The sequence below is a fragment of the Triticum aestivum genome, chromosome 4D (genome assembly GCF_018294505.1).
Source record: "Triticum aestivum cultivar Chinese Spring chromosome 4D, IWGSC CS RefSeq v2.1, whole genome shotgun sequence".
Classification (NCBI taxonomy): domain Eukaryota; kingdom Viridiplantae; phylum Streptophyta; class Magnoliopsida; order Poales; family Poaceae; genus Triticum; species Triticum aestivum.
Window position 1 is genome coordinate 436,969,794 of NC_057805.1, and position 72,089 is coordinate 437,041,882.

The following is a 72,089-nucleotide window of genomic DNA, read 5'->3' on the forward strand; positions in this document are numbered from 1 at the left end:
TGGAGACGTATCAGCATCCCCAAGATTAACTCCTGCTCATCCTCGAGTAGGTAAGTGATAAAAACAGAAATTTTTGATGTGGAGTGTTGTTTATCATGTCATATCATATTCTTTTCTTTGTTGCATGGACATTTGGACTTTTATGTGATTCAAAGCAATAGTCTAGTTTTGACATAATAATTTAGATACTCAAGCATATCAACAAGCAACCATGTCTTTCAGAATAACAATGCTAAAATAAGTTATCCCTAGCCCATCATGCTCAACCATTGATCCATTCATGAAACACACTCGAATATTAGCTACACCCAATACTTAAGTACGATCATATTGCCTCTTAGTTGGTGCTTTTGTAAGAGAAGATGGAGACTCAAAATAAAAATTGCATAAAATAAAAGAAAGGCCCTTCGCAGAGGGAAGTAGGGATTTGTAGAGGTGCTAGAGCTCAAAGTGAAAAATATTAGAGATAAAAACATTTTGGGAGGTGTATCCATCCCACCAATGAAAACGACTTAGAGCTCCGAACACTTTCCATGCTAGATATGCCATAGGCGGTTCCCAAATAGAAAATAAAGTTTATTCCTTTTTCCACCATTCTTTCACTTTCCATGGCTAACCGTATCCACGGGTGCCCTCCATACCAGCACTTTCCAAGGAATTTATTATTTGACAACATAAAGTAAATTCATTTTTGCATTTCGGGACTGGGCATCCCTAAAACCTTTTCCTTACTCTCGTGCAATGACAAGTGAATAAACACTCATCGTGATAATAGCACATCCAGCATGGAAAATATTAGCCACCCGTTACCATTCCGCGAGTGAAACAAACACACAAAAGAGAAGTTTATTTTGAAAATTAGAGATGGCACATGCAAATTTGCTTAGAAAGGCAAAAGAATACCGCATATATGTAGATATAGTGGACTCATGTGGCAAAACTGGTTTAAAGGATTTTGGATGCACAAGTAGAGGTCATACTTGGTGCAAAATGAAGGCTAGCAAAAGATTGACAAGCAACCAACAAAGAAACGAATAATCTCATAAGCAAGCATTGAGCATAATTAACACCGAATAATGCACCATAAGTAGGATATAATTTCATTGCATGACTATTGACTTTCATACTTGCATAGGGAATCACAAACCTTAACACCAATATTCTTACTAAAGAATAATTACTCATCAACATAACTCACATATCACATCATCATATCTCAAAACTATTACTAAAATCAACTTTATTTTGTCCAATGATCTTCATGATTTTTTTACTTATCCTTCTTGGATATCTATCACTTTGGGACTAATTTTCATGTGTTGCTTTTCATAAGCTCAAACAAATATAAGTGAAGATCATGAGCATAATTTTTCTTTTCTTTCTCTCAAAATAATTGAAGTGAAGCAAGAGAGACTTTCTTAAAAAAATTACTAAGTCTCAAATAGATCTAAGTGAAGCAAGAGAGCATTTCTTCAAAAATACTAAGCACACCGTGCTCAAAAAGATATAAGTGAATCACTAGAGCAAGTCCTAGCTCATAAAAGATTTAAGTGAAGCACAGAGAGCAATTCTAACAAATCATGAAACAATTTTGGCTCTCTCAAATAGGTGTGTCCATCAAGTATTGATAACTTAAAACACAAAATAAAACAAGCAAAGACTCATATCATACAAGACGCTCCAAGCAAAACACATATCATTTGACGAATAAAAATTTAGCTTCGAGTAAAATACCGATAGTTGTTAGAAGAAAGAGGGGATGCCACTCGGGGGCATCCCCAAGCTTAGTTGGTTTCTCATTCTTGGATAATAGCTTGGGATGCCGGGGCATCCCCAAGCTTAGGCTTTTCTATCCTTCTTTCATCCATCGTAAGATAACCCAAAACTTGTAAACTTCAATCACACAAAACTCAACAAAACCTTCGTGAGATCCATTAGTATAAGAAAGCAAACCACTACTATACGTGTTGTATCAAACCAATTCATATTTTTTTTTGTATTATAGCTACTTATTCCAACTTTTCTATGGCAAAACCCCATCAAAGAAAACCATAGAGCCATCAAAATAAGCACACAACACAAAGAAAACAGAATCTGTCAAAACAGAACAGTCTGTAGCAATCTGACTTTTGCGAATACTTCTGGAACTCCAAAACATTTACCAAATTAGGATGACCAGGGTAATTTGTATATTAATATTATGCAAAAATAATCAGGGCAAAAGAACTTTTCTGAGATTTACGAAAATTATTTTTGTGAGCGCAAAGTTTCTGTATTTTCCAGCAAGATCAAACAACTATCACCCAAGAAGATCCTAAAGGCTTTACTTGGCACAAACACTAATTAAAACACAAAAAACACAATAATACTAGTAGAATAATTGTGTTAACACTCAAGAACATAAAGCAAAAAGCAAAAATAAATTTTATTCATTGGGTTGCCTCCCAACAAGCGCTACAGTTTTACGCCCTTAGCTAGGCATAAGATTTCAACAATGCTCACACGAAGGATAAGAATTGAAACACAAAGAGAGCATAATGAAATATATGACAAACACATTTAAGTCTAACATACTTCCTATGCATAGGAATTTTATAAGCAAACAAATTATCAAGACAAGAAACATCTAACATATGCAAATAAGAGGAATAAAACATTGACAATATCAACACAACTAGAGCAAATTTAATAACATGACAATTTATACAACCATATTTTCCTCTCTCATAATAATTATATGTAGGATCATAATCAAATTCAATAATATAACTATCATATAAAATTTTCTCTTTATGATCCACATGCATGCAAAGTTGACACTCTTCCAAAATAGTGGGATCATCAAAAAAATTCTCTTTATGATCCACATGCATGCAAAGTTGACACTCTTCCAAAATACCTCTCCAAACCCACTTTCATCAAAAAATTCATAAGATTGAACACTCACCAAATATGTGGGATTATTTTTAGCTAAAGTTGACACTCTTCCAAACCCACTTTCAATATTATCGCAAACATATTCATCATGAGGCTTAAATAAATTTTCAAGATCATAATAAACACTATCACCCCAATCATGATCATTGCAATAAGTAGCGGACATAACAAAACAAGCATCCCCAAGCTTGGGGTTTTGCATATTATTAGCACAGTTAACATTAATAGAATTTATAGTAAAATTATTGCAATCATGCTTTTCATTCAAGGAGCTATCATGAATCACTTCATAAATTTCTTCATCACAATTTTCAGATTCACGAATCTCCAGCAAAACTTCATAAAGATAATCAAGTGCACTCGACCCACTAGCAATTGGTTCAACATATTCAGATCTTTTGAAAAGATTAGCAAGTGGATGAGGATCCATATGAATAGATTATTAGCAAGCAAATATGCAAGCAAATAGAAGGCACATGGTAACACAAGTAGAGATAGCAAATGAGAGATCTGACGAGAAAAAGGCAAATGAAAAAGAGGGCGAATAAAAATGACAAAAAATTTTGAAGTGGGGGAGAGGAAAACGAGAGGCAAATGGCAAATGATGTAAATTGTGAGGAGGTGAGATTTGTGATTAGGAACCTGGTATATGTTCAAGATCCTCCCCGGCAACGGCGCTAGAAATCCCTTTTGATGTCGCTTGAAGCTACGTTGGTATTTCCCCAAAGAGGAAGGGATGATGCAGCACAGCGGGTAGGTATTTCCCTCAGATATGAAACCAAGGTTATCGAACCAGTAGGAAACCAAGCAACACAACGTAAACAGCCCCTGCACACAAATAACAACACCTCGCAACCCGACGTGTTAAAGGGGTTGTCAATCCCTTTCGGGGTACGGCGCCAGAAATTGCGTGTTGACGGGAGAAAGTTGCAATAGATTGAATAAATAGATCGCAAATAAAATAAAGTGCAGCAAAGTATTTTTGTATTTTTGGTTTAATAGATCTGAATAAAAAATGCAAATAAAATAGATCGCAAAGCAAATATATGGGAAAGAAGACCTGGGGCCCGTAGGTTTCACTAGTGGCTTCTCTCGAGAAAGATAGGAAATGGTGGGTAAACAAATTACTGTTGGGCAATTGATAGAACCTCAAATAATTATGACGATATCCAGGCAATGACCATTACATAGGCATCACGTCCAAGATTAGTAGACCGACTCCTGCCTGCATCTACTACTATTACTCCACGATCGACCGCTATCCAGCATGCATCTAGTGTATTAAGTTCATGGAAAAATGGAGTAATGCAATAAGAATGAAGACATGATGTAGACAACATCTATCTATGTAGAGATAGACCCCATCGTTTTATCCTTAGTAGCAATGATACATACGTGTCATTTTCCTTTCTGTCACTGGGATCAAGGACCGTAAGATCGAACCCACTACCGGGCACCTCTTCCCATTGCAAGATAAATAGATCAAGTTGGCCAAACAAAACCCAAATATCGAAGAAGAAATACGAGGCTATAAGAGATCATGCATATAAGAGATCAGAGAAACTCAAATAAATTTCATGAATATAAAAAGATATGACTGATCATAAACTCAAAATTCATCAGATCCCAACAAACACACCGCAAAAAAGTTACATCATATGGATCTCTAAGAGACCATTTTGTATTGAGAATTCAGTGAGAGAGAGAAAGCCATCTAGCTACTAACTATGGACCCGAAGGTCTACAAAGTACTACTCACGCATCATCGGAGAGGCACCAATGGAGATGGTGAACCCCATCCGAGATGGTGTCTAGATTGGATCTGGTGGTTCTGGACTCTGCGGCGGCTGGATGAATATTTCGTCGACTCCCCTAGGGTTTCTTGAATATTGGGGTATTTATAGAGCAAAGAGGCGGTCCGGGGGCACCCGACATGGGCACAACCCACTAGGGCGCGCCTGGGTCTCCTGGCGCACCCTGGTGGGTTGTCCCCTCCTCGGAACTCCCCCCAGGTGCAACCAGGGCCCAATGTCTTCCTTCTGGTCCATAAAAAATCTCCGTGAAGTTTTGTGGCATTTGGACTCCGTTTGCTATTGATTTTCTACGATGTAAAAAACATCGAAAAAACAGCAACAGGCACTTGGCACTATGTCAATAGGTTAGTGCCAAAAAATGATATAAAATGACTATAAAATTATTATAAAACATCCAAGATTGATAATAAACAGCATGGAACAATCAAAAATTATGGATACGTTGGAGACATATCAATGTATCTAGCACTATTAAGTTCTAAATACATCCAATTGATCAACAATTAATTCGATACAGAGGGAGTACATGACAACAGGTACTTACATGAGCAATCCAAAACTTCATAACCATTGTGTTAATTCTACATTTATCTAAGAGTAAATATAGATCTTATAATTTCAAGCAAAGGGAGGATAAAGAAGAGAACATTTACAGTGATGCTACATAATCAAACAGCAATGAGTGTAAGTATGCTGACAAAGGGCAAGAGGTACTGTCAAGAGCACTGCAGAGCCCAATATTGTTGTGAGATCCGATCCTATGATCCTTTGAGCAAGGAGATTCATCTGAAATTAGTTTTCATACAAAAGAGAAGGTAAGGCACATGCAGAAAATTAGGAGTTCAAATTTTGAATTGATATCATAGACAGTACCTGACGCTGGGCTCTCAGCAGTTCTAATAGGGGTTTGGCCAGTGGAGTAGGGGTAAAGTGTGGTATAGTTGGGCCTGTGTTTTCTGTGGCTGCTGATCTATCTGATTTAACAGGTATCACTACCTTCTCCAAATACCTAGTTTGTACTCCTTGAGGATCTGCACTCACCCTCTTCCTTTCGGATATCTATTACGAAAGAACAACATTTGACTGGAAAAACATAGTATGACGACACATGGAATAGGTACAGAAAATGGATAGGTATGGCATATACTCATATATGATGCTTAAACTAAGAAGATGGTGTAACAAAGTAGAAGTAATGCAAGAGGTCAGATGCAAAATATGTGCGACCAATACAACCTTGCCAAGTTAGAGCAAGCACCTTGATGGGTGAATAAGATAGGCCATCCTCCACCATGCCAAGTTTATTAGCCAGTGGATTGTTCCGCAATATTCCTCTCGTGCGCCCATTCTCATATTCATTTTGATAATGTTCAATACCTGACATGCATGAAAATATAAAAACAAGTGTTATTATCTTTGTAATGCAGAAGTGATTCTAATCCAATACTGCCTCCCTGTAAACCCCTTTGTGCTATCTCTGCAATTCTTCTGAGAGATGCCATGCATGTTGTTATTTGGTGTGTGCATTAATATAATGTGGCCTACTACTCAAAATATGAGAGCTCCAGAAGTGATGATACTTCGCAGATGACAGCTTCAACATATAGTAAAGAAGAACAAGTCGACCTGACCTAACAGATTCAAAATATACTAAGGGAGAACAACTCGACCTGACCAGTCGACCGCAAATATCTCTGCTACTCTTCCCAACAAGGAACATACTTATTAAAGAAGAGAAGAGGATCATCTTAAAGAAGAGCAGAAGAGCAAGCAAATTGAAGTTATTACAAGTCTTTCTATACAATGTCGGTTGCCCACCCATGATGAACTAGAGCGCACACAGAAATTATATTCCTTCCGGTCTGTCCATATGTGGCTCACATGCATTTCGAAACTAAAGTAGGAACATTTATCGGACCAATTAAACATCTCTTAGTTTTACTAATATCAGCATAATATCATATATGAATTTGTACAACTAAGCATGTTTAGCTCGATGGGTGGAGCAGTGCTATTACGACACGAACCACGTAGGCTGATTGTGGTCATCATAAAATGGGGAAACCGTAAGCATGATGAGTATAGTGTTGACCGTGGTAGTGGGACGGCAGATCTCAAGCTGTAAACCGCGCAAAGGGTAGTTAGCAACCGATGTTTGCTTTGAAATATGTGGCACCCCAGCTCAGAGCAACTGGTTTACCCTGCATTGCCAGCCCAGAGATCGAGTCTTCTGGCAATACACAACAACATGGTACAGAAACAACCGCTTTATTGATGCTAGCAGATTACATAGGTCTGATATTACATAGAGATACGAGGCCAAGCGGCACACACGGTGCTGCTGGACAGTATGTACATTATTTAATGAACATGACGGGGCCTCGATCGCACGAACTACGTGGCAGCGGAAGAACGACGAAGTGGAACTCCATAGCACAGGGACACCGACGTGGACATGGACTAGACACGAGATGCGCTCCGATGCGAACTGACTTGCCTGAAAGCTAGCATAACACGCCAGGTCAGTACATTGAATGTACTTGCAAGCTCACAACAAACATAAGCACGATGACAGACAATATCATGATAATTAATCTGATTAATTCAATGCAAGCAAGACTACAGCTGCAATGCAAAAAAAACGAGCATCGAGTCACACGGACTCGCTTACCAGAACGTTACCTCGTAACCAAACGCTGACCATACCAGGGTCACACCTGAAACCACTCTCTCAAGAGCATCTGAAGAGTTCACGATTCAACTCGAACCAATGCATCACAACAATTACTTAGTTTGCAAGATTTATTATAAAAGTTGATCCATGGTGTGACTTACTCCCGAGTTATGCCCATAACCAAGGACGTGGCTATCGATAGATTTAATACACTCTGCAGAGGTAGCGCACTTTACCCACACTACAGAATACCTGGCCTCGCATTCCCATTCGGGTGGACCAAAGCATTCCGACGAAACCCTCCCTTTGTCATGCACTCTCCCGGGCCACTCCGACCAACTCCCCCTCAGGGCTAGGTCTTGGGTGGCCCCGTGTCTACCAAAGACACCAACGGCCACTGTCGTGGCAAAACGGTCCCATATGGGGACAAGGTACCATAAAAACAAAAAAACGAGCACACAAGGTTATGTCTGCCTACCGGGCCAGGGTATGCACGCCCATAACCTTCCCTTGCAGGAGGCACCGGTGAGAGCCACTACAAAGGACCGAATCAAGACCTTCCCATAAGGTAAATGTGGTCGCACTGAATTAAAAACCCGATTCAGTGGCACCATGATGTGATCAACATCATATTCAAGTTGAACTTAATCCAGGTTAACTTTGATAAAACCTTTTATCAATAACATGATATGAAAATTTTCATGCGACTACTCGTCATGCAAAGCAAACAACTCATATTCATGGATCAAACTTAACCACGTGATTATCTTGCAACACTAAAGATCAAAACTCTCTGGTTATAACTCATTTTTATCATCAAGCAATATTTTTATTAGTTCTTTACTTAAATGAAAAATATCACTAAGTAAAAATTACATTAATTTCCATAGCAATATGCATAGTGCAAAACCTTACTCTACTTAACCAAACAAGTTCATGCATTCAACCAGTAACTAAAACAAGCATATCTAGCAGAATAAAGTAACTAGTAATTTATCAAAATTATTTATCAAATTTTAAATGCAAATAAGAACTCGTATTCAAGTAGAAAATCATAGATATTGAAATAACACCATCCAAATGCTGGTGTGGCTTGCCTTAGTGTAGAGGAGGATCACACCCCTCTTGGTTTGCTTCAAGACAAGCTTCTCCTTCTGAAAAAGAATTTAAAACCACAAAAATAAATGTCAAAACACATTCTGAAAATCACCAGAACTTCTAGACAGCAGGGAAAAATCCACACTTTGGTGTGCTGCTAGAGCTTTCTGAGACAAAGACAATGCAAAAAGAATCAAATCATTTGGACTTATGGTTTCGAAATGGTGGCTGGTCAAAGTTTAGTCAAATTTCTTGATAATATTTGAATTAAACAGAACTTTTGGGGGGTGACGTCGAAGGCGTAAAATAGAAATACGCCTCCACTCTTACCGCTTTGGGCGCGATTGGTGAGACCGACAGGTGGGTCCCGCGCATCAGGAGAGAGAGGGGGTGCGCGAGATCAGAGAGAGGCGGGGCTTCGCCGGAGCTTTCGCCGGCGACGAGGGGGGTTGGGGCTAGGCTAGAGGGATAGGATTGAAGTGGGGCTCGTGGCGCACCTGCCCGTACCCGTAGCTTGGCTTGGGATGGACGGAGCTGCTCGCAGTTGAGCTCGCAAGCTTCGGTGGCGGACGGGTTTCGCCGGAGAGGTTGAAGACGGTGGCTAGAGGCAGCTCCGAGGGCTCAACGGGGCCCAGGCAGCACCAGCAGACCACCAATGCCCCGCCCAAGCAGTTGCTTGAGCTCGACAGGCACCGGAGAGCGGCAGCTGGACTGCGGGGATCGCCGGAGTCCTCTGGTCGGGGCGACAGCCAGAGGCCTGCCCAACCGAGCTTCTGCAGGTCTACGTGTTCATGGGGGTTGGGTGCATTGGTGCTTGGCTCGAAAACGAGGAGGGGAGCACTATATATAGCCGGAGCAAAGGGGGGACGTGTCGCCGCCGGAGCTCTCTGGACACGCGGCGAACGGCGACGAGAAGCTCCAACGCGAGGGGGAAAACGCTCAGCGTCAACGCAGAAGCTTGCTATGGCGGCTCCGGCGTCGGCGAGCGCCAGAGAGCGGTCAAGGGTGATGGGTCGGGGCTTGTGGTGTGGTGTGGCAGTCGGCGGCGACCGCTGGAACGAACACGCGCGAAACCGAGGGCAAGGTGCTAGCTAGAGCGCGTCGAGACGCTGCCAGGCGCCGTGTCCTCGTGCGGTCACCAAGCTGGCATGGTCAAAACGACGCCCAGGAACGGCCAAACCTTGTCTACGCGTTCATCCGTGCAGTGTTTTGTCTAGGAGAGGTGATGGCTCTGAAGGAAATATGCCCTAGAGGCAATAATAAAGTTATTATTTATTTCCTTATTTCATGATAAATGTTTATTATTCATGCTAGAATTGTATTAACCGGAAACATGATACATGTGTGAATACATAGACAAACAGAGTGTCACTAGTATGCCTCTACTAGACTAGCTCGTTGATCAAAGATGGTTATGTTTCCTAGCCATAGACATGAGTTGTCATTTGATTAACGGGATCACATCATTAGGAGAATGATGTGATTGACTTGACCCTTTCCGTTAGCTTAGCACTTGATCGTTTAGTATGTTGCTATTGCTTTCTTCATGACTTATACATGTTCCTATGACTATGAGATTATGCAACTCCCGTTAACCGGAGGAACACTTTGTGTGCTACCAAACGTCACAACGTAACTGGGTGATTATAAAGGTGCTCTACAGGTGTCTCCAAAGGTACTTCTTGGGTTGGCGTATTTTGAGATTAGGATTTGTCACTCCGATTGTCGGAGAGGTATCTCTGGGCCCACTCGGTAATGCATATCACTATAAGCCTTGCAAGCAATGTGACTAAATGAGTTAGTTGTGGGATGATGCATTACGTAACGAGTAAAGAGACTTGCCGGTAATGAGATTGAACTAGGTATTGAGATACCGACGATCGAATCTCGGGCAAGTAACATACCGATGACAAAGGGAACAACGTATGTTGTTATGCGGTTTGACCGATAAAGATCTTCGTAGAATATGTAGGAGCCAATATGAGCATCCAAGTTCCGCTATTGGTTATTAACCGGAGATGTGTCTTGGTCATGTTTACATAGTTCTCGAACCCGTAGGGTCCGCACGCTTAACGTTCGGTGACGATTTGTATTATGAGTTATGTGCTTTGATGTACCGAAGGTAGTTCGGAGTCCCGGATGAGATCGGGGACATGACGAGGAGTCTCGAAATGGTCGAGACGTAAAGATCAATATATTGGACGACTATATTCGGACATCGGAAAGGTTCCGAGTGATTCGGGTATTTTTCGGAGTACCGGAGAGTTACGGGAATTCGTATTGGGCCTTAATGGGCCATACGGGAAAGGAGAGAAAGGCCTCAAAAGGTGGCCGCACCCCTCCCCATGGTCTGGTCCGAATTGGACTAGGGAAGAGGGGCTCCCCCTTCCTTCCTTATCCTTTTCCCTTCCCTTTTTCCTATTCCATGTGGGAGGAGGAATCCTACTAGGACTAGGGAGTCCTAGTAGGACTCCACACTTCTGGCGTGCTCTAGGGGCTGGCCGGCCTCCCCTCCTACAACCTTTATATACGGGGGCAGGGGGGCACCTCTAGACACAACAAGTTGATCTATTGATCTCTCCCAGCCGTGTGTGGTGCCCCCTCCACCATAATCTACCTCGATCATATCGTAGCGGTGCTTAGGCGAAGCCCTGCGTCTGTAGCATCATCATCACCGTCATCACGCTGTCGTGCTGACGAAACTCTCCGGCGAAGCTTTGCTGGATCGAAGCTCGCGGGACGTCATCGAGCTAAACGTGTGCTGAACTCGGAGGTGTCGTGCGTTCGGTACTTGGATCGGTCGGATCGTGAAGACGTACGACTACATCAACCGCGTTGTGCTAATGCTTTCGCTTTCGGTCTACGAGGGTACGTGGACACACTCTCCCCTCTCGTTGCTATGCATCACCATGATCTTGCGTGTGCGTAGGAAATTTTTTGAAATTACTACGTTCCCCAACAGTGGTATCCAAGCCTGGTTTTGTGCGTAGATGTTATATGCACAAGTAGAACACAAGTGAGTTGTGGGCGATACAAGTCATACTGCTTACCAGCATGTCATACTTTGGTTCGGCGGTATTGTTGGATGAAGCGGCCCGGACCGACATTACGCGTACGCTTACATGAGACTGGTTCTACCGACGTGCTTTGCACATAGGTGGCTGGCGGGTGTTAGTTTCTCCAACTTTAGTTGAACCGAGTGTGACTACGCCCGGTCCTTGAGAAGGTTAAAACAGCACTAACTTGACAAACTATCATTGTGGTTTTGATGCGTAGGTAAGAACGTTTCTTGCTCAGCCCATAGCAGCCACATAAAACTTGCAACAACATAGTAGAGGACGTCTAACTTGTTTTGCAGGGCATGTTGTGATGTGATATGGTCAAGACATGATGCTATATTTTATTGTATGAGATGAGCATGTTTTGTAACCGAGTTATCGGCAACTGGCAGGAGCCATATGGTTGTCGCTTTATTGTATGCAATGCAATCGCCCTGTAATTGCTTTACTTTATAACTAAGCGGTAGCGATAGTCGTAGAAGCAATAGTTGGCAAGACGACAACGATGCTACGATGGAGATCAAGGTGTCGCGCCGGTGACGATGGTGATCATGACGGTGCTTCGGAGATGGAGATCACAAGCACAAGATGATGATGGCCATATCATATCACTTATATTGATTGTGTGTGATGTTTATCTTTTATGCATCTTGTTTTGCTTAGATCAACGGTAGCATTATAAGATGATCTCTCACTAAATTTCAAGGTATAAGTGTTGTCCCTGAGTATGCACCGTTGCGAAAGTTCTTCGTGATGAGACACCACGTGATGATCGGGTGTGATAAGCTCTACGTTCAAATACAACGGGTGCAAAATAGTTGCACACGCGGAATACTCAGGTTAAACTTGACGAGCCTAGCATATACAGATATGGCCTCGGAACACTGAGACCGAAAGGTCGAGCGTGAATCATATACTAGATATGATTAACATAGTGATGTTCACCATTGAAAACTACTCCATCTCACGTGATGATCGGACATGGTTTAGTTGATTTGGATCACGTGATCACTTAGATGATTAGAGGGATGTCTATCTAAGTGGGAGTTCTTAAGTAATATGATTAATTGAACTTTAATTTATCATGAACTTAGTCCTGGTAGTATTAGCATATCTATGTTGTAGATCAATAGCTCGCGTTTAGCTCCCCTGTTTTATTTCTGATATGTTCCTAGAGAAAACTAAGTTGAAAGATGTTAGTAGCAATGATGCGGATTGGATCCGTGATCTGAGGATTATCCTCATTGCTGCACAGAAGAATTATGTCCTTGATGCACCGCTAGGTGACAGACCGATTGCAGGAGCAGATGCAGACGTTATGAACATTTGGCAAGCTCGATATGATGACTACTTGATAGTTTAGTGCACCATACTTTGCGACTTAGAATTGGGGCTTCAAAGACGTTTTGAACGCCACGGAGCATATGAGATGTTCCAAGAGTTGGAATTAGTATTTCAGACTCATGCCCATGTTGAAAGGTATGAGACCTTTGACAAGTACTTTGCCTACAAAATGGAGAATTGCTCAGCTAGTGAGCATGTGCTTGGAATGTCTGAGTACTACAATCACTTGAATCAAGTGGGAGTTAATCTTCCAGATAAGATAGTGATTGACAGAGTTCTCTAGTTACTATCACCAAGTTACTAGAACTTCGTGATGAACTATAATATGCAAGGGATAACGGAAACGATTCCCAAGCTCTTCGTGATGCTAAAATCGACGAAGGTAGAAATCAAGAAAAGCATCAAGTGTTGATGGTTGACAAGACCACTAGTTTCAAGAAAAGGGCAAAGGGAAGAAGGGGAACTTCAAAAAGGAACGGCAAGCAAGTTGCTGCTCAAGTGAAAAAGCCCAAGTCTGGACCTAAGCCTGAAACTGAGTGCTTCTACTACAAAGGGACTGGTCACTGGAAGCGGAACTGCCCCAAGTATTTGGTGGATAAGAAGGATGGCAAAGTGAACAAAGCTATATTTGATATACATGTTATTGATGTGTACTTTACTATTGTTTATAGCAACCCCTCGGTATTTGATACTGGTTCAGTTGCTAAGAGTAGTAACTCGAAACGGGAGTTGCAAAATGAACAGAGACTAGTTAAGGGTGAAGTGACGATGTGTATTGGAAGTGGTTCCAAGATTGATATGATCATCATCGCACACTCCCTATACTTTCGGGATTAGTGTTGAACCTAAAACAAATATTATTTAGTGTTTGCATTGAGCATGAATATGATTGGATTATGTTTATTGCAAATACGGTTATTCATGTAAGCTAGAGAATAATTGTTGTTCTGTTTGCATGAATAAAACCTTCTATGGTCATACACCCAATGAAAATGGTTTGTTGGATCTCGATCGTGGTGATACACATTTTCATAATATTGAAGACAAAAGATGCAAACTTAATAATGATAGTGCAACTTATTTGTGGAACTGCCGTTTAGGTCATATTGGTGTAAAGCGCATGAAGAAACTCCATGCTAATGGACTTTCATAATCACTTGATTATGAATCACTTGATGCTTGCGAACCATGCCTCATGGGCAAGATGACTAAGACTCCGTTCTCCGGAACAATGGAGCGAGCAACAGATTTGTTGGAAATCATACATACTGATGTATGTGGTCCGATGAATATTGAGGCTCGCGGCGGGTATCATTATTTTCTGACCTTCACAGATGATTTGAGTAGATATGGGTATATCTACTTGATGAAACATAAGTATGAAACATTTGAAAAGTTCAAAGAATTTCAGAGTGAAGTGGAAAATCATCGTAACAAGAAAATAAAGTTTCTACGATCTAATCGTGGAGGAGAATATTTGAGTTACGAGTTTTGCCTTTAGTTAAAACAATTTGAAATAGTTTCACTACTCACGCCACCTGGAACACCACAGTGTAATGGTGTGTCCGAACGTCGTAACCGTACTTTATTAGATATGGTGCGATCTATGATGTCTCTTACCGATCTACCACTATCGTTTTGGGGTTATGCATTAGAGACAGCTACATTCACGTTAAATAGGGCACCATCTAAATCCGTTGAGACGACACCGTATGAACTATGGTTTGGCAAGAAACCTAAGCTGTCGTTTCTTAAAATTTGAGGTTGCAATGCTTATGTGAAAAAGTTTCAACCTGATAAGCTCAAACCCAAATCGGAGAAGTGCGTCTTCATAGGATACCCAAAAGAAAATGTTGGGTACACCTTCTATCACAGATCTAAAGGCAAGATATTCGTTGCTGAGAATGGATCCTTTCTAGAGAAGGAGTTTCTCTCGAAATAAGTGAGTGGGAGGAAAGTAGAACTTGATGAGGTAACTGTACCTCCTCCCTTATTGGAAAGTAGTTCATCACAGAAACCGGTTCATGTGACACCTACACCAATTAGTGAGGAAGCTAATGATGATGATCATGAAACTTCAAATCAAGTTACTACCGAACCTCGTAGGTCAACCAGAGTAAGATCCGCACCAGAATGGTACGGTAATCCTGTTCTGGAGATCATGTTACTTAACCATGACGAACCTACGAACTATAAGGAAGCGATGATGAGCCCTGATTCCGCAAAATGGCTTGAGGCCATGAAATCTGAGATGGGATCCATGTATGAGAACAAAGTATTGACTTTGATTGACTTGCCCAATGATCGGCGAGCCATTGAGATTAAATGGATCTTCAAGAGGAAGACGGACGCTGATAGTAGTGTTACTATCTACAAAGCTAGAATTGTCGCAAAAGGTTTTCGACAAGTTCAAGGTGTTGACTACGATGAGAGTTTCTCACTCGTATCTATGCTTAAGTTTGTCTGAATCATGTTAGCAATTGCCGCATTTTATGAAATCTCACAAATGGATAAACAAAACTACATTCCTTAATGGATTTATTGAAGAAGAGTTGTATATGATGCAACCAGAAGGTTTTTTCAATCCTAAAGGTGCTAACAAAATATGCAAGCTTCAGGGATCCATCTATGGACTGGTGCAAGCATCTCGGAGTTGGAATATACGCTTTGATAAGTTGATCAAAGCATATAGTTTTATACAGACTTGCGGTGAAGCCTGTATTTACAAGAAAGCGAGTGGGAGCACTACAGCATTTCTGATAAGTATATGTGAATGACATATTGTTGATCGGAAATAATGTAGAATTATTCTGCAAAGCATAAAAGAGTGTTTGAAAGGAGTTTTTCAAAGAAAGACCTCGGTGAAGCTGCTTACATATTGAGCATCAAGATCTATAGAGATAGATCAAGACGCTTGATAAGTTTTTTCAATGAGTACATACCTTGACAAGATTTTGAAGTAGTTCAAAATGGAACATTCAAAGAAATAGTTCTTGCCTGTGTTACAAGGTGTGAAATTGAGTAAGACTAAAAGCCCGACCACAGCAGAAGATAGAAAGAGAATGAAAGTCATTCCCTATGCCTCAGCCATAGGTTCTATAAAGTATGCCATGCTGTGTACCAGATCTATTGTATACCCTACACTGAGTTTGGCAAGGGAGTACAATAGTAATCTAGGAGTAGATCACTGGACAACGGTCAAAATTATCCTTAGTGGAATAAGGATATGTTTCTCGATTATGGAGGTGACAAAAGGTTCATCGTAAAGAGTTACGTTGATTCAAGCTTTGACACTGATTTGGATGTCTCTAAGTCTCGATCTAGATACATATTGAAAGTGGGAGCTATTAGCTAGAGTAGCTCCATGCAGAGTATTGAAGACATAGAATATTTGCAAAATACATACGGATCTGAATGTGGCAGACCCGTTGACTAAACTTCTCTCACAAGCAAAACATGATCACACCTTAGTACTCTTTGGGTGTTAATCACATAGCGATGTGAACTAGATTATTGACTCTAGTAAACCCTTTGAGTGTTGGTCACATGACGATGTGAAACTATTGGTGTTAAATCACATGGCGATGTGAACTAGATTATTGACTCTAGCGCAAGTGGGAGATTGAAGGAAATATGCCCTAGAGGCAATAATAAAGTTATTATTTATTTCCTTATTTCATGATAAATGTTTATTATTCATGCTAGAATTGTATTAACCGGAAACATGATACATGTGTGAATACATAGACAAACAGAGTGTCACTAGTATGCCTCTACTAGACTAGCTCATTGATCAAAGATTGTTATGTTTCCTAGCCATAGACATGAGTTGTCATTTGATTAACGGGGTCACATCATTAGGAGAATGATGTGATTGACTTGACCCATTCCGTTAGCTTAGCACTTGATCATTTAGTATGTTGCTATTACTTTCTTCATGACTTATACATGTTCCTATGACTATGAGATTATGCAACTCCCGTTTACCGGAGGAACACTTTGTGTGCTACCAAACGTCACAACGTAACTGGGTGATTATAAAGGTGTTCTACAGGTGTCTCCAAAGGTACTTCTTGGGTTGGCGTATTTCGAGATTAGGATTTGTCACTCCGATTGTCGGAGAGGTATCTCTGGGCCCACTCGGTAATGCACATCACTATAAGCCTTGCAAGGAATGTGACTAAATGAGTTAGTTAAGGGATGATGCATTACATAACGAGTAAAGAGACTTGCTAGTTACGAGATTGAACTAGGTATTGAGATACCGACGATCGAATCTCGGGCAAGTAACATACCGATGACAAAGGGAACAACGTATGTTGTTATGCGGTTTGACCGATAAAGATCTTCGTAAAATATGTAGGAGCCAATACGAGCATCCAAGTTCCGCTACTGGTTATTGACCGGAGATGTGTCTCCGTCATGTCTACATAGTTCTCGACCCATAGGGTCCGCACGCTTAACGTTCGGTGACGATTTGTATTATGAGTTATGTGATTTAATGTACCGAAGGTAGTTCGGAGTCCCTGATGAGATCGGGGACATGACGAGGAGTCTCGAAATGGTCGAGACGTAAAGATCGATATGTTGGACGACTATATTCGGACATCGGAAAGGTTCCGAGTGATTCGGGTATTTTTCGGAGTACCGGAGAGTTACGGGAATTCGTATTGGGCCTTAATGGGCCATACGGGAAAGGAGAGAAAGGCCTCAAAAGGTGGCCGCACCCCTCCCCATGGTCTGGTCCGAATTGGACTAGGAAAGGGGGGCGCCCCCTTCCTTCCTTCTCCTTTTCCCTTCCCTTTTTCCTATTCCATGTGGGAGGAGGAATCCTACTAGGACTAGGGAGTCCTAGTAGGACTCCACACTTCTGGCGCGCCCTAGGGGCTGGCCGGCCTCCCCTCCTCCAACCTTTATATACGGGGAGGGGGGCACCTCTAGACACAACAAGTTGATCTATTGATATCTCCCAGCCGTGTGCGGTGCCCCCCTCCACCATAATCTACCTCAATCATATCGTAGCGGTGCTTAGGCGAAGCCCTACATCAGTAGCATCATCATCACCGTCATCACGCCATCGTGCTGACGAAACTCTCTGGCGAAGCTTTGCTGGATCGAAGCTCGCGGGACGTCATCGAGCTGAACGTGTGCTGAACTCGGAGGTGCCGTGCGTTCGGTACTTGGATCGGTCAGATCGTGAAGACGTACGACTATATCAACCGCGTTGTGCTAACGCTTCCGCTTTCGGTCTACGAGGGTACGTGGACACACTCTCCCCTCTCGTTGCTATGCATCACCATGATCTTGTGTGTGCGTAGGAAAGTTTTTGAAATTACTACATTCCCCAACAGGCTCATGCCCAGGCCGACCAGACTTGACTCTACCCCGCTGGCAAGTTTCTGATCAGAAACTTGGTCGCCTAGTTTGTCCACCTTCTAGAAGGCCATTAGGGCTGATCTCCTGGGGTTTAGGGTTTCTTAGGAGGGTGCTTAAGCTCAAGAAAGCTCAAGGCCAAAAGCTCAAGGAAAAATGCACTTGCTGTACAAAGTGCATTTCTGGTCCAGATGTAAAAAGATTTTCTACAGCAAAAATATTACAAAAAGTGATGCAATATTTTTGCATGGGAAGGTGTGCCAAGGTTATAAGAATATTCATGATTTATCTCAGATTTTTCTGAGCAAGAAAAATTGAGGTTGCTTTGGAGCACAAGTTTCTGAATTGAATTTCAGAGTGAAAAATGAATATTTTTCTTTTATGAAAAATATTCATTTGATTATTTTGGGGATTTATGAAAGGAATAAATTAGATAGGTCACTTGGGTGAAACTCAAGGATATGCCCAAGTGACAAGTCTATTTGAAATGATTTCAAAACCCAAATCAAGTCAGGGCAAAAACCATGGTAAAAACCAAGTCCGGAAGAAGAGAGAAGACAAGTCCGGAAAAAGAGAGAAGGCAAAAATCCAGGCTGTCACAAACCTCCCCCACTTAAGATGAATCTCGTCCTCGAGATTCGATTGCTTGGGAAAACCATTCTGGGTAGGCAGTCCTTAAAAATTCCTCTCTTTCCCAGGTTGCTTCTTCTTCGGTGTGATGCTCCCACTGAACCATGTAAAACCTTATTTCCTTGCTGCGAGTGACCCTTTCTGTGTGATCCAATATTCTGATTGGCTTTTCCTCATAGGTCAAATCCTTAGCCAATTCTATCTCTGCCATATCAGTCCTTTTCTCCGGTGGCGAGATACATCTTCTTAGCTGTAAGATGTGAAACACGATGTGTACTTCTGACAGTTCTGGTGGCAATTCCAACTGACAGGCAACGGTTCCGACTCTAGCCATGACGAGGAATGGACCGATATATCTGGGTGCCAATTTTCCTCGGGTCTGAAACCTCTTGAGTCCTTTCATAGGGGTGACTCGGAGATATACGTGTTGTCCGGGTTCAAAGCTGATCTGGCGATGTTTGGCATCATAGTATCTCTTCCGTCGGGATTTGGCCAGTTGCAGCCTGTCTCGGATTTCCTTGACTTGCTTCTTCGCTTTGAGCATTAAATCAGTCCCGAAAATGCGGCTGTCTCCGGTTTGAGACCAATTCAATGAGTGCGGCATTTCCGGCCATACAGGGCTTCATAGGGTGACATCTTTAAGCTGGCCTGGAAACTATTGTTGTAGGAAAACTCGGCGTAGGGCAGACAGTCTTCCCACTTTGTCCCTTGGGCCAATGTACATGCCCGGAGCATATCTTTGAGTATTTGGTTTACTCGCTCACTCTGTCCATCTGTCTGAGGATGATAAGCCGTGCTGTACTTCAGAGCGGTCCCCAAAGCTTGATGTAGCCGGGACCAAAATGCGGAGGTGAAGAGAGATCCCCTGTCGGAGGTGATAGTCTTGGGTACTCCATGCAAACTGACAATTCTTGATACATACAGCTGTGCGAGTTGATTTGCACGGTATGTAGTCCTGATAGGCAGGAAGTGTGCCACCTTGGTTAAGGTGTCCACTATGACCCATATCGCGTCGTTTCCTCGATAAGACCTTGGTAATCTGGTGATGAAATCCATGCAAATATCATCCCATTTCCATTGGGATACCGGCAGAGGCTGGAGGAGTCCGACGGGTTTTTGATGTTCCGCCTTTACCTTATTGCATATGTCGCAACAGGCCACAAATTATACGATGTCTTTCTTCATTCCAACCCACCAAAATACCTGACGAAGGTCCTCATACATTTTGGTACCACCGGGGTGAATTGAGTATGGGGCTTCATGCGCTTCGGTCAATATTTTCTTCTTCAGACTCTCTTGGTTGGGTACGCAAAGTCTTCCTCGAAACCGTAGCGAACCTTGCTGATCCATAGAGAAATCCGGTGCATGCCCTTGGTGAATCTTCTGAACATATATTTTTAACATCTTATCATATACCTGAGCACTACGGATTTCTTCTTCGAGAGTAGGGGCAACTTCCAATATATTGGCAAGACAGGCGTTGGTGATTACAAAATTTAGCTGCATGATGTCTTCATAAAGCTCAGGAGGCAAGGAATCCATTAGAGCATTAAGGTTGGTTGGTTTGTGGCTGGGAGCGTCAGCCACCACATTAGCTTTACCCGGGTGATAATTTATTCCGAGGTCGTAGTCCTTAACCAACTCGAGCCATCTTCGCTGCCGAAGGTTCAAATCGGGCTGAGTGAAAATATACTTGAGACTCTTATGGTCGGTGAATATCTGGCACTTCTTTCCGATCAGATAGTGTCTCCAGATCTTCAAAGCGTGCACCACCGCGGCCAATTCCAAATCATGAGTAGGATAGTTTCCTTCGTGTTGCCGCAGTTGGCGAGATGCATAGGCCACCACTTTGCCATCTTGCATGAGTACACACCCCAGTCCTCTTCTGGATGCGTCGCAGTAGACATCGAAACTGCGGTAGATGTCTGGAAGAGTTAAGACTGGTGCCGAGGTCAGCCTGATTTTTAGCTCATTGAAGCTCCGTTCGCAGTCCTCGGTCCATACGAACTTCTTATCCTTCTTAAGAAGCTCAGTCATTGGCTTGGCGATCTTGGAGAATCCTTCGATAAAACGGCGATAATATCCAGCTAGTCCAAGGAAACTCCGGATTTCTGAGACTGTGGTGGGTGCGGACCAATCAAGTACGTCCTTTACCTTGCTTGGGTCCACTGAGATTCCTTCTGCCGAGAGGACATGCCCGAGGAATCCCACTTGCTGGAGCCAAAACTCACATTTGCTGAATTTAGCATAAAGTTGATGGTCGCGAAGCCTTTGCAGAACTGCTCGAAGATGCTCCTTGTGTTCGTCCTTGCTCTTGGAGTAAATGAGTATGTCATCAATGAACACCACCACAAATTTGTCCAAGAAGTCCCTAAACACCTTGTTCATCATATGCATAAAGAATGCAGGAGCGTTGGTGAGGCCGAAGGACATAACAGTGTATTCATAAAGACCGTACCGAGTGGTGAACGCGGTCTTAGGAATATCTTCCTTCATTATCTTGAGTTGATGATATCCCGTCCTCAAATCAATCTTTGAGAATACTTTGGCCCCACTGAGTTGATCAAACAGATCGTCAATCCTCGGCGGTGGATATTTGTTTTTAATGGTGACGTCATTCAGTTGTTGGTAGTCTACGCACATTCATAGACTGCCATCCTTTTTGTTCACGAAGATTGCAGGTGAACCCCATGGTGAAGAGCTTGGTTGAATGTATCCTTTCCGTAGCATCTCATCCAGTTGTTTCTTCAATTCCACCAATTCGGAGGAAGGCATCCGATAATATTTCTTATGTATCGGAGTGGTTCCAGGCACCAGGTCAATTGCAAACTCCAATTCTCGGTCTGGTGGCATGCCGAGTAATTCTTCAGGAAATACATCTGGATACTCACTGACCACTGGAATTAATTCCACCTCTTCTGCCACGGCTACGAAAACCATATCTTTCGTGGGTATGCGCTTGCGGGCATAAAAACTTGTGGTGCGACCTTCCATATTTTTCAGGGTAACTTCTTCTGTTGCACAGCTGATGCAGACTTGGTATTGGGTCAACCAATTCATGCCTAGAATGACATCCAATTTGTTGGAATCGATGATTATCAACGATGTTGGAAACTTGATGCCCTTGGTGTCAATCTCCAAATTTCGGCAGACGAGATTGCTTCTGAGTAGGGATCCTGGGGATTGTACCAGCATGTGCTTTCCCAAAATCGAGCAAGGAAAATTGTTTTGGGAAGCAAAACTCCGCGAAATAAAAGAGTGGGAAGCCCCAGAGTCAAATAAAATTACAGTAGGTATGTCATTAACAAGAAACATACCAATGACGACTTCCGGGTCCTCTTGGGCTTCGTCTGCGGAGATGTGATGAATTTGCCCTTGGATCACATCTGGGGCGAGTTACGGCTCCATGTAGTTGACTTGCGGCTGAAATGGAGCTACGTGCTTGGCGTTCTTGGGACACTGGCGGGCGTAGTGTCCGGTTTGGCCATAGCCGAAGCACGAATTGTTGTGGTGACAATCGTCACGCACCGGGCTGGTCATGATATTCTTGACTTGTGAAGTAGTCTTGTTGACATTCTGCTGCCAATTGGGTTTGTACTCCACCTGAGTCTGTTGCCAAGTACGAGCCTTTTGCACTGGTTGCATATCCTTCTTTGGCTCGAATTTGCGCTTGTGGTCATTAACAGCTGGTTTGTTGTCGTGCAGGAGCTTGTTCACCAGAGTCAGGAAGTCTGGGAAATCAAACATGCTGAGAGTGCACCTGAGATGCTGATTCAGGCCTCGAAGGAACCGGTCGATCTTCCGCTCTTCTGTGGCCACATCGTGGAGAGAATAGCGGGCCAAATGGTTGAATTTATTCAGATACTCGTTGACGGTCATGCTGCCTTGAGTGAGAGCCATAAATTCGCGGTTCTTGATTTTCATGACTCCGGTGGGAATATGATACTTGCAGAATTGATCCTTGAATTTGGTCCAAGTGATTTCCTCGTCTGCAGGCCATATTGTTTTGGCAGTTCCTTTGAGATAATGCATTGCGAAGGGAACCCTGTCTCCTTCCTCAGTGCGAGCAATCTCCAATTTCCTCTCAATAGTCCTTAGCCAGTCGTCGGCGTCCAAAGGATTAGTAGCATGGCTGAAACTGGGAGGCTTGGTTCGCTGAAAATCTGACAGCTTGGAGGGATGGCCATTCTGGTTTCCATTCTGCCCAACCATAACTTGCATACTTTTCAGTATTTCCAGCAGATCGTTGCTCCTTCTTTCTTCAAACATTCGCAGGATTTGCTCGGTGGAAGGCGGTTGTGGCGGTGGAGGCGGAGGTGGCTGGTATGGCTCAGGGGAATGTCCTGCCTGTCTTGCAGAGCGACGGACAGGGACATCCTCATCAGCTTGACTGTTGCTGCCTCCATGCGTCATCCTATTTTTTTGTTTTCCCAATACATAGCAACCATGATGAGAAAATTCCAAAATGGGGGAAAAGGCCAATGACAAATCCCGGAAGAAAACAGCGAATGAAAACCAAGTCGAATAAAAAGTCCAACATAATTATACATAGTCCCAGCATGAAAGTAAACATCACAACGGGTCTACTACCCTCGTACACAAAACTACGCATCATGACAAGTGTGATTACAGCCATACATCATGCTCATGACTACAACGATACTCTAACGGTCTACTGCTCGGATAGTGCTACTGCAGGCTCGTCTCCTGAGCCGGACCCAGATCCTGAACTGATAGTAGAGACCTCCGGGGGAAGAGGGATGCGCTGGCGCTGCCTCGAGGGCTCACCCTCAGGGGCAGGCGGGGGATGGGATCTAAGCATAGGAGCAGCAGGAGTAGCAACAAGAGAAGACCATGCAGCAGGAGCGCTACGAGGGTTTACAGTCAGAGGGTTAACGGTACCCTGCGAGGTCGCCGGAGGAATAGAGGCGGGAGGAGCTGGAGTAGAAGTATAGATGACAGCTGGAAGAGGGTTCCTCATACGAGCAGCCGCGAGAGCGGCGCGAGCGCGTGAAAGCTCCCGAGCTAACTCGTAGTTAAGGAGATAACTAGTGGTGATATAGCGTGAAAGGTGGCTAGTGGGACGATCGCACGCCGGATTAATCAAAGGAAAATGGATACACCCATTCTCGTGCAGAGATGGGTAGAAGAAAAGACCAGGGTGGGTGTGCATGCGAACCTCGTTGTAGCGCAAGTCTACAAGAGCCTCGATAGCAGCAAACTGAACCGCCTGAGATGGCGTGGAAGCAAGACCACCCTTAGTCGAACGAGCGTAAGCGCCGGATGGGGAACTGTGGTGTAGAGCGACCTCAGCATAATACTCATACAATGCACCGGCTAGATGCTCGCGATACACCCGATACTCCGGATCAGCGCCCTCTGGGTAGAGTCGTAGCCACACGTTCTGAAGCAGGTGCGGCGATGTGTACGGAGCTGGCTCAGGATGGTACAAGATCGGTACTGGTGCCATCTACACCCACAAACCATATGGTTAGTAATAACAACAATTAAACATGCATGCAATGCACAACCAATTTCTATGACTACCGGCACTCAAACGAAGCTATCTACCGCTTTACTAACGCACTACCGGTCTAGCGTGTCCTACAATCAGCGCGGCTCTGATACCAAGCGTTGTGGCACCCCGGCTCAGAGCAACCGGTTTACCCTGCATTGCCAGCCCAGAGATCGAGTCTTCTGGCAATACACAACAACATGGTACAGAAACAACCGCTTTATTGATGCTAGCGGATTACATAGGTCTGATATTGCATCGAGATACGAGGCCAAGCGGCACACACGGTGCTGCTGGACAGTATGTACATTATTTAATGAACATGACGGGGCCTCGATCGCACGAACTACGCGGCAGCGGAAGAACGACGAAGTGGAACTCCATAGCACAGGGACACCGATGTGGACACGGTCTAGACACGAGATGCGCTCCGATGCGAACCAACTTGCCTAAAAGCTGGCATAACATGCCAGGTCAGTACATTGAATGTACTTGCAAGCTCACAACAAACATAAGCACGATGACAGACAATATCATGATAATTAATCCGATTAATTCAATGCAAGCAAGACTACAGATGCAATGCAAACAAAAACGAGCATCGAGTCACACGGACTCGCTTACCAGACGGTTACCTCGTAACCAAACGGTGACCATACCGGGGTCACACCTGAAACCACTCTCTCAAGAGTTCACGATTAAGGTCGAACCAATGCATCACAGCAATTACTTAGTTTGCAAGATTTATTATAAAAGTTGATCCATGGTGTGACTAACTCCCGAGTTATGCCCATAACCGAGGAGGCGGCTATCGATAGATTTAATACACTCTACAGAGGTAGCACACTTTACCCACACTACAGAATACCTGGCCTCGCATTCCCATTCGGGTGGACCAAAGCATTCCGACGAAACCCTCCCTTTGTCATGCACTCTCCCCGGCCACTCCGACCAACTCCCCCTCAGGGCTAGGTCTTGGGTGGCCCCGTGTCTACCAAAGAAACCAACGGCCACCGTCGTGGCAAAACGGTCCCATAAGGGGACAAGGTATCATAAAAACAAAAAAATGAGCACACAAGGTTATGTCTGCCTACCGGGCCAGGGTATGCACGCCCATAACCTTCCCTCGCGGGAGGCACCGGTGAGAGCCACAACAAAGTACCGAATCAAGACCTTCCCATAAGGTAAATGTGGTCACACTGAATTAAAAACCCGATTCAGTGGCACCATGATGTGATCAACATCATATTCAAGTTGAACTTAATCCAGGTTAACTTTGATAAAAACTTTTATCAATAACATGATAAGAAAATTTTCATGCGACTACTCGTCATGCAAAGCAAACAACTCATATTCATGGATCAAACTTAACCACATAATTATCTTGCAACACTAAAGATCAAAACTCTCTGGTTATAACTCATTCTTATCATCAAGCAATATTTTTATTAGTTCTTTATTTAAATAAAAAATATCACTTAGTAAAAATTACTACCATTAATTTCCATAGCAATATGCATAGTGCAAAACGTTACTCTACTTAACCAAACAAGTTCATGCATTCAACCAGTAACTAAAACAAGCATATCTAGCAGAATAAAGTAACTAGTAATTTACCAAAATTATTTATCAAATTTTAAATGCAAATAAGAACTCATATTCAAGTAGAAAATCATAGATATTGAAATAACACCATCCAAATGCTGGTGTGGCTTGCCTTAGTGTAGAGGAGGATCACACCCCTCTTGGTTTGCTTCAATACAAGCTTCTCCTTTTGAAAAAGAATTTAAAACCACAAAAATAAATGTCAAAACACATTCTGAAAATCACCAGAAATTCTAGACAGCAGGGAAAAATCCACACTTTGGTGTGCTGCTAGAGCTTTCTGAGACAAAGACAATGCAAAAAGAATCAAATCATTTGGACTTATGGTTTAGAAATGGTGGCTGGTCAAAGTTTAGTCAAATTTCTGAATAATATTTGAATTAAACAGAAATCCTGGGGGGTGACGTCGAAGGCGTAAAACAGAAATACGCCTCCACTCGTACCGCTTCGGGCACGAGTGGTGAGATCGATAGGTGGGTCCCGCACGTCAGGAGAGAGAGGGGGTGCGCGAGATCAGAGAGAGGCGGGGCTTCGCTGGAGCTTTCGCCGGCGACGAGGGGGTTTGGGGCTAGGCTAGAGGGATAGGATTGAAGCGGGGCTCGTGGCGCACCTGCCCGTACCCGTAGCTTGGCTTGGGATGGACGGAGCTGCTCGCGGTTGAGCTCGCAAGCTTAGGTGGCGGACGGGGTTCGCCGGAGAGGTTGAAGACGGCGGCTAGAGGTGGCTCCGAGGGCTCAGCGGGGACCAAGCAGCACCAGCAGACCACCAATGTCACGCCCAAGCAGTTGCTTGAGCTCGAGAGGCACCGGAGAGCAGCGGCTGGACTGCGGGGATCGCCGGAGTCCTCTGGTCGGGGCGACGGCCAGAGGCCTGTCCGACCAAGCTTATGCACGTCTACGTGTTCGTGGGGGTTGAGTGGATTGGTGCTTGGCTCGAAAACGAGGAGCGGAGCGCTATATATAGCCGGAGCAAAGGGGGGGACGTGTCGCCGCTGGAGCTCTCTGGACACGCGGCGAACGGCGACGAGAAGCTCCAACGCGAGGGGACAACCGCTCAGCGTCAACGCAGGAGCTTGCCCATGCTCGCGGACGAGCACAGGAGGCGGTTAGGGAAGTGGACAAGCGCACGCGCGCACTGTGGCGTTTTGGCCGCGACGCGCCCGTGCTTAGTGCGGCGGCTCCAGCGTCGGCAAGCGCCAGGGAGCGGTCAAGGGTGATGGGTCGGGGCTTGTGGCGTGGTGTGGCAGTCGGCGGCGAGCGCTGGAACAAGCACGCGCGAAACAGAGGGCAAGGCGCTAGCCAGAGCGCGTCGAGATGCTGCCAGGCGCCGTGTCCTTGCGCGGTCACCAAGCTGGCATGGTCAAAACGACGCCCAGGAGCGGACAAACCTTGTCTACGCGTGCGTCCGTGCAGTGTTTGGTCTAGGAGAGGTGATGGCTCATGCCCAGGCCGACCAGACTTGACTCTACCAAGCTGGCAAATTTCTGATCAGAAACTTGGTCGCCAAGTTTGGCCACCTTCTAGAAGGCCATTAGGGCTGATCTCCTGGGGTTTAGGGTTTCTTAGGAGGGTGCTTAAGTTCAAGAAAGCTCAAGGAAAAATGCACTTGCTGTACAAAGTGCATTTCTGATCCAGAAGTGAAAAGATTTTCTACAGCAAAAATATTATAAAAAGTGATGCAATATTTTTGCATGGGAAGGTGTTCCAAGGTTCTAAGAATATTCATGATTTATCTCAGGTTTTTCTAAGCAAAAAATATTGAGGTTGCTTTGGTGCACAAGTTTCTGAATTGAATTTCAGAGTGAAAAATGAATATTTTTCTTTTATGAAAAATAATCATTTGATTAGTTTGGGGATTTATGAGAGGAATAAAGTAGATAGGTCACTTGGGTGAAAGTCAAGGACATGCCCAAGTGACAAGTCCATTTGAAATGATTTCAAAACCCAAATCAAGTCAGGGCAAAAACCACGGTAAAACCCAAGTCCGGAAGAAGAGAGAAGACAAGTCCGGAAAAAGAGAGAAGGCAAAAATCCAGGCTGTCACAAAATAACAACTAAGATTTGGTATGGACAAGAAAGTAAAGTCAACAAGTGACAAATAAATGAAATTTTGCTGTCTCTCTGTATGTCGCGACATGCATTTGGAACTCAAGTGGGACCTTCAGCTAACCAATTAAATGTGTCTGTTAACTAATAACAGTATCATATCACAATCATATTTGAACAACTAAGCTTTGGAATTTTGAGTGTTGTGTTGTTTAGCTTGGAGGGTGGAGTAATGCTAGTACGACAAAAAGCACCTACGCAGATCATAGTAGAGTAGCTAAAAGGGGAAAACCCTAAGCATCAAGAGTAAAATTAGGAAAGTGGAACTAGCTGGACCAGTGGGTGGCGCACATGCTTTTCGAAACGAATATAGGAATATTAGGTGACATTCTCTATTTTAGTAATATGAGCATCATATCAGATTCGTATTTCAACACCTAAGCTTTGGAATTATGAGTGGCATGTTGTTTCACTTGATGGGTTGAGGTCTTTGATGGTGTCCTGGACCAGGGGGTACTCACCACGTCGTCTCCCAATCAGTTGGATTGGGCCGACGATCCCCATGGCCGTTTACTCATGGGCCAGTTCGGACAGTCGAAGTATACACGAGGAAGATTCCACAAGACTTGGTGATCAAGACAAGGACTCCTCTCCACCGGCGTATTCGACTAGGACTCTTGTTATCCTAGGCCTCTAGTACATTATATAAGCCAAGGCCAGGCTAGTCGATAGATCATTATGACATTACTCATCATACCCTTAGGTCTTAGACCACAACATATGATCTCGAGGTAGATCAACTCTTGTAACTCTATATTCATCAAGATCAATCAAGCAGGAAGTAGGGTATAACCTCATAGAGAGGGCCCGAACCTGGGTAAACATCGTGTCCCCTGTCTCCGGTTACCATCGACCCTAGACGCACAGTTCGGGACCCCCTACCCGAGATCCGCCGGTTTTGACACCGACAATGGTGCTTTCATTGAGAGTTTCGTTGTGTGATCGACAAAAGATCGATGGCTCGTCTGCAGATTAACTGCGACGTCGGCATCTTCCCCACCGGCTCGACTGGTCGCCTTGGCTTGATCGAGGAGTGCACTCTGCATCAGATCGTCATGTTCGGACGAGGATCTTCATCAACATCAACTCCGATCTCTATCATAATCATGGAGGAATCATCCTTGGAGCTCGGGGGCTCGACGTCAACATTGCCCTCGGGCGACCGTGCTGTTTTTCCGGACAGCGAACTTGTATCCACTGCCACCACCTCCTCGAGCATCGCTTTGACGATTTCTTCGGTGGAATTGTGCGAAATTAAGTCTACAACAACCATGCAAAATTTCATCGAGTTCCGATGGAGGAATCTCCGGCAATCTACGATATACCGGAGTCCTGTCAAATCTGGACGGGAATCTGGACGAGTTTAGGGCATGGTCTCCAGAGCCAAGCTCGGAGGTCCTTTGGAAGATCCAACCGTTCATCTGCTGCAGAATTCCCATATCTACCACCCCTCATAATTTCAGCTCGACCCGATGGTTCAAACTCCGGGAACCTTCCGATGAGTGGACCAATTTTCTGATCTGTTTTCTGCGCGAATACGGATCCGACCCGAATTCATGTTTCTTTATGAACGTGATATTGGACAACCTTTTTAAAGAAATTTTCTTCTAGGGTGCAACAAACCCAAATTGCAAGTACCATGCCTTGAACCTGGGTGGGTGGGAAGGCATCAACCCCTTCCCACCACTAGGTTATGCCTTAGTCTGCAATTTTCTTCTAGGGTATTGTGCGTTTTTTAAACACGTTCCCATAAAATTTTAAGCCTCCTCTGAGGTAATCTTCACCATCACGCTGGTGTCAAACCAGTCTGCTAAAATTGCTTCATGGCTGTCGACCTGCGCCAGACGGATCGTCGCCTCATCGACCGAGCCCAACCTTATCGGATCATCATCTCGGCAAACCGAACAAGAGTTCGGCATCGCAAAGGATAAATCATCACCAACATCACCGCCCCACGGATTACACGGAGCGGGCACACCGGCATCGCCGCATGGTCACTTCATCAAGCCAGCATTGACCACGTCACGAGTTACGACCTGCATCGGCATGGCCGCACTGTTGCTTCATCAAGCCGATGTCCATCACGCCGAACTACTTCAACACCTCGGCTAACATAGCAGCTGCAACGTCTCCTTACCGACCTGCTCCATCTCCTCGTCTAGACTGGGGGCTTCTCCATCAACCCACTCCGGAGACTTCGGCGTCGTCAACCGACTAGCTTCGTCACGTTAAGCTGGACCGGGAGCTTTGCCTCGGCGAGCCAACCTTTACCAGCATCGCCATGCCGTCACTTCACCACCCATCAGGCAATGGGTATGCGGATCGAGTCCCAAGTTTGGGAGTCACTTTTTTCGGACTGCTAAAACAAATAAACCAGGTGTTGTTAATCCTAGCAATTTTTGTTTGTTTGGGTTTATTTTTTCCAAGGAATTATTACTCTGGTTTGCTCCATCATCTGTACACAGGTCTATCAAATGGTGGCCGCATTAACGACGGTCGCGTGGTGGTCCGGTCAGTTTCCGTACATAGTTCGGCGAACGCCGCATCCGGAACTCGGACCGACCTGTGAATTCAGGCTTTGCCACGCCTTTAACGCATCACGCCGACGCCTTGCATGGACATTGACTTCGGCGCCAGGCCACATATCTTTAAATAAATTATTTTGCATAAATTAATTACACGAGGATTTTTATATATTATATTATTATTGTTGGCCTGCACTATTTTACATGTGTAAGTAATGGACTTCGACTGCGTCACGTGGTCTCTTCGGCAAGCTGACGCCGTCGTCCCAATCAGCGTAAATCGGCTCGCGTGATCACCTTGTTGGTCGTGTTGCCATACCGACGTGTTCAGTTGCCTCGGGGACTTCGGCATCGCCGAGAGAGCTCTACCTCATCGAGTGTTCGGCGCACAGGCCATATTTCCTTTATTACTCACTTTGCATAAATTATTTAGTATGCAACAATTTTTCTAATTTATTATTACTACTATTATCTCCGGTTTGCACTATTTTTTGTGCACAGGTAAATGATCCGGGTCGGGCAGTGTTGTCACCTCAGCTGGACGGGGGGCTTCGTCAACACTTCATTAACCCACATCGGGGACTTCGGCGTCACTCTGCCGGCCTGCATTGGCTATGCTATGTCACCACTTCGGAGTGCTGAGTTCTTCGCTCCGCCACCTCGGGACCAGCTTGGGGAATGGAACCTTGTCCCACATCAAGCTCGGACCGCGTCATCAATGCCGAACACATTAACCAGCTAAGTCGCTTTCATGCTCAAAAACTTTCAGTTTTAAATTTTGTTCGGTTCGACCAAGCATTATACTTTTTTGGCAAAAAGTTGTGTATGAAAAACTTCCTTGTCAAAACTTTGTTTGTGACACACAAATTCAAATACCCCATCTACTTGGGGGCTTCCTTTATGAAGCTTTTCCTTTTGCATATGATTATACTTGTATAGCTTCGTTCCTTGTTCGTGTATTACGCCACAATATGCACCATGTTGACTTAAGTGTTCTGCAAGCTGGGTTGCCTTGCTCCTGTGTTTACCCCTACGTTTCCGATTGTTCGGCTAGGGAGTAAAGGGAGCACCTCTGCAATTGTCATGATCGGGTCATCCGAGCTCGGACCTCAGACTGGGTGAAGCCGAAAGCTAGCACTCTTATTGTTTTCAATCATGGTCGGCACACGACGGAACTCATGAGTACAAAAAATCTATTGCACAAGTCTCATAGTAACAATGAGCAACCGAAGAAAGGTAGCGGTGGGGCACTATTTTCTTCGAAGATGCTTCTTACACTTTGTCAGTAATATAGCATAAGTTCCCTAAGTGCGCTTTGTCTGTTACAGCCCTATGGCCTGATTGCCTGGTTATCGGAAACACCGTCGATATTCTCGGCAGGTGGAGTATATAACACTTTTCGGCCCTTGACTGAAGAGGGAGAAGCCGACAGTCGGTTAAGACGTGTTTCAAGTTCGGGTGAACACAGTTATGATATAAGTACTTCGGTACATACAATCATAAAATTCTTTTACCCAAGTCACTTGGGGGCTCTTAAATTTATGTGAGCTATTTTATAATAAATGTTCTTCTTCTTAGTCATGGAAAAGTCTTTTTCTATCACTCCTTTTTTCGACGCGAGTGTGTGGTCAATAGCCGGGGAGCCTAATTTCTCTCTCAAAGCCGCTAGAGTTTAGTTTGGTAAACTGGCCTAACGAGAAGTACTCCGCCTTCGGGATAGGAGGTTGAAGCCGTGGGCTGGCCCGCTTTAAGTCTTGAGTTAGGATGTGTCATGTTAAAGCACGACAGAAGCACAATATTTTTTCTCTCTAAGACCAATTTTCGGATTGGCACCGAACACTTGATCTAGTTCGGACGTCAAGTTTTTACTGAAGTTTTTTTGTTTTCAAAACCTGTGGCACTTTTAAACTATTTGTGTGTTTCCAGCATAACTCTCGCAGTGCAACGCCGGACACCTTTAGAGGTTCGGCAAAAACATTCTCGGATATTGCTATATATGCATCGGTTTCGAATTGTGTCTTTGGTCAATAGTTGGGTTGCCCGGCTCCTGTGCTTGCCTCCTATGTTCCGCTTTGTTCGGCTAGGTGTGCAAAGGGAGAACCACTGCGATTGTGCTTCCAGCTCGCATGGTTAAGCACCTCAGTGGTGAAGGCCGAAAACTGACTGTCACAATAAGCGTAAACTGGTCTGCGATCCGATGACTATGTTAAATGACGGGTCGTTCATAACATTGGCCGAAGTGTTTACGGCTTGACCTCGACTATCGCCGAACACTAACCGGGGGCTAGTTACTGGCCTCCCAACTTTAAGCTCCTATGACTAAGTGAAAGTTATTAAACCCGCATATCTGATTGCCTAGTTTTCGCTAACACAACCACCTTCGGGCACCGAGACGTCGGCTAAAGGTTGTTCTGTTATTGCGAAGACACCCTGCGTAGCATCTACAAGGGGGTGGAAGCCGACGATGGGCCACTTTCAAATGATAAACGGTCGCAACAGAGTCAAAATAAACATATCATTGGTGTTTGTATTTAATATGCAAGAGCCGCCTTCCACAATCATCGTTATAAAGCCATAAATATGCATCAATTTGACTTAAGATTTTGGCCAAGCTGGGTTGCCTGGCTCCTGTGCTTACCCCTACGTTCCCGATTGTTCGGCTAGGCGGTAAAGGGAGCACCTCTGTGATTGTTACTACCAGATCATCCGAGTTAGTACCTCAGATTGGGTGAAGCCGAAAGCTAGCAATCTTAAAGGATCACATTGGTCGGCAATGACGGAAGTGAAAATTGTGGTTCATTAATACCATAGAGTTCGGGAACTTTCCCCAAACTAAATCCTCAATATTTTCCTCCCACATTAATCGGATCGGAGGTGAGGTTTCATGATCATGATAAGCATGACGACCCAAGGAAAGAAACCAATAGCGGGACTATTTTCTTTGAAAGATGTTTCTTACATTAAAATGTAATATAACATATCTCTCCGTGTACCTTTCTTTATAAAACCATATGGCCGGATTGCCTTGTTTTCCATAAATCTTTGCCCTTATAACGGCTTTATAAAGCAGGAAAACACTCCTCGGCTACTGGCCGAAGAGGTTGAAGCCGATGGTCGGTCAACAAAGTTTTGTACAATACGGATTCGAGCATTAATGATGTAGAGTTCTTGGATACATAGAATCATTACACATACTTTGTTATTTTACTATGGATATCGATCCTTAATTCGGCCACCCATGCCCGCATTAAGGCTCGGGGGCTACTGGGCTTCGGGCTTATTATTTTATTAAAGGGGCACATCGATCCCCTGATCTAGTGTTGCCACCCGACCAGTGTCTCGGGGGCTACTGCGTTGCGTGTTCAATGCAGAAAATTCAAAGTGCCTAGTGTGCGGCTTCACCGAACTATGGGCAAACGCTTCTTCGGAGAACAATAGGTACCATCTGGACCTATCTGGCATCAAGCTAATATATTGCGGCAACTTCTCAAGACCCTCTCTCAAGGGCCCGTTCGCTGATCACTATCTATACCTAGTAATAAAGCAAGGTGCGTTTCTCCAATTATTTCATCCGTTCACCGCCAAAAGATTTCTTTTTTCTATCCGAGGTGGTACTAAACTTTTGTACGTCCGTATCTTAGCAAAAGAAAAAGATTTGTCTAGAATAACGTACATGGGCCGCCCGCGCTACGACCCAGTAAGGTCAGCCCATTTTCTCCGACAAACGCAGCAATAATTAACATATTTCCCGCACAGGGCAGCAGATAGTTTAACGTACGCACAAGGCGTGAAGACTGGGCCGCCCATTTTGTCTATGTTTTGTTTCTATTTTTCTTCTTCTGATTCTCTCTTTTTATTTTCCGTTTCTTTTTTATTTTTCCCATTTCAAGTTTATTTTTCTTTTTTTCCGAAATTCGAAATTTTAAAAAATGTTCGGAATTTCATTTCTTATTCAATTTTTCGGCAAAAATTTTGAATTCCAAAAATATGTTCCTATTTTTGAAAATGTTTCGAATTTTTTTGTCGTTCCAAATTTTTTTCAAGATTTTAAAAATTAATCCCATTTTTTTCAAATGTGTGTATTTTTTAGAATTTCTCAATATTTAAGAAAATGCATTTGAAAAATGTTCCACATTCGAGAAATATTTGTGGTTTACCGATATGTTCATAAATTGAAAATAATGTTTCCATTAAAGAAACACATTTTCTAAAATTCTTCTGAATGATCAAAATATGTTCCTATTTTCAAAATTTGTTCAAAACTTCAAAAATGCTTGTATTTTTAAAAAATGTTCATGTTTTAAAGAAATGTATGTGAATTTAAAGAAATACTCCGTTTAAGCTTTTTGTTCTTCTTTTTTCAAAAATGTATGGATGTTTCAAAATAAAACTATTTGTAATTTAGAAAATTGTTCACGCTGCCAAGTATATTCCGAAGTTCATGTTATGAATTCCAAAATTGTGTTCCCATTTAAAAAATGTTTGCAATTTTAAAATTTTGATCGTTACAATTTAAAAAAAAGTTTGGGTTTTTCCAATTTTGTTCAATATTTAGAAACTGCATTTAGAAAATGTTACAAATTTGAAAAATATTATTGTTTTAGTGAGATGTTCAAAAACTGAAAATAATTTTTGCATTGAAAGCACATTTTCTAAATTTTACTTCTGAACGTTCAAACCATGTTCCCATTTCCAAAACTTGTTCACAAATGAAAAATATTTGTATTTTTATAAAAGGTTCATGTTTTTAAGAAATGTTTATGAATTTCAAAAAAAATGTTCCGTTCAAATTTTTTGTTCATGTTTTTTAATTGTATGGGTTTAAAAGAAATTGTTCATGTTGCCAAGTATATTAAGCAATTCATAGTTATCATTTTTTGAAAAGTTCAGAAAAAAATTCAAATCGACTTTGAGTATATTCTTAAATATTCACGTTGACGATTGGAGGACGCGTTTGTTTGAGTGGCTGGCAACATGTGGTCGGGTCTTTGAGGTCGTCAGTTCGATCACTCCCATACTTGGCCTACTCTGCATCCGACATATCAAGGTAAGTCGGTTTGTTCAGAATAAGGGACACCATAAATTATTGACGGTGGTAGCTTCCATGTGCAAATAAAACAAAATGTGCTGGTTAACTATAATTGAAGGACATTTTGGGCATATTCCGATAAAAGAGAATATAGTTGTTTGGCTCTAATTAAAGGGTGTCGTGTTGAACTAGAGAATACGGACATTCTTATATCGAGTCAGATGCATATAATTTTATTATCCCGTTGCAACTCACGGGCATGTGCGCTATTATCTCTAATATATTACATTGCGTTTCTATTCCTACGTATGCTGCCGAGCTAGGAGTTGATCCTTAGGCCGATTTTGCAAATCAACCTGAGTCTCAGGGGCTACCAGGATTAGCAGTTTTATGTTTTCCTTCAGGTGCATCTTGGGTTTAGATCGACACACACCTTGAGGGCTACTGGATATACATATACTGGCTATATGCTCGGTAGAGAGTAAATTGCACCAATCAAAAATATTCACAAAAATCAGCCCGCGGTCGGGGTGGTGCACCACCTCGGAAGCAGTCCGACATAAAGCTCGGGCGCCAGTGGCTGGCTCTATAGAGGGCATTTCCGGCATTAAGCTCGGCTAACCTCCTTTAAACTTCTTCAAACCAAGGTGATCTATGACACCTCGGATACATTCCGGCGTTGGAGCTCGGATACAGTCCGGCGTTGGTGCTCGGCTGCAAAAGATACCTCGAATGCAGTCCGGCGTTGGGGCTCGGATGCAAGAGGACACCGCCGCATGGAAACAACTTCAAACCCGAGGTGTGGCATAAAAAATAACAAGGCATTGACAAAAGCCGAGAACTTAAAGGGGCTCCTCGGATACCCGACGTGTAAACTCTTCGGATTCACCTCGGCGATCCTCAAGGTCGAAGATGAGAAGATTTGTTGAACCAGTTTTCAAGACCAACGACTGAAGATGAAGAACAGTTCGGAAGAATCAAGGAGCGTCCCCAACTTGAAGACCGGTTCAGGGGGCTACTGACGGTGTCCCGGACCAGGGGGTACTCACCTCGTCTTCTCCCGATCAGTTGGATTGGGCCGAGGACCCCCATGGGCGTTTACTCATGGGCCAGTTTGGACAGCCAAAGTATACACGAGGAAGATTCCACAAGACTTGGTGATCAAGACAAGGACTCCTCTCCACCGGCGTATTCGACTAGGACTCTTGTTATCCTAGGCCTCTAGTACATTATATAAGCCAAGGCCAGGCTAGTCGATAGATCATTATGACATTACTCATCATACCCTTAGGTCTTAGACCACAACATATGATCTCGAGGTAGATCTACTGTTGTAACTCTATATTCATTAAGATCAATCAAGCAGGAAGTAGGGTATTACCTCCATAGAGAGGGCCCGAACATGGGTAAACATCGTGTCCCCTGTCTCCTGTTACCATCGACCTTAGACGCATAGTTCGGGACCCCCTACCCGAGATCCGCCGGTTTTGACACCGACAGTCTTGAGGAGCAGTGCTAGCACGACACAAAGCACCTACGATGATGGTAGTGAATATAAAGGGGGGAAACCATAAGCTTTACGAGTATAGTGACCGTGCCATGGTGGATCTGAAGGTGCAAACCGGACAAAGCTACTTCGCAACCAATGTTTGCTTTCAACTAGCCACTACGATTTGGTATGGACAAGAAAAGTATAGTAAACAATCTACGATCTATTTTCCGGGTGAGATCAATAACTTAAGCACATATGGAAGAGTACCACCTCTCTTGTGACGCCGTGTAGGCCCCTGCTGATACGTTGAGGGTGCTGCAGGTGCGATGGATGTCGGTGGCGGGGAAGAAGAATTTAGACGGCAGACGGCCGGGTCAGGGGATAAATCCGGTTGCCGTGGACGAGGCGGTCGTAGGAGCTGCAACGGCAAGGTGGACGACGGCGCAGATGAAGTGAGAGGATGCGATGAAAGGATCCTGGTCCGGCGTCGTGGATGAGAGACATCCATATCTTGAAGTGGACGACGGGGTAGGGGTAGCGGCTCCAGCAAGGTGGAGGATGGGGTGGCGGACGGAGGAGGCTGGCCGCAGTGGGGAGGTTGTTGTGGCGCCGACGGTGTATGAATGGGGAAATGGAGGGGGAGGGGGATCTCAAACTTTGGGACACGCTTGTCTGAAATGTGGGAAAGTTACGAACTTATCCCCCGATTAAAATTTCGGACATCACGTCGGTTGGGGATAGGACGGTAATCTCGCATCTCCCAAATATTTGTCGGTAGCGATTTTGAGCGAGGAGAGGGTGTTTTGCCACCCACGGTGTATGAACGGGGCTGACAGGTAGGGCGGTTGTGTCACGTCTCAGGGAAGTTACACATCTGCCCCTATTTAAAATATTTGCCTACATCGATTTCGGACGAGGAGAGTTTCTTTTGCCGCCCACCGTGTATGAATGGGGAAATGGAGGGAGATACACATGTCTTTCGGACGAGCTTGAATCAAATGTGTTTTGCCGCCCACGTTTGGCACCCACCGTGTCTGAATGGGCTCAGAGGCGGTCGTGTCACGTCTGCTTGAAGTTACTAGTCTACCCCTATCGACAGCAGTGTAAATCATGTCGATAAGGATGTCAAGTGTTAGGGGTAGAGAGTAATTTCCATCTCGCAAACACTTGCTTCGAGCATCCCACAAATGATAGTGGGTGTTTAGCCGTTTCGTTCAAAACTTGGGAGAATTAGCATTCACGTTTGCCCTGGGCCCTGGCAACTAAATTCAAATCCAATTTGTATTCGATTACGAATGTCCACAGATAATTCTATGTTTTGTTATTTATTTCTTCAAAACCACAACAAAGATTTATTCCACCTTTATACATGATTATGATTTAGAAATGCCGTGATCTTCGAATTCAGTAGGTTGGACACACTTTGAGTCAAATAGTTATTTCATCCAATACAATATGCTCAACGAAAAATAGTTCACCTTATGTCAATCATACAAGTACTGAGGATTACCTCGCCTAAAAAATTCGGATCATTACAACACATGGACAACATAGGGGGTCTTACAACATAATCCATTCAGAGACATGACGCAACATGCAAGTACAATAATCTAATGACAATTTGAACTGGTATCTAAAGAAGAACTGGGATTACCCTGGGCTTTAGATAGCAGAAACAGCAGGACCTCCTCCGTCTTCAAATGCAACATTCTTACTTCCTCCAATTCTTGGGTTGCTTGCATAATGCGTGCAGCTAATTGCATAATTTCCAGCCTCAAGATCAAGATTACCTCATTCATGGCAGCCACACCATCTCTTTCTGCCTCTAGTAGAGCCTCAAGAACTATAATATCTGTGCTCAGACTACTCTCCGGCGATGTTGCCTCTGAACTGCTACCATCTAGTAACATGGATGGCACACTGCTTCCACAAATAGATTCTGGGGTTGTACATTGTGTCCTAGTGTGAACGGCATCCGGAAAGGTTTCCGCTGGACATAAGTAAGAGATAGTTATTACATGATCCAGGCAGTAAGCTTACATGGTAAACGACATATGAATTATTGCCGAGCATGGCAAGCTATATTTAAATGGTTCGAAGCAGCAGCATCCGAAAAGAAATTAAAATGGTAAGATGAAACTAGGGATGTAAGTGACAAATAAACGACATCCGCCAGTCCCATCTAGTTAGTTTTTGCTAGCTCCCTAGTTCATTTTCCTCAAAAAACAAAAACTCTTTTGAACTATCATACCACTAGTGGACTTTAATCGGGATTAAACGGGACCCAGTTCACATCCCTAGTTGAAAGGGAGTGTACCGCCACTATATTTAAGTTGCCAAGGCATCTAAGCAGTTGAAATAATCTGAGAAAGCACCTAACAGTGTGGCCTCATGTAAACTACGAAGACAGTCTTGTGATGAAGTTCAGAGGAAAAGTTAAGGACTCAAATGAAGTAGGCATGCATTTCTTTACGATAGTACAACAGGCACTGCTGACATATTGGCCAACTCAGGTATAGCCTAACAAGTAACAAACAAGCATTCGAATCAAGCAATACAACAAAGCAGACAACTGAACTATTTGTAATTCTGTAGGATTACAGGTTGAGGGCACAAGCCAAGAAAGCAGCCCACACGCATTACATTTCCCATGTACTAAAACACACTGGCTTACCATATGTTGTTGTGAAGCCTCGCTGCAGTTGCAATGTTCTTTGAAGATATCGTCAGCATCCCGTGGTTGAAAATCTAGTTGTTGTAGTTTATTCTGCACCCTCTATTTAGGTAAAATTAATTTTAATCGCATGCACTGGTTCGAATTGATCATCAATGGTTCATCTAAACTAATGAAAGAAAGGTGTGTGCTTACACGACAATATATCTGCTTCACTCTATTTTTATGCTTGCTCGAGGTGCCAGCCCCAAAAGAACAAATATTTTTCTTGATGGGGTTGGCAGCTCCATAATTAATAGAAGCATCAAATTAGTAATGCAACTTGGGAAGATCAAGAACACACAAAAAAGTAATGAACAGAGGCTCGAAGCAGTGATGTAATAGCTAGCATAAGAAAATGTAAGGTAAAACAAACAAAAAGCAGCGGAACCACATGCTAGTTTGCTGATGTGTAATTAAGCATAGAGAACATGAAGCAGTCTGATGGAACTAACAGGTGGCATGAGAAAAACACCATTATCATAAATATAGCATGCAAGAAGTAAAATAGTAGGCAGTGATATCTAGGAAGTACAGTAATACTTAGGACAAAACTAAAGCATATTAACTATATGTGCACTGGTATGTAATTTAGCACATGTAACATGTTCACTGCCAGAAGTATGGCCCTACAGGTGCAAGCAGAATAACGCGTCTCATGAAAAATTGAATGATGCCCTGAAGAAATTCAAAGGTGCGGTGCTTATGCTAAGAAAGTGAACGTAGGCGCCGGCCGTTGGATAATAGTACCTAATTCTCGGCGGCGTATGGGTATCGTTGTCATCTTGATAGCTAAGGATCGTTGATGGTGCTCGTGTTGCGGTTGAGTTTGGGCTGGCTGTCGCCGTCGCTGAAGTGGCTCCGGTGCTTCGGTTGCGGCGCCTGTCGACATACAAGAAATCTCATATGTGGTAAGTGAACAGTTGCACGATAAAGAAGAGAAAAACCGAAGGAGTACAAATTGAAATAACCTGATGAGGCTGCGGCGTTAGTAAAGCAAGGCCGGTGGAGTTGAATATGGCGTCCGTGGAGCGGGTCTGGTGTAGTGGATGAGGGCTTCGGCGGGCGTGGTGTATAGTGCTTTTGGTGAGGCGGATCTGTTGCGGCGGACGAGGGCTTGTATGAAGGGCCAGCGATGGGGCGGACGAGGGAGTCAGTGAAGGGCCTACACTGTGGTGGACGAGGGCGCCGGTTAAGTAGATCCGGTGCGATGGACCATGATGGCGGTCAAGGAGATCTGGAGCGATGGATAAGCCAGTCGCTGAAGCGGCTCTGGTGAAGTGGTGAGTTGGAAGTTGGGGGTTCCAAGGTGCAGAAGGTAGATCCGATGGGGTGTGAGGTCCACCGCTGCGGCGGAGGACTAGATTCGGCGGCTTGCCGTGGTTGGGGGTCGGGGGGAGGGGCTCAGGGGAAGAATGTTGGGGGCAAAGAGGTGAAAACAATGGATTTACCGAAGCCGCCCTTTGTCGTTCATGTGGCAAGGGTAAAACAGGAATATCGCAGGGCTAAACTTTCCTGCGCGAGATATTTTGATGTGAGCAGGAAGTTTGAAAGCTTTTGGCGCCTGAAATTACAAGTGTTCTGCTCTTGTACGGCCGACTATGATATCATGGCCGAGAATTTATTTGTTTTGCATGCAAAAAAAGTGCAAGTTTTGAAAATCAATGTCTCCAACTCGAAACTTAGATTGTCCATTCAATTCAAATATGGATCATTGAGCTAGTACAAGCAAATACCATCATACGGTCCAATTCAAATGAAATTCCAAATGTGTTTATCCTAAATATGATGACAAAAGCAAAAATGTGTATGTGTATGAATAAAGTGGATGATTATAAAGTTTGAACATGCCTGTATGTGTATATCTCTAGGTTTGTTATATGAATTTCAAATCACGAAATCCCGGCATAAAAAATGTATCTCCGTTTAAATGAATTACAAAAGCTAATGATGGAGTCGAATTCCAAAATTCCAATCATAGGTTTGTAATTCTGGTACATCAAGGTATATCACGCATGTTCAAAAGTATCGTTATCTCATAGTCCAAACTGTGAAACAAATTGATCAACCATATATATCTCAATTACGCTAAAGTCCCTCAAATATAGACACCTCACTCTTTATCTGAAGCCAACCCCCACTCCCACCCCCCGTCATCCCCCACCCCCCCCCACACACACACACAAGTTGTTCTCTCCCCCAGACACGAACACACGAGCACATTAACACCCCCTCTCTTCTAAAGTCCGGACCCCAATATAGGTCTCCTATCACTTTGTCTCTCGGGCATGCACACATCTCTTCCCCCACTCTCTAGGTCTCCCGCATCTCTCTTTCCCAAGCACACGCACTATGTAGAGTGTATCTTTCCCATACACACAAAACATCGCCCCCAAACGTCTATCTCCCTAGTTATGTGGTTCTCGCACACTCACCTCACACACCACCCCCATTGCAAACAAGCACACTTTGTCTCCTTGTGCACCCCTCTCCTCTTTCTATCTCTCCCACATGCGGACCCGCCCCAGCTCCTTCCCTGTATACATATATGCCATGACTCTTTCCATAGCTCCCTAATGTATCATCATTCTCAATCTCGCACGTTGTTTTCTACACCATCTATTCTAGATCTCTCATGAAGTCCCTATCACACACACGATGACTCGCTTCCCTTGCGCCTTCGTACATAGGCCAATTTCGAACAACATCAACATTGTCTCCCTATCTATACGCCACTTATGGAGACAAACGACCCCTCTCTCCCCCCCCCCTCTCTTCCTCTATCTCTATCTCCGTCGCTAGCTCTCTCTCTCTCTCTCGCTCGCTCGCTCTCACACCCCTCTCCCACACACACTCGATGTCTCTTCCAAATAGTCTGCTCCCCGCCCGCACCCATGCTATCCCGCTACTACACATGCCTTTGTCTCTCTTTGACACACATGTCACACCATTCCCCCTTCCCTTATACTAGGTTTACATCATTAGTGGTCTCTCTACTCCACATACACACACTCCCACTCACACACAAACGCGCGCACAAACACACACATACACGCACAAACACCCATCTATCTGGATCCTTCTTTTAAGACACACACCCTTGCATATTCTCTCCAGCTCTAGGTATGTATATACCCCCCCCCCGCCTCTCTCTAGCTTAGATGCACACCAAAATTCTCCATCTCTCTAACTCACACATCTCTCCCCATGTCCGCATGTGTATCTCACACACTCACTCTCTGATTATGTCTATGTGTCTCCACGTTACACAACACAAAGCCCCATGTACATGTCTCTCTCTATCCTCCACACACATAGACACAAAGAATATCTTATCATTGCCTCAGTCTCTAGACATATCACACACGCACATTCTCTCTCTCTCGCAAACACGCTCAACAAGGGTTTCCCCGTGAATAACTTACCATATATTCATCAGCAGTCGTGGCAGTGCGGCGAACATGAGACGTGAAAATGAATAAATCTACACATGCGTAGACCACCTAGTATGACTACTAGGACTAGAGCAAGCCAAAAGCACGCCGCCGTCACCCCCTACTTATCGGCGACGGGAAAACCTTTGTTTACACAGTCGAGAAGTCATTGTGCTAAGGCCCCACATGCTGAGCCGTTGAATAGAATGTAGATCCTAGTTTACGGAAACAAGTATCAATAATACGTTTGTATCTCCATATTTATATTTCTTCTCTTATAAAAAAACCGAGTTGGTGATGATGGTATGCGTGCCATCTTGCAATATAGACCGTCCGATCTATATCTGACGGATGGAAATTAAACTAAAAGATACCCGCACCTCTCTTCACATTTGCAGACAAGGCCTTCCCTCGTTCATCCTTATCTCCAACAACCTCATTGTTGAGCAATTAAAAAAGAAGCCTCTAGGACAAACTGGCTTGGTGGCCGCTGCCAGCGTCGTCCATCCCCATGCCTCCGCTCAGTCCGATCATCAATCACCACCATGCCCCACTCCTCTTCACCTTATCTCCTCTTTCTCGAGATATCATTAGTTTTTACACATGGGATTACTCCCGCATGGGTCAATCACAACAGGTGTTTTATAAACAAATGCATCTTGATGTTTCGTGCAATGCACGGACATCTTGCTAGTACTCCTACAGAAGACTAAGTTGGTGATGATGGTGTGTCTGCCATCCGACCATTAGATCTACATCTAACGAATGTGAGGTAAGTTGTTGCCTTTTCTCACCAACATCCCACTTCTCTACCAATTTGTAGAAAACTCCATAATTAGTATCTTAAAACCAACCACACCCCTCCCTCACCTCACCAAAACAGCCCAAGGAATATTTTTTGATTGAAACATAATATATCTCTAGTGATATATGTATATCAAAATTAGAGTGTTTTGTATCAAGTTTGTGAATAAGTATTATTCTAATTATGATCCGTTGCAACGCACGTGAACATTGCTAGTATTTCCAACCATGCAAAAAAATGCTAGTATTTCCATAGTTTCGAGTTTTCCATCAAGATATTAGTCACTCATGGTTGATATTTACTTTCAATCACGTACACATAGGCACCATGTAACTAGCCTTGCTTATTGGCTTCCAAAGCTTAACTTTCACTCCTAGTTACAATATGTAGAGTATTTAACAAAAAACTACTACTTTCAACCAGCCCTAGGAAGAAACTATTGTACAAAAAATAGCAAAAACATACCCAAAATTTCTTAATCCGCGCCAAAAACTACTACCTAGTGTCGATTAGGCTCATTTAAACCCGTTTATGACAGGGTTGGCCCACACATCCGTGCTGACGAGGCAGCTTAAACCAACACATTTTGTTTGACCGTTGACACAAGGGACCCACATCTGACCTTCTATCCTGTTATTCCCCCTCAAATCATTATTTTTCCTGAACATTACTTCAAACAGTACTGATGCATGTTCGTCGATGGCGCCGGTGATGAGCGAGTTGGCAACCACTCCGCCGAACGGGTCGGACGCCGCGCTGGCCTCCGCACGGGTTGGCAGGTTGGCCCGAGCAGGACTCACGCGCGAGCAAGCCGCCGCGCTGGCCTTCTCTCAAGCCAGATGGCTGGCCTTAGCGCGGTGCGCGCGAGCAAGCCGCCGCGTCGCCGTGCCAATCTAGCTAGCAAACCTTGCAGACAAGCGGCTGGACGGAGCTATCTTCGCTAGCTAACGGCCGCGAGCGCCGGATGGAGCTGGCATCCGGGCTGCCGCAAGATGGGCTCCACACCGCCGGCGGTTTTGACCTCGCCTTCTACCGGTGGCGGTAGCTGCGTCCCATGGCCGAGGATGACTAAGTGGACGGGCCGGAGGTATGGAGGTCACTCGAGGATTTTTGTGCAGACTGACATGTAGGTCCCACAAGTCATAACGCCTAACTTGCCGGTCGAATAGAAGGCGTTGACTTAAGGGGCGACATGGGTTGAAACGTGCCTATAATGGCACTTTGTAGAGTAGTCGTTTCTTGGTAGGGCTGGTTGGTAAGGGCATGTACAATGGTTGATAAGGTAGTCTTATCTTAAGTCTACCACGGGATTACTCCCGCATGGGTCAATCACAACAGGTGTTTTATAAACAAATGCATCTTGATGTTTCGTGCAATGGATGGACATCTTGCTAGTACTCCTACAGAAGACTAAGTTGGTGATGATGGTGTGTCTGCCATCCGACCATTAGATCTACATCTAACGAATGTGAGGTAAGTTGTTGCCTTTTCTCACCAACATCCCACTTCTCTACCAATTTGCAGAAAACCCCATAATTAGTATCTTAAAACCAACCACACCCCTCCCTCACCTCACCAAAACAGCCCAAGGAATATTTTTTGATTGAAACATAATATATCTCTAGTGATATATGTATATCAAAATTAGAGTGTTTTGTATCAAGTTTGTGAATAAGTATTATTCTAATTATGATCCGTTGCAACGCACGTGAACATTGCTAGTATTTCCAACCATGCAAAAAAATGCTAGTATTTCCATAGTTTCGAGTTTTCCATCAAGATATTAGTCACTCATGGTTGATATTTACTTTCAATCACGTACACATAGGCACCATGTAACTAGCCTTGCTTATTGGCTTCCAAAGCTTAACTTTCACTCCTAGTTACAATATGTAGAGTATTTAACAAAAAACTACTACTTTCAACCAGCCCTAGGAAGAAACTATTGTACAAAAAATAGCAAAAACATACCCAAAATTTCTTAATCCGCGCCAAAAACTACTACCTAGTGTCGATTAGGCTCATTTAAACCCGTTTATGACAGGGTTGGCCCACACATCCGTGCTAACGAGGCAGCTTAAACCAACACATTTTGTTTGACCGTTGACACAAGGGACCCACATCTGACCTTCTATCCTGTTATTCCCCCTCAAATCATTATTTTTCCTGAACATTACTTCAAACAGTACTGATGCATGTTCGTCGATGGCGCCGGTGATGAGCGAGTTGGCAACCACTCCGCCGAACGGGTCGGACGCCGCGCTGGCCTCCGCACGGGTTGGCAGGTTGGCCCGAGCAGGACTCACGCGCGAGCAAGCCGCCGCGCTGGCCTTCTCTCAAGCCAGATGGCTGGCCTTAGCGCGGTGCGCGCGAGCAAGCCGCCGCGTCGCCGTGCCAATCTAGCTAGCAAACCTTGCAGACAAGCGGCTGGACGGAGCTATCTTCGCTAGCTAATGGCCGCGAGCGCCGGATGGAGCTGGCATCCGGGCTGCCGCAAGATGGGCTCCACACCGCCGGCGGTTTTGACCTCGCCTTCTACCGGTGGCGGTAGCTGCGTCCCATGGCCGAGGATGACTAAGTGGACGGGCCGGAGGTATGGAGGTCACTCGAGGATTTTTGTGCAGACTGACATGTAGGTCCCACAAGTCATAACGCCTAACTTGCCGGTCGAATAGAAGGCGTTGACTTAAGGGGCGACATGGGTTGAAACGTGCCTATAATGGCACTTTGTAGAGTAGTCGTTTCTTGTTAGGGCTGGTTGGTAAGGGCATGTACAATGGTTGATAAGGTAGTCTTATCTTAAGTATACCACGTATGCACGTGGTAGTACTTTCTTGGCATTATTAGTGGTTTCTTGTAAGGAACAATGTACTACTAGTGACAAAAGGCGATTCTAGGTTGCGTTGTACTCCAATGAGTACTACTAGTGGTCGTGGGAGTGTATACCTCATTTTGTGGGTTCGATCCCGGCTGAACGCACGGCGGCCTTTTTTCTAATAGTAACTTCACTGCGAGCCAATATTGTACACCGGTAGTTTGAGTTTTGAAGTCGAACGAATGTGTCACACCACAATCTGGGTGCACTGGATAGCCCAGCCACGTGAATGGGTTTTCCTTCCCATCATCTCGTGGCTCGCATGCTCTCCCTAGCCGCACCTCGCTTGCAGCTTCCTCATCAGCTAGTAGCATATTTAAACTAGCGCCTCCCAATTAAGCCCGAGGAGCCGGAAAAGCCTGGCGCGGCATTGGGAACTGTGCAATATGGCTTTGTACGTAAAGTGATAGTACTCTAGTACTACTCTGTAGCTTGTGGCGTTGCACGCATGGACTTCACTCCATTATCGGCTCTATATAAGAAATTCCTCTTGACATGATTTTTTTTGTTTTGAAATGGAGGCAAAAACTTTGCCTCATCTCATTCATAAAGAAGGAACTAATAACAAAGTTTGACGAGATCCATTACACCTCCACAAATGGAAGCGAAAATACTAGTCTCGCTGTATCAAATAACTCAAATGTCCTGCCCCGCAGTAACCGTCGCTGATAAACAGGCTGCTAGTGTGTGCGTGAGAGGAGCGGCTGAGTAGGCCAGCTACGCGCTTGAGTAGAGCACCGAGAGTACCCACTATGCATGTGTACTTTCCATGCATTGATAGTACAGCGATGGTTCTAGAGAACAGTACTACCCTCCACTTCCAACTGTAGCTCCTTGGCCCTGAGATTCAAGAGTTCAGTACTGGTGCACTATACAATAAGTATAGTACATCGCACTACTAGTTGAGAAAGTAGTACTAGTACTGCTACAGTATGAGTATGTAGTAAATAATAGCCTCACCCCTTCGCTAAGGAACGATCGAGGAGCTATAGTTGGAAGGGACGAGGCCCTGCCGTTACTACGCTCTTATCTCCTCCTCGCCAGTTTCCCTCCCCCCGAACAGAAGGCAGTTTGTCGCTGCTCCCATGGATTCGCTAGGCGGTTCTCCTCCTCGTCAGGGCTGGGAGACCTTGGACGACGATCCTCTGGGAGAAATCGCACGCCGCTCCGACGTCCTCACCGCCCCAAGACTCGGTGCTTCCTGCACCAGCTTTTTCAAGATGGTGCTTAAACAGGCTTGGGAAAAGGCCATGCTTGTTGGTCTTCCATGCGTCCTCGAGGAGAAGGTTCTTCTATGGGACAATCCTTCGAACAGTCCACCGCTCCCTGGCCATGGTTGCACGTTGACTCCGCTAGAGTTGCCGATGTTGAGAGGTAGTCAGATTTTGTCCAATGAGCAGGTCAGTCATGGAGTTTGATCATGTACTTAGTACTTAGTTATTCTATTTCCATCTCGTAATTTCTCCGCTGCTCACCGTCTTATATATAGGTCTGGGTTGGTGCCAACAAAGATTGGCTTGCATACCTCCAGCCGGATACCATCATCATTTTGCACAACATCCACAGCAGTGCGGCCGTTCTTGTATACCCCTTCTCCACCATTGGGATCGGCCTTGCGGACTGGCTGGGCTTGAATACGTATGAAGATGCCAACATGAGATTAAAGAAGATAGCAATTATGGACCCGCCGACAAAGTGACGCGGCTACGACGATTACTATCTCATCGCGGTGTTTGATATAAGGATTGACATCAATACAAGAGGCAGTAACGGCAGACAGGGCAGAGGCTGGCGCATGCTGGTCGTGGCAGATTTGTACCCCTACACGTTCGAAGACGCCATGTTCCATCTAGGCCGCATCTTCGCGGTGACAAGCCAGGGGATTTGTTTCATCTGGTTGCCATCCTACGGTACGGGAGATTACAAACGGAATGCACAAACCATCATTTGCATCCCTAACGGTACTCCATTATTTTGCAGGGACCAGTCATCCCCCGATCAAAATAAGATCGCCGATCCTGGATGTGCATTTGCATCCACGATTCGGTCTAACCTGAAACCTTGTAGCTGACTTTGGCATATTGGGATCAACTATATTAGCAGTCGTTACCCATGGTACCACTGATGTGCAACATGGTCACACAATCTACCACGATCGGACTGTCACCATCTACCCAGGTATTCCATTTAGTATTATATTTTTTAACCCTCTCACCTTCTCTTTCATTGTTGTACTACGTACTAGTACTACTAGGAGTACTTTTTACCTTGGAGGATGCGTATAGCTAGCTAGGCCCTTGAAGACTTGAACCCACTAGCTGCCACCATTTTTGTTTTTCCATGTCTTACTATCTCATCCATGTAGCCAAGAGTGGCTATATATAATAAGCCGGTTATTTTACTTCCTCTATACCGGAGTAGTACTATTTGCTGCATAGTATTACTGACCGCCATATTTGAGCATAACATTATTATGCATGGACCTTGACTATGTACGTCACCATGTGTCCAGATCTGAGATGTCGCGGGTACCAGATGAACGGCGCCGAGTTCGACCCCGTGATGCTATGTGGGTGCCGAGGAACACTCTTGGAGAGTACTCGCTTTTCATTGGGGACAGCTACCCCATTATGAAGCGGATGCCACCTTCCGTGCATGACACCTGGGCAAAAAATGGGCTGTAATAAATTACTTAAGAATTAGGAAATGGGCTGCAAATTATTAAAAAAATAGCAAATGGGCTCTATGTTGTAGTTCATGCGTACACAAGGTTTCTCAAAAAAAACTTAGTCCACAATCGACTCTACCAGCGTCAGACCGTTAGATGTCAATCTAACGGCAATTGTGCTTCTTCAGTCTCTGATCTTCCTACTCCAGCCACCCAAACCAGCGCCGGCGGAACCGCTTGCTCCCGCCTCCCGTGGCCGGCTGTGCTGCCGGGCAGGCCTCACGGCCCCACCATACTCGCATCCCTGGCCTCACTATCCCTCTACTCACCCACACCTCCTGTTATTTTCCAGCGACGGCAGCCGAACCAGTCAACCCTCGTACTCCCCACTGCTTGGGCAGCCACTGACGTGTCTTCCCCGGCTCCGTGTCGTTCCCCTCATAGGCTTCGCCGTCGTCCACCGCCCTGATGCTCTCGGCGCAGCGTAGTCAACGTGGTCAACGAACGACATACATCGGAAGTGGACTCTACGTGGAGAGGCTGACAGTTGGGTCCATGGCCGGACACAAGGAAATGCCTCCTTATTATGCGCAAAATAATGATTCCTCCACCTGACATCTGGGACCCACCGAAAGGGCCTTTGTATTTATGTTACCGCCCCTCACAGCTCGGACCCACCAGCTATATCTTCGCACGCAAGGAAGTGCTTCCTTATTACGCACAAAAAAATGAATACTCCCCCTGCTAGCTGGACCCACCATATGGGAGGCTGACTTGTGGGCCTACTAAGTTGACGCGGACGGAAGGCTTTGTCAACTTAGTCAATATGAACGATTATAACTCCAGTGACCGTACGATGTCCATCCAGCGGCCGTAGTGCTTCTTCAACATCTGGTCTTCTTGCTCCAGCCGCCCAAAGCAGCACCGGTCGTGCCGCGTGCTCCTGCCTCCCGTGACCGGCTGTGCTGCCGTGGAGGCCTCACCGCCCCTACTATTCCCACCACTGGCCAAGCCCTGCGGCGACGGCAGCCTCACACCGCAGCCGAACCAGTGAACCCTCGTACTCCTCTCCACGTGGGCATCCGTTGCCACATCTTCCCCGGCTCTGCATCGTCCCCTTCCTAGGCCTCGCCGTCGTCCACCACCCTGGTGCTCTCAGCGCGCCGTGGTCAACGTGGTCAATGAACGACTTCCATCGGAAGAGTACTGTATGTGGAGAGGCTGACAGCTGGGTCCACGGCCGCAGCAAGGAAGTGCCTCCTTATTACGTGGAAAATAATGATCCTCCACCTGACAGCAGGGACCCACCGGATGGGCCACCGCATTTCACGAAAAAATATTTCCCCCCTGGCTGCTGGGACCCACCAGCTACATCTTCGCACGCAAGGAAGTGCGTCCATATTGTGGGCAAAAAAATGATTCGCCCCCTGACTGCTGGGACCCACCAGCTACATCTTCGCACGTAAGGAAGTGACTGACAGTCGGGACCCACCTGGTCGAAGCGTATGTAGCATTGTCATTCTGGTCCCAAACGTGTACGTACATACGATCGGTCTGTCTGCAGGCTGCAGCGATGAACCGTGGCCGCGTACGGAAGGGCACGTGTCGTAGTAGAGGCGCGCACGTAGCATGTCACGCAGTCCCATTAATATCGTGTACATGTACATACAGCGGCCAGGGTGCAAGAAAGTAAATACGGCCACGTACGTACGTACGGGCGGGGTCTCGAACGCCTACTCGCGCATACGTACGGCCAGGGCTCGTGTACATGGCTGGGTCGGAACGGAGAAACTGCGTCGTCGTCGTTTTCATCAAGAGGCAACGCAATGCGTCGTGTTCATCGGGAGCCAACCCGCTTGGACAGAACAGCCGATGGAAACGAGGCCTAGCGTACCGCGGAACGGAGGAAACGGCCTTGTGTTCGATCAGCCACGGTCAAAACGGGATCCTGTTCATCGGGAGGGGTCTGGCGTACCGCAAAACGGAGGAAACGGACTTCTCTTGGACCTCCTACGGTCGAAACGGGGTCCTGTTTATCGGGAGGGGTGTGGCGTACCGCAAAACGGAGGAAACAGACTTGTGTTGGAGCGCTACGGTCGAAACGGGGGTCCTGTTCATCAGGAGGGGTGTGGCGTACCGCGAAACGGGACTCCAAGGGATACTGTTCATCTCCACCGTCGACCTCCTCCAGCCTCCACGGGCTACTGTTCATCCACCGTCGAACTCCTCCAGCCTCCACCTGCGACTGTTCATCCACGGGCTCCTATTCATCCAGCCTCCACCGCTCCTCCACCGGCTACTGTTCAACCAGCCCTCTCCACGGGGTCCTGTTCAACCACCCCTCCACGGGCTACTGTTCATCCAGCCCTCCACCGGCTACTGTTCAACCAGCCCTCCACGGGGTCTTGTTCATCCAGCCCTCTACGGGGTCCTGTTCATCCACCCCCCCCCCAACCGGCTCGATCGGGGTCCTATTCATCCAGCAGCAACGGCCTCTACTACCACGGGGTCCTGTTCATCCAACCCCCCACCGGGAACTGTTCATCCAAACCTCCCCCCCCCCCCAACAACGCTCACTGTTCATCAAGGGAAGGAGGTAGTAGGGTTCGATCGGCTTCAGTTAGCAGCAGTAGCGAAGGAATCACTCGGGTTCATTTAATAGCAAGGGATCGATCGCTCGGGTTCAGTAATGTAGCTAGTGCAATCGCTCGGGTTCAGTTAAAGCCCAACGCCTCGCTCGGGTTCAGTTAGAGCGCAACGCCTCGCACACAAGTGCGTACGTGTACGAGAGAAACACGCATCGCTCGGCCCTCGACCACCCACCGTAACCAGGAACTCCCCCGATATTTTCCTCGCCCTTGCTTCTACCACGGTTTTCCGTCATGGACGGCCCAAAAAATGTCATGCAACTGCGTCTCCGGCCCGTCCAGGACGAAAAGCCAATTTTCTGTCATGATTTTTTGTCATAGAAGTAGGAGCCCATCACATCTATGATGATACCGGGTTTTGTCACAATTATCGTCATAGAAGTGTCATAAGCATGACAGAAAAAAATCGTTCGGCCCAAACTGTCACGAATATGTCTTTTTTTGTAGTGAAGGCCGCCGCTCGCGTGCAGCAGCCCTCCCTCCTGTAGCCAGCAACCAGTAGTACTGACTTTTCACCCCTGCATGCCAACTGTGAATTTCTTTTTCAACAAGCAAGTCGAACGATACTACTACCTGCACAGTGAATTACCCCTAAAAAAACCAGCACAATGAATTGGAACAAGTGGTGGACGTAACAAACATTTAACAGAAAAGGATGCCACTTGGGCTCTCTCTGATTCGGCGAATCCCTCGATCTGGTGCATCCCACGCCTATATAAATACACATTGCACACCGCCGATTCATCCGGCTCCCATCTCCACCGCCCCAACAATCCAAAACCCAGCAACCCCTCCCCAAGCACAAGCAGCGGGGAGTCCGTGGCGGCAGTACTCGCTGCGCTCCCAAGCGACGAAGAGCTCATGGCGGCGATAGCACAGCAGCAGCGCCACGACGGGAGCGGCATCTCCCTCGGCGGCGGCCTCATCTCCACGACCGGCGCGTCAGCCAGCAACCAGATCGCCCCGACCTCCAGCGACTCATCTCAGTCCCTCGCCAAGGCCATCATCAAGGACGAGCATGATGTGGATCTACCCGTCGCCGAGGGAGCGGGAGCGGAGGCAGAGGTACCCGATCCCACAGCATACGCAGAAGCTGTGGTCGCAGACCACTGCCGGCGAGTGGAGCTCTCGGAGCTGTTCGCACCGAAGCTCCGCCAGGGGAGCGGCGGATCCGTCGCCACGGTCGCGCGCATCACCGCCTCCGAGCTGGCCGGGCAAAAGGGGCGACCGCCCCGGGCCCCAAAAGGGAGGGGGCCAACCAAAACTTACACTAGTAAGAACGGTACAAGTATACATTACATATGAAAAATTATTAAATCGATAAAATAGAGCCTCAATTTACGGAAACATAAGTTCACACTACATACTGATAAGTTATACCATGCTTAGGCATACCAATCCGACTGGCGAAGTTGAGTTCAAATACATTAGTCTCTCTTTACAATGCATGTCTTAATATCATAATGAAAATTATGATATCTGGATTTCAATGTTTAAACCAATGCACAATTTTTAATTTGATAAACGTGTAACCATATCATTTGCACCAAATCAAACCGAGTGAATCTGGACGAGCATGTTAGGTAATCAAATCATGCGTACAAGTATAATCAACACCATTTTTGGTTCTTTGAATTATTAAACCCAACATCCAAGCCACATTTTCTATGCCCAAGAAGTTTCCATGAATATGACTGTCTAATATACACTAGAAATCGCTATAAAAATATTTGTTAGTGTGTCTATAATTTATAAATCTCTATCATAATATTCAATATAATATTAAAAGATATATGAACCCACGCATGTATATGCAAATGTGTATACACTACATCTTTTACGCAATATTAGAAAAATAAATATGAGAGATTGTCTTAACAATAAAGAAATTTTTTGGTCCATCATAAATTTTTCATTTTGTAGAATTTAAAATTTTCAATTATATATACATTATAGTTGCATACCAATGAATAATATAACTGTTATTTGAAAACATTTTATGTGGCTAAATGATAAAAATATATTAATTACAACTGTAATATGGTACACTTAGTTTAAAATAAATATAAAAGTTTAATATGAAAAACAATTGTTTTACGTTGCCCCGGGCCCAAAAATACTTTGGACTGGTTCTGCGAGTTGGACCCAAACGCCAAGGAGTTTATCTCGGATGATTCGACCGAAGCTGCTCGGCAATCCGACCCCTATACATGTACAACCGGCCATGTCCCCACGGTCGTCGAAGCACGTGGCCGACCTGCTCGGGGTGGGTGACGAGGAGGTGCGTGGATCGTGCTCGCCGGAGGCACGCCCAACGCCCGCTTGTTCATAGAGACCTTGGAGGGGGCCAAGGTGTTCGTCACGCTGCTGGGCCTCCCCGAGCTACAGCACGGCGACCTCGAGAACATCCTCAACGCTGCCTTATGAGGGCCGCAGCGGTTCCACAACGCAAACTTGTACATTGCTAATTCGATGCTTCCAGTTCCTCGGCTTGATCAAGAAATCATTCACCATCTATACGCCCAAGTTGGACCGCATCTAGTATATATGTTGTTCATTGATCGAACGTGCGTACTGCTGTGATTCTATCATCAAATCATACTGAACAAAGTGTCGTTGTAATTACCTTTGTTGCATGCATCTGTATGGTGCAGGGTGACTTCTCTGGAGGCGCTCATCATGGCGGTGGCCCAGCGTGGATCCCCTTAACTACGCACACGGCTCCTATGCTACCTCCAGGATGAAGGCGTGATGAACCGCGCTGGAGGGGGCCAAGTGCTCGCGCACTTCTCGGCCACGATGCCTTATGAGGAGGCCAAGGTGAGATCACTGGGAATGTGTGATGAGCGATACATAACTATATGGAATTATGGATACAACGACCGGTCCATCATCATACTACTCCCTGATAAAATGTGTATTGATCTGGAGTTACTTTCTTTGGTTCCAGGTTCTGATCCGGCACGCCCTGGACACCATCAATGAGAAGCTATAGTCAGAGTTCGAGTTGAGGTGCCTGTCGGTATGCTTCAGGCACGCGCGAGCCGATGAGCTCCAGGATTTCAGGAAGGTGGTCTGTGAAGGCGCCATAGGAATGTCCAGGGGCCAATACAGGTTAGTTCTCAATCCTCGCCTTAACCTGTTGGATGATTCTGAACTTTCGTTCGACTACCGGCCCACTGTGTAGTCCGAACTCTGAAGTCGGACTGAATGGCAATCTAGAACTAACAGAGTTCTCTTCTCTCGATACCCAGCAGCAATTACTTTTTTTGAAAAGGAGGATGTACCTCCGGCCTCTGCATCGCATCTGAGCGATGCATGCAGCCATTATATTAATTAACCCGGCAGCAACTACTTGATCCAGGAGGTAGCACGGCTACGGCCTACACAGGTATATAGTACGCCGTCATGGACGAGCTCATGAACGACGTCGCCAGCCTGTCCCTCCACCAGTACGGGCACCGCGTCCTGGAGTCATGCTTCCTCAAGACTGGCGAGTCCCGGGGTGAGCTGCTGTGGCGCCTGCTCAAGGCGTTTGTTCGTCTGCGCAATGAATAGCTCGCCCAGATGGCACAGGTTGACAACTCCAGTGGCATCCTCTCCGGGCTTTTCGACATGGCTAGAACTGTAAGTACATCGATCATCACCGTGAACCTAATGACAGTTTAGCTAGCTAGGCATTTATACTGTATGGATCATGGATGGACTGTTTGATAACATGTTGTGACCATGGCGTAGCTTATACCGGAAGATAAGCAGGCGCGGGCGCTGGCCCAGAAGACAGAAGTGTGCGTTAGTCCTCTATGTGGACCCATGATTGGGTTGCTTTAATTGCACTGTGCACTATGAGATTGACGGGACACGAGTGTGCGCTCGAGGCAACGAAAAAGTGCAGTTGCGTTTCTAAGCAATTAGGATAATGTGACGCCTGGATACTTAAGCTACAGTGAACCTATGCTAATGATGCCACGTCACCTCTATTACTGTCGCTAATCTCGTGTTAGTTCAATACGATTCAAATTCAAATTTGAAATTCCGTCAAACAACCAAATTTTGCAAACTTTAAAACAAAAATGTTCGAGGTGTGCTAATTAATGCTGAGGAAATTATGGTGAAGAAACCCTGTTTTTACAAAATGCATAAATACTTTAAAATGAATTAAAATAGTAAAAGAAATATAATTAAAACAAAAAAATATACAAAAGGAAATAAAACAAAGCAAAGGAAAAAAAGGACCCCCCGGTAGGCCTCAGCCCAGCTGGCCATCCAGCCGGCCCAGCGGCCCACCTCGCTCCCACCTTAAGCCCCACTCCCCATCGGAACCCTAGCCCACTACCGCATAACCCCTCCCACTCCCCCGATATCTCTCCCCTCCCCCGCGTGGATCTAGATCGGGGGCGCTCGCCCCCGACAACCGCGTCGACCCCGACGCCCAATCCCGCGCCGCCCGGCGTTGCTCGCCGTCACCGTCGGCCGTCGTCTCCGTCTCCCCTCGCCGGACTACCCCACCATCGCTGCCTCGTGACCTCGACCTCATCCCCGACCGGCCTCCTCGAGCCATGCCGCCCCCTCTTCCCTCCATCGCTGGTGAGGCCCACGGCCTCCCCTTTCCCTCTGCCAGCGCCTCGCACCTGCCGTGCTGCTACTGCTAGCGTCGCGCCCGCGTAGGCTCGCCTCGTCGCCACGCCCATGGCCCCGCAATCGCCGTCCACGCCGCGCCCAGTGCGCGCTGGCGCCGTCCCGCTCCTCTCGCCCAGGCGCGGTCCCTTCCCCTGCCCCGACCGGCCGTAGCCCGCCCGGAGCCCCACGCCGCACGACCCCTTCGCCCGAAGATGCCCGCGCCCGTGCGCCGCGCGTGGCCGCGCCCCCTGGCTGCGTCTAGCGCTCCGTGCCCGGCGTCCGTCCGCGCGGCCCCACTCCGGCCGCCTCGTGCTGCCGTCGCGGCCACCCCTCCGCCACCTCCCCTTGCCCAGCGCTCCAGCCCCCTGCTCCGGCGCCTTGCCTGGTCCGCTCGCTCCTGGGCATACGCCCGGTCTGGCCGTGCCCTGTGCCCGTTAGCGGCCGAACCTGATAGGCCCCTGTGCCAATGACATCAGGGGCCCCACCCGCAAAACATTTTTTTAAGATACAACAAAAGAAATAAAAAATAAAAAATTATTAATTAATTAATTAACTTAATTAACCGTGTTTAGTTAAACTAATCAATTAACTAAACTAATTAAACTTGTTTAGTTAGTCTTAGTCAATGACAGTAGGACCCACGTGACTGCTGATGTCGTGCTGACGTCATGCTGACGTCAGAAATGTATTTTAGTATTAAATTAATTCTGTTAATTCTAGGAAATGATTTAAAACTTTAAAAATTAATATAAAATAAACCGTAGCTCGGATGGAAAATCTTTGTACATGAAACTTGCTCAGAACGACGAGACGAATCTGGATACACTCTTCGTTCGTCCGCCACACGTTCCTAGCATAGCGAACGAGCAACATTTCACCTCCGGTTCATCTATCCGAAAACGCGAAACACCCGGGGATACTTTCCCGGATGTTTCCCCTCTTCGCCAGTATCACCTAGTACTGCGTTAGGTCACACCTAGCACCGCGTATTGCCATGTTATTCTTTGTGATGCTTTGATTGCTCTGTTATTTATTGTGTTCCCCCTCCGTTACTTCTTTTCGGTAGACCCCGAGACCGCTGCCGGTACCCTTGTGATCGACTACATTGACGACGAACCCTTCTCTTGCCAGAGCAACCAGGCAAGCCCCCCCCCCTTGATCACCAGATATCGCCTACTCTTCTCTATACTGCTTGCATTAGAGTAGTGTAGCATGTTACTGCTTTCCGTTAATCCTATCCTGATGCATAGCCTGTCATTGTTGCTACAGTTGTTACCCTTACCTGCTATCCTACTGCTTAGTATAGGATGCTAGTGTTCCATCAGTGGCCCTACACTCTTGTCCGTCTCCCATGCTATACTACTGGGCCGTGATCACTTCGGGAGGTGATCACGGGTATATACTATATACTTTATATACATGACACATGTGGTGACTAAAGTCGGGTCGGCTCGTTGAGTACCCGCAAGTGATTCTGATGAGGGGGCTGAAAGGACAGGTGGCTCCATCCCGGTAGAGGTGGGCCTGGGTTCCTGACGGCCCCCGACTGTTACTTTGTGGCGGAGCGACAGGGCGGGTTGAGACCACCTAGGAGAGAGGTGGGCCTGACCCTGGTCGGTGTCCGCGGATACTTAATAATAACACGCTTAACGAGTTCTTGGTATTTGATCTGAGTCTCGCCATCTGGCCATTTGGTCTATACGCACTAACCAACTATGTGGGAAAGTTATGGGCACTCGACGTCGTGGTATCAGCCGAAGCCTTCGTGACGTCAGCGACTGAGCGGCGTGCGCCAGATTGGAACGTAAGTCTGCTCTTGTATTAAGGGGGCTAGTTCTGCTTCCAGCCGCGTACGCAACGTGCAGGTGTGCAATGGGCGATGGGCCCAGACCCCTGCGCCATAGGATTTAGACCGGCGTGCTGAGCTCTCTGTTGTGCCTAGGTAGGGCTGCGACGTGTTGATCTTCCGCGGCCGGGCATGACCCAGAAAAGTGTGTCCGGCCAAATGGGATCGAGCGTGTTGGGTTATGTGGTGCACACCTACAGGGAAGTTTATCTATTCGAATAGCCGTGTCCCTCGGTAAAAGGACGACCCGGAGTTGTACCTTGACCTTATGACAACTAGAACCGGATACTTAATAAAACACACCCTTCCAAGTGCCAGATACAACCCGGTGATCGCTCTCTAACAGGGCGACGAGGAGGGGATCGCCGGGTAGGATTATGCTATGCGATGCTACTTGGTGAACTTACCATCTACTCTCTTCTACATGCTGCAAGATGGAGGTGGCCTGAAGCGTAGTCTTCGACGGGATTAGCTATCCCCCTCTTATTCTGGCAATCTGCAGTTCGGTCCACCGATATGGCCCTTTACACATATACCCATGCATATGTAGTGTAGTTCCTTGCTTGCGAGTACTTTGGATGAGTACTCACGGTTGCTTTTCTCCCTCTTTTCCCCCTTTCCCTTCTACCTGGTTGTCGCAACCAGATGCTGGAGCCCAGGAGCCAGACGCCACCGTCGACGACGACTCCTACTACACCGGAGGTGCCTACTAGTACGTGCAGGCCGCTGACGACGACCAGGAGTAGTTAGGAGGATCCCAGGCAGGAGGCCTGCGCCTCTTTCGATCTGTATCCCAGTTTGTGCTATCCATCTTATGACAACTTGTTTAACTTATGTCTGTACTCAGATATTGTTGCTTCCGCTGACTCGTCTATGATCGAGCACTTGTATTCGAGCCCTCGAGGCCCCTGGCTTGTATTATGATGCTTGTATGACTTATTTTTATCTTTAGAGTTGTGTTGTGATATCTTCCCGTGAGTCCCTGATCTTGATCGTACACGTTGCGTGTATGATTAGTGTACGATTAAATCGGGGGCGTCACAAGTTGGTATCAGAGCCAACTGCCTGTAGGAATCCCTTCCACACTCCTTGACCGAAGTCGAGTCTAGTCATTGCAAAACTTTTACTAACATGGTTGTGCGGCTTATGGGCCCACGTCGCCATTGGGTGGTAGTAGGATCTTTTATTCCTCGACCTATACTCTGGGACTCTCACATCTCTTCTATTCGGGTTAAACGATTTTACTAACTCTGACTCTAGGTTCTCGATAATACTTTCTCCCGGAGAGCCCCTTCAATCCAGATGATCGCCTACTGCACCAAAAGATTCGGAAGATACTCTCAAGTGTTCACTTGAGACCTTGTGCCCGTTGCTTTTGCAATCCCCTACCACCAAAATATCCCTATGGATAAATACATACACTTGTCATTCATACAATCATTCCCGTTGATCTTGTTATTACCAGATACCCCAAAATTCTCTCTATTATCCCGAAAATACTTTGTACCTACTGCCTTGCAGTTGTTGCCACATGAAGACCCCCCTACAGATAATTTCTCACACTTGCCGAGTACTCGTTCATCCCCAGTTGTTCATATGTTTCACAAAAGTCCTCGAAATACCAATCGATCTTCCAAAGATCCTCGGCAGCCTATTACTCTGGAAATTCTTGCTTACTTACATTATGGTTGATCCCATAAGCCTAGTATTCTTATTGACATCCGTTGTCATTAACATTTTGAGTCCGTTGATTCAATATGTTGCGATTGCTTGCAATCCTTATTCGAATCCTAGTATACATCCTTCCGGCTCAAACGTCCTTTCGAACAAGAGCTGGTTCTCGACCAATCAAGTTGTCGTCGATTGTGCCCCTATGTCTATTGAACTTATCCATCCTTGATCAGAGCGTCTGTTTCTGATCCTTCACTTTGTAAATCATAATTCCTTTGCAATTGAGCTCTAAGTTACTTAGTTGTTTCTATAATCCAAGGTCTTTGCATTGATTCTTCCTCTGGTTGTGTGCCGATACTCACATCAGATCCTTTATGGACCATCAGAACCTTGTTGGATTTTATCCGACGACGTCCTTCATATTCAATAACTTTGTGAGTCTTTTCTCGGATACATAATGCCTTTGTAAATTGTATCCTATGCTTTGTCAACAATGCTCTCCTTTCAAGCTTGTGTTATTTACTCCTGAAGTTTGCGGTATATGTTCCCAAGATGCCCCTATGGGTTGAAGCCTTCTCTAATCCGTGTGAACCCAAAAGTTTTCACGAGTCATACTCTTCTGGTGCTTCGCCAGATAAAATTTCAGCACTACAACTTCTTTGTAAACGAGAAGTGAATGAAAGGTTATGCATTGCAGAAGTGGGAGTCGACGTTGAACATTTGTGTTCATGCCCACGGACACGATGTGGAACTTATCATGAAAGCTTCTTGCAAGAATATTTAATCATTCGAATAATTCTTCCAGTGTAGTAAATTGGATCCCTTGCAGTTATGGTTTCAACCATTCTAACCTTATTCAATACATCTAAAAGGAAACCATTCCATTGCCCCATCTATCATGACAAGATTAAAGTATCTGCTATTGCAAGTTTACACTCCAGTTCAGTTTCTATGCTGATCTTCCCTTGAGTAGTACCCTCAAGTATCTCGAGAATACCACAGAACTACATAACTTCTTGTGAGTTCTTCATCAACTAATATTCTGGCCGATTCCATTTTTCCAACGGGTTCTGAGTTGTTATAACCCCTCAAGGACACCAACAACTGAATCGACTTCGCACTGCGATTCAACAACTCTAAGTAAGTTTCATTGCTTACGAGTTTAATAAATCTTCAAGTCATTCCCTAGCCTGGTCGGCTATATCATTATTGTGCTAAATTTTAACTGTGCTACCTAGTCCTTCTTTCCGGAGCACAATTTTCGACGATGAGCTAACCTTACGTCGATCTTCCTCCTCATACAATTTCGCCTTAAAAACAGCAAGCTTGATTTTGAGTTTGTGTCGTATCTGTGGCTCCAATAATCTTTTGTTGCATCAATCCTTTTGCGTGATGCAGTCGTTGTTCAATTGCTTCTTCGTGGATCCTCTCGACAACAAATTGTCGTGATCATCATCAACATTTTGACTCCTTCCAGGATATCAATGGAATTCTAGATGATAAGTGCCATCCTCGTTCCTTGGTAATTTGAGTTACCATCAACATCATCCTTACCTTCCTTTCATCACAAACTTGTTCATGTTATGGATGCAACTTGCTATCCAGCTTGTATTATGATCTACCTTGTAGTATTACTGCCTTTTTGTCAAGGATGTGGTGAGAATCTCACCACCTCTTGAGAATTCTCGATATAAGTGATACTTCACCATCACCATTCTTTTCTTGGTCCCCGTGTTGTTCCTAACAGGAATACCGACAGATGGACTAGTAATTTTGAAACTTCTAGCAACCTTATTGCTTTGAAGTTAATGGTCAACATTTCATTCTTAGACCATTGGTTATCGAATCGCCATTCTAACCTTGTTTGTGCTACCTAAGTCCGTATTTCGGGTGCACCGTCAACCAATGTCTAATCGTGTATGTTTCCTCGAGCATACCTCATTATATCATTTGAACTGACAAAAGCTATCTCCTTGTTCACATAATTGTGGAAATCCACCTTTTGGAGATCTCGATGAATTGTCGCTGAGTTCATCAGCCACCTCCTCATTCTCTCCTTGATTTAATAATAAACTCATGATTCGGAACTCGCTCTCATAGTTCATTTCCCGAGAACCTTACATTGTCATCTCGTCAATTTGTGTTGCACCTTTTCTTCTCAGGCATCATGAGTCTAAGGTATCCTGACACCAATTAGATCTAAATCTCGGTCAGATATGATTGTTGGAACATATTTTCTAGAGTTATAGCATTGGTCCTCATATGACCCGGTAAGGTGATGTCATGCCTAGCATACCTGGCCGGAGGACCTAGTGTTACAGTTTCCTTTTTAGCAAGGATAACCATTCTTCCATGAGGAAATTGAATGACTTGTTTTATAAATTTTTCCTAATGGATCCTTTGTGTTTCTAAAGTCTGACCTTTGCTTAAAAACCATGTCAATGCTATCTCGAAGCATGTATGTGGTACTCCGATTTTCAATAAGAACATCTGAAGCACAATGCTAAATTTTCTTTATCAAATTATCCAAACACCATTGTTTGGGTAATGTCATGAACTTCCTCTCCCCTTACCTAAATGGTTTTCTACTTTCTATCCTGGCATGGATATCATGCACTGCTTGTCCTTGGGAAGGATATACCCCTGAATTATGTGTTTAAACACATTTTCCTTTCCATTGTTCTGTTTAATCTGATGATCGTATTTTCCTTTTCATTGGTTGGTTTGACTTTTCTTGTGATCTATATGATCTAAGCAGTAATATTCTCCTGCTTGTGCAAACACCTCGGTGTACAACTCTGTCAGTAAGACCCTGTTACTATTGTTGAGGACATTCCAGTAACCACCGATGGACGAGAACTTTGCCTATTGGTCCGCCTCGTTCAACGAGTAGAAAGATGGTTCTCTTCGTCCCTCGCCCTTGGTACCGACGTTGTTGCCGACATAACTGACAGGCTATCCGCTGACATGTGTTGCCTACATGGTCATACAAGACGTCACCGCCCTTCCTACTTTTAACCCACATGGTGCGCCCATAACCCACAGTTCCACAGGATCGAAACTTGACTCTCCTATACACCCTGTTGTCGAAGTTATTCCTTGTGCTTGACTTCGTATGTGATTCACGGGCCACCTGCCTAGTGATCTATTCTGGTACCAGACCCAATACTTTCCCATTGCTCTGAACCCCTGTCACATTTCGTATCAGGCAACGAACGATTGTCTATGCGCTTGAAACTTCTATTTTGCACCTTCTTACTTGCTCTCGATAATGTCTTAAGTTTCAATTCGAGGGTTACCTCCCGCCACCTTCCCTGATGTTATCTACTAGATAAGCAAACATTGTAGCGGTCCGTTCTTCCGTAATACCCCCTTATCCTTTCGTAAGTACGATGGAGTTCTTGAAGAAAGGACGACAATTTCATCATGATGCATTGATGCATAGGAATGAAGACATCAATGCTATGGATCGACCTCTTCGAGAAGAGAAACCTAGGCCGAGAAGACTCGTTAGAATTTCGTAACCAAATCTTTTCCCCATTAGTCCCCCTCTTGAATCTCGGGACGAGATTTCTTGTAGTGGAGGAGAATTGTGAAGCCCGGATACTTAAGCTACAGTGAACCTATGCTAATGATGCCACGTCACCTCTATTACTGTCGCTAATCTCATGTTAGTTCAATACGATTCAAATTCAAATTTGAAATTCTGTCAAACAACAAAAATTTCCAAACTTTAAAACAAAAATGTTCGGGGTGTGCTAATTAACGCTGAGGAAATTATGGTGAAGAAACCCTGTTTTTACAAAATGCATAAATACTTTAAAATGAATTAAAATAGTAAAAGAAATATAATTAAAACAAATATATATATACAAAAGGAAATAAAACAAAGCAAAGGAAAAAAAAGGACCCCCCCCCGCTGGGCCTCGGCCCAGCTGGCCATCCAGCCGGCCCAGCGGCCCACCTCGCTCCCACCTTAAGCCCCACTCCCCATTGGAACCCTAGCCCACTACCGCATAACCCCTCCCACTCCCCCGATATCTCTCCCCTCCCCCGCGTGGATCTGGATCGGGGGCGCTCGCCCCCGACAACCGCGTCAACCCCGACGCCCAATCCCGCGCCGCCCGGCGTTGCTCGCTGTCACCGTCGGCCGTCGTCTCTGTCTCCCCTCGCCGGACTACCCCACCATCGCCGCCTCGCGACCTCGACCTCATCCCCGACCGGCCTCCTCGAGCCACGCCGCCCCCGCTTCCCTCCATTGCTGGTGAGGCCCACGGCCTCCCCTTTCCCTCTGTCAGCGCCTCGCACCTGCCGTGTTGCTACTCCTAGCGTCGCGCCCGCGTAGGCTCGCCTCGTCGCCACGCCCATGGCCCAGCTCGACGGCCCCGCAATCGCCGTCCACGCCGCGCCCAGTGCGCGCTGGCGCCATCCCGCTCCTCTCGCCCAGGCGCGGTCCCTTCCCCTGCCCCGACCGGCCGTAGCCCGCCCGGAGCCCCACGCCGCACGACCCCTTCGCCCGAAGATGCCCGCGCCCGTGCGTCGCGCGTGGCCGCGCCCCCTGGCTGCGTCTAGCGCTCCGTGCCCGGCGCCCGTCCGCGCGGCCCCACGCCGGCGCCGCCTCCTGCTGCCTCCGCGGCCAACCCTCCGCCGCCTCCCCTTGCCCAGCGCTCCGGCGCCTTGCCGGGTACGCTCGCTCCTGGGCATACGCCCGCTCGGGCCGTGCCCTGTGCCCGTTAGCGGCCGAACCTGATAGGCCCCTGTGCCAATGACATCAGGGGCCCCACCCGCAAAACATTTTTTTAAGATACAAAAAAAGAAATAAAAAAATATTAAATAATTAATTAACTAAATTAATTAACTTAAGTAACCGTGTTTAGTTAACCTAATCAATTAACTAAACTAATTAAACTTGTTTAGTTAGTCTTAGTCAATGACAGTAGGACCCACGCGACTGCTGACGTCGTGTTGACGTCATGCTGACGTCAGAAATGTATTTTAGTATTAAATTAATTCTGTTAATTCTAGAAAATGATTTAAAACTTTAAAAATTAATATAAAATAAACCGTAGCTCGGATGGAAAATCTTTGTACATGAAAGTTGCTCAGAACGATGAGACGAATCCGGATACACTCTCCGTTCGTCCGCTACATGTTCCTAGCATAGCTAACGTGCAACATTTCACCTCCGGTTCATCTATCCGAAAACGCGAAACACCCGAGGATACTTTCCCGGATGTTTCCCCTCTCCGCCAGTATCACCTAGTACTGCGTTAGGTCACACCTAGCACCGCGTATTGCCATGTTATTCTTTGTGATGCTTTGATTGATCTGTTATTTATTGTGTTCCCCCTCCGTTACTTCTTTTCGGTAGACCCCGAGACCGCTGCCGGTACCCCTGTGATCGACTACATCGACGACGAACCCTTCTCTTGCCAGAGCAACCAAGCAAGCCCCCCCCCCTGATCACCAGATATCGCCTACTCTTCTCTATACTGCTTGCATTAGAGTAGTGTAGCATGTTACTGCTTTCCGTTAATCCTATCCTGATGCATAGCTTGTCATTGTTGCTACAGTTGTTACCCTTACCTGCTATCCTACTGCTTAGTATAGGATGCTAGTGTTCCATCAGTGGCCCTACACTCTTGTCCATCTGCCATGCTATACTACTGGGTCGTGATCACTTCGGGAGGTGATCACGGGTATATAATATATACTTTATATACATGACACATGTGGTGACTAAAGTCGGGTCCGCTCGTTGAGTACCCGCAAGTGATTCTGATGAGGAGGCTGAAAGGACAGGTGGCTCCATCCCGGTAGAGGTGGGCCTGGGTTCCTGGCGGCCCCCGACTGTTACTTTGTGGCGGAGCGACAGGGCGGGTTGAAACCACCTAGGAGAGAGGTGGGCCTGGCCCTGGTCGGCGTCCGCGGATACTTAATAATAACACGCTTAACGAGTTCTTGGTATTTGATCTGAGTCTGGCCATCTGGCCATTTGGTCTATACGTACTAACCAACTACGTGGGAAAGTTATGGGCACTCGACGTCGTGGTATCAGCCGAAGCCTTCGTGACGTCAGCGACTGAGCGGCGCGCGCCGGATTGGAACGTAAGTCTGCTCTTGTATTAAGGGGGCTAGTTCTGCTTCCGGCCGCGTACGCAACGTGCAGGTGTGCAATGGGCGATGGGCCCAGACCCCTGCGCGCTTAGGATTAGACCGGCGTGCTGACCTCTCTGTTGTGCCTAGGTAGGGCTGCGACGTGTTGATCTTCCGAGGCCGGGCATGACCCAGAAAAGTGTGTCCGGCCAAATGGGATCGAGCGTGTTGGGTTATGTGGTGCACCCCTGCAGGGAAGTTTATCTATTCGAATAGCCGTGTCCCTCGGTAAAAGGATGACCCGGAGTTGTACCTTGACCTTATGACAACTAGAACCGGATACTTAATAAAACACACCCTTCCAAGTGCCAGATATAACCCGGTGATCGCTCCCTCACAGGGCGACGAGGAGGGGATCGCCGGGTAGGATTATGCTATGCGATGCTACTTGGTGAACTTACCATCTACTCTCTTCTACATGCTGCAAGATGGAGGTGGCCTGAAGCGTAGTCTTCGACAGAATTAGCTATCCCCTCTTATTCTGGCAATCTGCAGTTCAGTCCACCGATATGGCCCTTTACACATATACCCATGCATATGTAGTGTAGCTCCTTGCTTGCGAGTACTTTGGATGAGTACTCACGGTTGCTTTTCTCCCTCTTTTCCCCCTTTCCCTTCTACCTGGTTGTCGCAACCAGATGCTGGTGCCCAGGAGCCAGACGCTACCGTCAACAACGACTCCTACTACACCGGAGGTGCCTACTAGTACGTGCAGGCCGCTGACGACGACCGGGAGTAGTTAGGAGGATCCCAGGCAGGAGGCCTGCGCCTCTTTCGATCTATATCCCAGTTTGTGCTAGCCATCTTATGGCAACTTGTTTAACTTATGTCTGTACTCAGATATTGTTGCTTCCGCTGACTCGTCTATGATCGAGCACTTGTATTCGAGCACTCGAGGCCCCTGGCTTGTATTATGATGCTTGTATGACTTATTTTTATCTTTAGAGTTGTGTTGTGATATCTTTCTGTGAGTTCCTGATCTTGATCGTACATGTTTCATGTATGATTAATGTACGATTAAATCGGGGGCGTCACAGATAATCCCATGGCCGAAATGCTGTACGATGGAAGCGCCATCAGACGTCTAATTCCTAGTGATTCCCGATTGTACAGCAAAGTTGAGCGTGAATCTCGGAGCCGCAAAAAAACAGTTGATTGTTTACCGGCATGTGCCAGCGTATGGTGAAACATCCCCTCTCAAGGATGTTTATTTCGTGGTATATTCATCGAACACGCGACTCACTTGGAGCGGCGCGAGATCGAGAAAGCGTCGTTGGCCAACTGCATTAGCGCCCTCCCCGACGACCTTCTCCACCACGTGCTCTCCTTCCTCCCTGCGCATGAAGCGGTGCGAACCTGCAGGCGCGCGCAGCGCTAGCGCCACCTCTGGAAATCCGCCTGGGCCCTGCGTGTCACCGGCGTCAAGGGATGCATCGACCCCGGGAGGTTCTTCAACTTCATCGATAGCCTGCTCCTCCTCCGTGACCCCAGCGTGGGCCTGAACTCATTCGAGCTGGGCCTCGACTACGATGACTTCGACTTTGATTTGTTTGAGTTCCTGCAGCTGTCTGCCAATGAGTTGCACGTGAACACGTGGATCCAGCACGCCTTAACGTGCGGGCCCCTTATGCGATAGTGTTGCGTACCGAAACGCCTCTAGAGCTTCCTAATGACCCTCTCATATCTCAGCACCTCACAAAATTGAAACTTCAGAAGGTGGATATCCGCAGTAGCACGCTCGATTTCTCGGGTTGTCCAACTTTGCTTCATTTGAGGGTGGAGGATTCCTACATTTGGGGGGACATCACATCTCCATTCTTGAAACATCTCAACGTTATCTATGGCCATTTTCTGACAGGTCGCTTCCACGCCCGAATATATTTGCCAGGCCTAGTTTCCCTGGAGCTACACGGTTTTTACGGTAGGACTCCGGTACTGGTCGAAAGCATGCCACGGCTGGTTTCAACATTTGTTAGAATTAAGATTCAATTACACCCGTGGTGCTAGAACTTTCCACAAACGGTCACTTTGATGCTAGAACTTATGGCATACATTGAACTGGTGCAATAAGTTGGCTCGGAGGTACAAATACAGTGCAAATCACGTTTGTGTACACCCGAGCCGCTGACTAGGTGGCTGTCAGCGCCCGGAAGACGGAGAGGGGACGTATGGCCAACAACAAAGCCTTTAGTCCCAAACAAGTTGGGGTAGGCTAGATGTGAAACCCATAAGATCTCGCAACCAATTCATGGCTCTGGCACATGGATAGCAAGCTTCCACGCACCCCTGTCCATAGCTAGCTCTTTGGTGATACTCCAATCCTTCAGGTCTCTCTTAACGGACTCCTCCCATGTCAAATTCGGTCTACCCCGCCCTCTCTTGACATTCTCCGCGCGGTTAAGCCGTCCGCTGTGCACTGGAGCTTCTGGAGGCCTGCGCTGAATATGTCCAAACCATCTCAGACGATGTTGGACAAGCTTCTCTTCAATTGGTGCTACCCCAACTCTATCTCGTATATCATCATTCCGGACTCGATCCTTCCTCATGTGGCCACACATCCATCTCAACATACGCATCTCCGCCACACCTAACTATTGAACATGTCGCCTTTTAGTCGGCCAACACTCAGCGCCATACAACATTGTGGGTCGAACTGTCGTCCTATAGAACTTGCCTTTTAGCTTTTGTGGCACTCTCTTGTCACAGAGAATGCCAGAAGCTTGGCGCCACTTCATCCATCCGGCTTTGATTCGATGGTTCACATCTTCATCAATACCCCCATCCTCCTGCAGCATTGACCCCAAATACCGAAAGGTGTCCTTCTGGGGTACCACCTGGCCATCAAGGCTAACCTCCTCCTCCTCACACCTAGTAGTACTGAAACCGCACATCATGTACTCGGTTTTAGTTCTACTAAGCCTAAACCCTTTCGATTCCAAGGTTTGTCTCCATAACTCTAACTTCCTATTTACTCACGTCCGACTATCGTCAACTAGCACCACATCATCCGCAAAGAGCATACACCATGGGATATCTCCTTGTATATCCCTTGTGACCTCATCCATCACCAATGCAAAAAGATAAGGGCTCAAAGCTGACCCCTGATGCAGTCCTACCTTAATCGGGAAGTCATCAGTGTCGACATCACTTGTTCAAACACTTGTCACAACATTATCGTACATGTCCTTGATGAGGGTAATGTACTTTGCTGGGACTTTGTGTTTCTCCAAGGCCCACCACATGACATCCCGCGGTATCTTATCATAGGCCTTCTCCAAGTCAATGAACACCATATGCAAGTCCTTCTTTTGCTCCCTATATCTCTCCATAAGCTGTCGTACCAAGAAAATGGCTTCCATGGTCGACCTTCCAGGCATGAAACCAAACTGATTTTTGGTCACGCTTGTCATTCTTCTTAAGCGGTGCTTAATGACTCTCTCCCATAGCTTCATTGTATGGCTCATCAGCTTAATTCCATGGTAATTAGTACAACTCTGAACATCCCCCTTGTTCTTGAAGATTGGTACCAATATACTCCGTCTCCATTCTTCTGGCATCTTGTTTGCCCGAAAAATGAGGTTGAAAAGCTTGGTTAGCCATACTATCGCTATGTCCCCGAGACCTTTCCACACCTCAATGGGGATACAATCAGGGCACATCGCCTTGCCTCCTTTCATCCTTTTTAAAACCTCCTTGACCTTAGACTCCTGGATTCGCCGCACAAAACGCATGCTGGTCACATCAAAGGAGTCGTCCAGTTCAATGGTAGAACTCTCATTCTCCCCATTGAATAGCTTGTCGAAGTACTCCCGCCATCTATGCTTAATCTCCTCGTCCTTCACCAAGAGTTGGCCTGCTCCGTCCTTGATGCATTTGACTTGGCCAATATCCCTCGTCTTCCTCTCTCGAATCTTGGCCATCTTATAGATGTCCCTTTCGCCTTCCTTCGTGCCTAACTGTTGGTAGAGGTCCTCATATGCCCGACCCCTTGCTTCACCAACAGCTCGCTTTGCAGCCTTCTTCGCCATCTTGTACTTCTCTATGTTGTCTGCACTCCTATCCAGGTATAAGCATCTGAAGCAATCTTTCTTCTCTTTAATCGCCTTCTGGACATCATCATTCCACCACCAGGTATCCTTATCTTCGCTTCTCCTTCCCCTGGACACTCCAAACTCCTCCGAGGCCACCTTACGAATACAAGTCGCCATCTTCATCCACACATTGTCCGCATCCCCTCCTTCCTCCCAAGGGCCCTCCTTAATGACCCTCTCCTTGAACGCCTAAGCTACCTCCCCCTTGACCTTCCACCACTTTGTTCTAGCGACTTTGGCACGCTTATGTCGCTGGACACGAATCCGAAAGCGGAAGTCAGCAACCACCAGCTTATGCTGGGGTACAACACTCTCTCCAGGTATCCCCTTACAGTCTAGGCACGCACCCCTATCTTCTCTTCACGAGAGGATGAAATCAATCTAGCTAGAGTGTTGGCCACTACTAAAAGTCACCAGATGTGATTCTCTCTTTCTAAAGAGTGTGTTAGCTACAATCATGTTGTAGGCTAGAGCAAAGCTTAAGACATCTTTTCCTTCTTGATTCCTGATGTCATAGCTAAAGCCCCCATGCACCCCTTCAAAACCTGTGTTAGATGTACCCACGTGGCCATTGAGGTCTCCTCCTATGAAGAGCTTCTCACCAATCGGTACACTCCTAACCATGTCTTCCAGGCCTTCCCAGAACTCCCTCTTGGTGTTCTCATTGTGGTCTACTTGCGGGGCATACGCGCTAATAACATTGAGAACCAAGTCCTCAACTACCAGCTTGACTAGGATAATCCGGTCCCACGTCTCTTGACGTCTACCACTCCATACTTGAGGCTCTTGTTGATCAAGATGCCTACGCCATTTCTGTTTGCAGACGTCCCCGTGTACCACAGCTTGAATCCGGTATCCTCCACCTCCTTCGCCTTCGGGAGCTCGTTTCTTTTGGAAAATTCTAATTATAACCTCAGTAATAAAAATAACTTTAAAATATTTTTGGAGTATAAATATTATATAAATCCAAACAAAATAACTTTCAAATATTTTTGGTGTATAGTTCAACATTTGTATAATAAAAAATATTCGTACTTTAAATTTTAAAATGTTTGTATGAATATTCAATCTTGTCTACTATGTAAATTATAGATATTTTATGAATATAAGTCATGAGTGAAAATTATATACAAGTGAATATTTAGTAAATTTTGTATTCATCATTTTGTTAATTTAAATATAAGCTGCACATGTATAATTGTTTTGTATTCATTAAACATGTTTATTTAACAAAAAGAATAAATTTCCTTATTTACTAAACTTTTTATATAATACATGGGTGTATATTTAAAAGTTTTTATTTACTAATCATCATCTTTATGTATAATATTTATAACACACGAATATTTGAACATTATTTTT